Source organism: Odontesthes bonariensis, chromosome 7 (assembly GCF_027942865.1).
Source record: "Odontesthes bonariensis isolate fOdoBon6 chromosome 7, fOdoBon6.hap1, whole genome shotgun sequence".
Classification (NCBI taxonomy): domain Eukaryota; kingdom Metazoa; phylum Chordata; class Actinopteri; order Atheriniformes; family Atherinopsidae; genus Odontesthes; species Odontesthes bonariensis.
This window is the reverse complement of record NC_134512.1, coordinates 34,705,826-34,777,914: the sequence shown is the minus strand read 5'-3', so window position 1 is coordinate 34,777,914 and position 72,089 is coordinate 34,705,826. Positions and strand designations below refer to the sequence as shown.

The 72,089-nt window shown below is 40.9% G+C and overlaps 1 protein-coding gene across 1 annotated transcript; it reads right to left on the bottom strand.

Moving 5' to 3' along the window:
* Positions 1-24,363: 24,363 nt before the first annotated feature.
* cbln1 (cerebellin 1 precursor) lies at positions 24,364-64,902 on the bottom strand. The gene is made up of 3 exons (XM_075470673.1): positions 64,073-64,902; positions 62,817-62,936; positions 24,364-27,907 (listed from the first exon to the last, which is right to left on the bottom strand). Exons 1-3 carry the CDS (start codon positions 64,328-64,330, stop codon positions 27,710-27,712), a joined length of 576 nt encoding a protein of 191 aa, XP_075326788.1. The 5' UTR covers positions 64,331-64,902; the 3' UTR covers positions 24,364-27,709.
* Between the last annotated feature and the right edge of the window lie 7,187 nt (positions 64,903-72,089).

The following is a 72,089-nucleotide window of genomic DNA, read 5'->3' as shown; positions in this document are numbered from 1 at the left end:
TTCTCCTACTACTCCCACTACTCCCACTACTCCTACTAACTTTAACTTTTTTTAAGTTCCCGGATGCATTCTAGATTCGCCGAAATGTTGGGTATGCATCATGAGGTTACTACTCATACTCAAACTACCCAAGATGCAACGTAACGTGACGTCGCCGATCGTCATTTTCTGTCAAAACGGCAGTTTCAAGCTAGCTACAACGAGGGTAGGTTCACTTCCTGTTTTCAAAACCAAAGCACCAATTGTATCGTAATGGCTTTCCCCATGATAAAAGGCAACGGGTATTTTGTTTGTGAAAATAACTGGAAGTGCATTGCTCACTGCGGCTAGCTTTAGTAGTGCCAAATTCGTGGGAACAAAATTGTAAATAGCCGGTATTTTGGCAGGTTTTCAACACGTTGGGGATCTAAACGACTACTTTCTCACCTGAAAATGTTTCAAATGTTGCTAAAGTTTACAGAGTTTATAGCTTAAGAGAAATCAGCTTCAGGCCGGCTGATTTCGGCTCGGGCAGGAGCGAAATGAATTGTGGGTAAACGCTCTACATACTGTCTGATCGATGAGTATGCAGTTTGCAGTATGGAAGTATGCCGTTTGGCATATGTAGTATGTAGTAGGCGGTTTCGAAAACAGCCTATGTAATTCCCAGTTCTTTTACCTATTAGAATGTAGCATTTTCATGGAAAATTATTGTTTGTGTTAAGTCCGATATAATAACAGACCTGAATCATTGACAAAATCGTAAAAATGTGTCTTTATTGTGTCTACATCTGTATTTAAATGTGAAGGAGTGAAACACAAGCTGAGTAAAATGGTGTTATCGTCTGAGTTATTGTGTAGGCTGTTATGGTTAGAAGCAGGAAAGAATGTGGTGCTGAAATTATAACGTGGCTTAAATCAAGACGTTCTCCGGAGAACCTCGTTCCTGCTGAAAAACCATCTGAAGCTGCACAACCACCTCCGAGGAGCATACATGAGGATTATAGTGAGCCAAGGAGCAAATGTCTTGACCTTCCGTGAGGATTGAGAGAGAGTGTCCAATAAAGAAAGTTAAATACCAAATCAGGGTTGATGCATGCTGTTGGAGGCAGTGGAATGACACTTATAACTGGGGCTTACACATTTGCATCGTATATATTTGAGCAAATCCAATTAAACAGCAGCATTGGTGGGAGGGGCTACCATCTGTTTTGCTGTACAGAAGCTCACCTGCACCTTGTTTCATAGCACCACATATCTTTCAGGGCGTCTCAATTATAGTGATGAGAAAAGGCTGGTGGTCAGCTTTTCACGGGACTTGTTTTAATACAACACATCTTGAATATCTTGTTAAGTGAAAAAGTCTTGAAAACCTCTTGTTTTGAGTCATATTTCACATGAAACAAGCTTTTTTTGACATTTGAAGAGGTTTTTAAGCTAATTTCAAGATCAGTTTTATCTCAAAAGTCCTAAATATCACATCTTATTTCAAGAAATCTTGACAAGCCGATTTTCACTAGTTCCATTGGCAGATTTCTTTTGCTTATTTCAAGCAAAAACGTCTTGTATTTGCTGTTTTTTTTTTAACTTATTTTTGGAGGGGCATTTTATTCCAGTGTCCAGTTTTCCCAGCCTACAGATTCAAGTGAAGTTTCATGAAAATCTGTAGAAAAATTGGACTGAGAGTCCATCTTGTGCTTGGAAATGCAAAGGACACATCCAAGTTAGTCGAAATTTCTCTCCAGCTATCAACACTGTCCAGTAAGGATTTCTACTTGGCTTTTCATAGCAGATTCACTTATTCTTTTAATCAAAAGCTGCGTCTCCCTTGGACTTATTGTAGGTATGCTCAATATGCGAGTAATAATTTTACAGATAACTTTAATATTAGACAGTTCTGTCGCTCCACATCTCCTTCTGTGACTTAATAGTGCCAGTTAAGGGATAAATTAGTCTCCTTGCTTTTATTTCTATTACTGATATGCTCATTGATGTGTGACTATCAAGAATATGTACTGCATGCTGTAATGAGTGCATATATGTGATAAGAAGCGCTATTTTAGTGTTTGTGAATCAGAAACACATTATAAAGCTCTCTGTAAAACTAAGATATGGTTGAAAAAGTGCTCTTTAAGTGTGCAACATTTACCATTTATATTTATATATGACTAGAAAAACTGAGCCTGAGCACCAGTTCCAAAATTTAGCCTCTTAAACTTCAACAAAACAAACAGGAATCGAGCGATGGCGAAGCCCAGGGTTTATGGGGCTGACTTGTGGCGGTATGGTGTGAGGTAGCCTGAGCTCTCAGTAAACACTTTAAAGGGATAGTTCGCTTCTTTTGACATGAAACTGTATGACATCCCATACTAGCAATATCGTGCATCAACATTTTCTTACCCCCTGCTGCGTCCTGTGAGCCGAGTCCCAGCCTCGTTTTGGCGTTGATGAAAGAAGTCCGGCTAGTTACCTGGGGTTTAAAAAATAAAGCGTTTTGCTTCTCAAAATAATATGCGTTCAAAAGAGTGATACATTTGCATCACAAAATCGTTCTCCAGGAAAAAGTCAGACCTCACAATCACTTGGCACTATTTTCTCTCCCTTCGTATCACTGCGTGCTGCCGCCTGCCGCGCCTGTTTCAAGGTGTAGACCGAGCAGTCCCCTGCTTCCGAGCAGCAAACACCGTGAAACAACTATTAAACATTTGAATTGTATGAGGAAACCTAATAAAACTTACTCTCTAAATAAAACTTACTCTCGGTCTGCACTTCGGTCTGCACGGTCTACACAGCAGGCAGTGATACGAAGGGAGAGAAAATAGGGCCAATAATATATATATATAATTATATTATATTATATAATTATATTATATTATATAATTATTATTAATTATAATATAATAATAATTATAATAATATTAATATTTAATGTTAATGATATTACACATATTATTACTGAGGTGAATGGAAGTATTGGTGTGGATCAGGATCCCTTTCATATCAACTCAAAAGTGATATCAGCTGGTGTACAGTATCTACTTCCATGTCCTGAGAAACATCCTCCACATCCTATCAGACACCTGGAAATCCAAAAGATTTCTTGCTCCATCTGTGGCGACCCAAATATTTCCAACTGGATGGATTTTAGTGATTATAATATGCGTCTGAATCAATCTGCATTCAGAAAAACAACTTACCAGGCAAAGAAGACAAGGAACAACATGAACACTTGTTTTGATGAGTTACTTTGTAGGAGAACTGCTTAAATGCCCATGCATGGAAAGCTTTTGACCCAAAAAGGTCGTATGAATAGGACTCCGCGCACATCTGCAGTCCCAATCGGTTTACAGAAGTGGAAACCATTCTGCTGGCTTTAATAGTTTAGTTTGTTATCTTTAAGGGAACAGTAATTGAATTTAGAGCAGTTGCTGAGAAAATTCAAGTGCACCCAAGTCTGTTGGTTTGCTGATTAGAATAAATCACTTGTTTAACCAGTGTTTTAGTGTGAAAGTGCCGTTATTATCTCCTCATAGAAAGAAAACTGTTCTGGTCAAATCTCTGTGGGGGGGGATACTGCGTCTTCTGTTCAGCAGTCAGTAAACTGATTAAAGCTCTTTCAGGACATAATAGACTGGTGTATTTCTTGAAGAAGAAATTGAAGAAAAATATGCTTCGGTACATGATGAGCGGAGAAAACAATAAAGGGATAAAACAAGACAAAGAAAAGGTGGGCTGAACCAAATAAGGATCCCTCCTCCTCAGTGTCAGTGTCTGGATTAAGCTAAGATGTTTTTCGAGTGGGGTAAAATGTGTTTGATACTCACTGGTTTTCTCTGATGTATTTTGGATATGAAACATGATTCTCTGAGCAGTAATGGTCGGCCACTGGACTCAAAGTCCAATAAGTCACTTCTTCTTCGATCAGTCATCTTCGCCCTCCCCTCCTGAAGCGCAGCCATATGGCAGCTCTACCTCTCCTCCTCTGTTAATCTGATTACTCCATCTCAGGCGCCTCTTTCCCCTCTGTCACCCGGACACACAGATGTACACATAAGGACTCGCACACTTCCCAGCTTGCCACCCTGCCACTGATATTTCAGGGCCAGATCTTTGCATGAGCAAAAAGCTTTGCCAGTGGGCGTGACATTCTCTCTGCCTCTTTCGTATTCCACCTCCTCACCTGTCTCAGCTTTGTAATGTTTTACGTGGAGGGGTCAACGCGGTTGCAACAGATCCAAAGAATCAGAAAACTACAACTTTTTGCTATGCTGGAGGATTTTGAACGCTACGATAGTCGAGAGCTGCTGCCGATGCTCCACTTTTGCTGTGGGGAAGAAACGAGTCGGATGTGCACATCCAGTGAGCATCCAAGGTTTGGAAACAATCTATAGAGACGACTCAGACTATTCAGTGGTTGGGCTAGAGTTTTGAGAGAAAAATAAGTCAAGTTATGTCACTGAATGCTCAAATTGATCACAGTAGAACGATGTAAAAACAGTGCACATACTTTAGTTGGGTAACAAAGACGCCGTTAGGATCTGGCAGTTGCTTCCCTTTCCTTTTGTTTTGATTTATCTTTGCCTGCTGGGTGGCGACTACAAGTTTAACTCACCCGTAGCTCACTATCACTTAAAGGAGATGTTTGTTTTTTTTAAACCTGGACCTTATTTCTGGCATAAAATGCGTTCATCTACTCACCGATAACAGTTTGGTGAAAGTCGGCGTCCTTCGGAAGATATTTAGATCACTGGAGATAAGGGGAGAGAACAGGGCAGAGACCATACAGTCTCTAAAGAAGGCATTATCTGTCTTTATTTCACCAATACTTTAAGACCAATGAATGAATGAACGCGTACTATTGCACTGTTAGCTCAGAGCTGCCGTGTTGTTGTTATCCGGGGCTTTTGGGGGGGCTTATAGGAAGCTTTCTACACATGCACCATCGACGCACGCCGCTGCAGCACAGCTCATTCACTTCGGTAAGGACGTCCATCGTACTCAAAGTCGTCGTCCACGTCGTCAAAATCTGATAAATATTCTGCCATGTTGCACAAAACTAGAAGTAGCAAACTGTGTGTGAAGTTAGTCAACCGTCACAGAGCACGGAGTAAAGGCCTCGGTATGCTACTCCGTCGCTCTCCGTCAATCCGACTCCGTGGTCACGCAGAGGCTATTAAACCTTTTGAGAGAGAAAGTTGAGTGGTTGATTGATTGTTCACCTTCCGGCTCCATTCCACTCCTCACAGTGAACGATGGCGACCGAGAGAGAAAGACTGCTGTTGGAGTTGGAGCTTGTTGATGTTGAAATGCAAATAATTTTGACCAAATGTTGACCGGCACACAGTAAACATTTAAAAAATGGCGATGTTGTTGTTCTGAGAGGAAGGCGCTAAACCGGAAAAGTGATTCCGGATATGATGTTGTTAGCCGACCAATCACAACCCTTGCGGTCTCCGTCACCTCGACGGATAGAGAGGAATTTTGGCCGATGCACTCAAGCGACTCCCGGAGACGCTCTCCATAGCCTTTCCCGGACGACCATAAATCAGGCTTAAATAAGCTGTGCTGCAGGGCGGCGTGTCGATGACGTTATCCCAGTAGACGTGTGTGTAGAAAGCTTCCTATAAGCCCCCCGATAGCCCTGGCTAACAACAACACGGCAGCTCTGAGCTAACAGTGCAATAGTACGCATTCAGTCATTCACTCGTCTTAAAGTATTGGTGAAATAAAGACAGATAATGCCTTATTTAGAGGCTGTATTGTCTCTGCCCTGTTCTCTCCCGTTATATGGATATACGCTGATCTCCAGTGATCTAAGGACGCCGACTTTCACCAAACTGTTATCGGTGAGTAGATGGACGTATTTTATGCCAGAAATAAGGACCAGGTTTAAAAAAAATAATAATAATAATTCCCCTTTAAATAACCTCGTCTGCTCCAGTTGGCCTTTGTGGTGCCCAGCAGCTCTAAGGTCGAACCTTTAGTCTCGTGCTTAGAGAAGACTTTTGTATGTTTGGTATTACTGTCCACTGCTGTTCCCAGGACCTGAACGACTTGCAGCCAGCTTCTCTGCCTCAGAGTCCTGCAGTTGAAAACCAAGCAACTCACAATTTGCTAAATCCCTCCGGAAGGAGAATCGGTCCCTGCCCCGATTCACGATACAAGGAGGATCCAGAAGAGCCTGTTCACACCTACTCACAGGTTAGTTAACATTACTTCGTCTGAAATTCCAAGAATAGATGAAGAACAACTGTGAATTGTACACTGACCTGTCACTCTTTTGCAGAGCCACCTTTGCCTTCCGGGAAATACTTCCGGCAGTCTTGTGAAAAAATCCTGAGAAACTATTGACTTCAAGTCGCTCTCTGTTAAGGGTCCTTTCTTTATTTTTTTTCTAAAGGATGCCACATAATAAAAATCTTGCGGACGGACTGTCTAATGTCAAGGAACCTTTGAGGGACTTTGTCCTTCATTCAGTGAGATTGGAGAAAGCTTCCGTTTATCTTCCATATTCTAAAATAACCTACATTCCTTTGTGTATGTCAAAGCCGGTGAAGACAGGAAATGGACCAAGGCTGGTGCATTATGCATCATACGTTTCTGTTTTAACCTAATTTCTCACTTCTTTTGGCATTCTTGTGCGTTCCAAAGAACAGCAGAGTATCAGTTGACAGGTCTTTGGTAGTCAGCTACTGGCTATTTAACAGCTGTTATTTGTAGAAGATGGGACTGTTGCCATGACCTGTGCCCACATGTTTAGATTATTCCACTTTTGTTTTTCCAGGTGCACAGAAGGACTCTTTCCTTTCCTCGGATGGATGACCCATCCCAACAAAGAAGCACCATGGTTTAAAATATTTGTTGTCCTTCCATGGTTTTCAGCTTGTCTACATTTAATGCCTTACTCCAGGTGTTTTTTGGTCTTTGGAAAAGTTGTTCAGCTGCTCTCACTTATAAGATACCACAGCTCACAAATTTGGTTTCCAGGCTTGCACCACATCGTTTTGCTGTATGGTTGCTTGACATTTTTTAGGGCTTTCGATGCCATTTTTGTGGCCTCTTTAACATGACAAAAAAATCATGTGTGTGGCTGTACACGTGCAGGGCTCACGCGTGTTGTTACACCCCATAACTGCAGGGGGAGCCAAAGAGCTAAAAGTTTGCTAACTTGTCCTAATGCTACCTTAATGTGGAAGAAAAACACAATGTGTAGTTTTACTTTTGTCTCCAGAAAAAGAGACTTGGTGTGCAACCTTTGTGTTAAAAAACGATGCAACCACAGAGAGTAACGGAGTCTAAGAAACTACTGAAAGGATCAGCCGCTGATATTGTTGAATTACACATTTGTACTTTAATTGAATACAAACTTCATAGAGTATGTGCTCCTCTCTGAACATCACTGCTGAATATCCATTCAGATTTCATTATATTCTGTTCTTTGCTTTGTGCTTTGTCGAGCGGTAACTCCATGTTCTGCTTTCTGTCTTGCACTCCCCCATCACCTGGGCTCATAACACAGAATCAACACGAACAGACTCTTCTTGTGACATTGCACCCACATAGTGATTCATGGGAGTCAAACATATCACGTTTGTCCAGTCTCTGACAACTATATCTGCCTTTTGAATTCAGTCCACATACACCGTTTGTTATTTTCTAAAACTGATCATTTACATGCATGAGATGAAACAGTAAGACGCTCTTAGAAATAAGTGACTTTTCCAGAGATTTCACTGAGGGAACTTTGAATTAAAGCATAGCTCAGCTGTTTGTTTGCAGAAAAGCTAAATAAGATCACAATAGGACGTCAGGAGTCTTAAATAATAAATGAAAGGCAAGGCAAGGCAAGGCATCTTTATTTATATAGCGCATTTCATACCACAGGCAACTCAATGTGCTTTACATAAAGACAAGATATTTAAAAGAACAGCATAAAGCAGCATAAAAACAAGCAATTTAAAGAAAAAAAATAGAATAAAAATTAAAGCAATCAAAGAAGAGGGGAAAAAGAAAAATATAAACTCAACCATAAGCACACCGAAAGAGAAATGTTTTTAACCCGGATTTAAAAGTGCTTACAGTTGTGGCTGATTTCAGTTCTGCTGGTAGTTTGTTCCAGTTGTGTGCAGCATAACAGCTAAAAGCTGCTTCACCTTGTCTAGCTTGAACTCTGGGCTCCACTATCTGACCTGAGTCAGTAGATCTCAGAGCTCTGCTGGGTTTATAGCATGTCATTCATGTATTCTGGACCTAAACCGTTCCGTGATTTGTAGACGAGCAGCAGAACTTTAAAATCTATTCTGTATCTGGCCGGGAGCCGATGTAAAGACCTGAGAACTGGGGTGATGTGATGTGATCTCTTTGTTCTGGTTAAAACTCGGGCTGCAGCGTTCTGAATGAGCTGCAGCTGTTTCTTTTGGGGGAGTCCAGTCAGAACACCGTTACAGTAGTCAAGTCTGTTGGAGATGAAAGCATGAATCAGCTTCTCCTGATCTGTTTGGGACATGAAACCCTTAATTCTGGATATGTTCTTAAGTTGATAAAAGGCTGATTTGGTGACTGATTTGATATGATTGTTGAAGGTCAGGTCTGAGTCTATCAGCACGCCGAGGTTCCGGACTTGGTCTTTAGTTTCTAGAGACAGTGACTCAAGATGTTTACTGACAGCAAACCTCTTCTCTTTGTTGCCAAACACAATGACCTCAATTTTTTCTTGATTTAACTGAAGGAAATTTTGGTTCATCCACTTTTTGACTTGCTCTAAGCAGATGCACAATGACTCTATAGGACTGCAGTCATCTGGAGACAGTGCGAGATATATCTGTGTGTCATCTGCATAGCTGTGGTAGTTGAATTTAGAGTTCTTCAGAATTTGACCCAGAGGCAGCATGTATAGAGTGAACAGAAGGGGTCCAATAACTGACCCCTGAGGAACTCCACATGTCATAGCCACTCGATCAGATTGATTACTTCCAATAGTCACAAAATAACTCCGCTCCTCCAAGTAGGACCTGAACCATTCTAGGACTGTCCCGCTGAGTCCTGCCCAGGTTTCCAACCTGTTCAGCAGTATAATGTGATCCACAGTGTCAAATGCAGCACTGAGATCCAACAATACCAGAACTGACACCTTGCCTGAGTCAGTGTTCAACCTTATGTCATTTAACACTTTAATAAGAGCCGTTTCTGTACTGTGGTGAGGTCGGAAGCCTGACTGAAATTTGTCAAGGAGTCCACTGGAGTTCAAGAAGTTACTGAGTTGATTAAAAACCACTTTCTCAACAATCTTGGCTTTAAAAGGAAGATTTGAGATGGGTCTGTAGTTGGTTAAAATGGAAGCATCCAATGTTGTCTTTTTTAGGAGTGGCTTGATGGCAGCTAATTTTAAGGGTTTAGGAAACATGCCTGATTGAAGTGAGTAGTTTATTATTTGCTGCAAATCTGTTTGCACAGAGCTTACAATAGTTTTAAAGAAGTCAGATGGCATTGTGTCAAGACAGGATGTCGATGGTTTAAGATGCTGGACTGTTTCTTCTATGGTTTTTTGGTCAACTGTATTGAATTCTGACATCATAGTTGATTGATTCCTAGGTGGTTTTAAGGTTTGCATCATTTTATTATTTTGCTGATTTATGTTGATATTTAGCCTTATAGATTTGATTTTTTCATTGAAAAAACAAGCAAATTCATTGCATTTTTCTGTGGAACAGAGTTTTGAAACTATCTGTTTTGGGGGGGTTGTCAGCTTATTAACCATAGCAAACAGAGCACGAGTGTTGTTGATGTTCTTATTAATCATTTCAGATAAGTGTTGCTGTCTAGCGCGGAGTAACCCGTGGTTAAAATTACAAAGACTTTGTTTGTAGAGGTCATGGTGAATTTGAAGTTTAGTTTTTCTCCTTTCCTGCATTTTGTTTTCAAGGCCTTTATCATCATAGTGTTCCTCCATGGTGTTCACTTTCTGCTCAAGATCATCTTATTTTTAACAGGTGCAACAGTATCCATGACATTTGAGATTTTCAAGTTAAAGTTATCTAAGAGTTCATCAACTGCCTCTGCACTCGCAGTTGATGACATAGCTATAACTTCCATAAACTTAGCACTGGTATTCTCATTTATGTACCTTTTTCTAACAGACACACGGGTTAACTGACTGTTTGGAGTTAACTGTAAGTCAGAGAACACACAGAAATGATCAGAGAGCGCCAAGTCCTTGATATCAACAGAAGAAATGTCAACACCTTTAGAGATAACCAGATCCAGTGTGTGGCCTCGAGTATGTGTGGGCCCATTCACATGTTGAAGGAGGCCAAAAGTGTCAAGTAGAGAGCAGAGTTCTTTGGCATTAGTGTCCATGTTATTGTCCATGTGAATGTTAAAATCCCCTGTTATGATAAAAAAAGTTATAGTCAGTGCAGATAACTGACAGCAGTTCAGCAAACTCATCAAAGAAAGTTCCTGGGTATCTTGGTGGTCTATAAATGATTAGGAAGATAACTTTTGGATCCCCCTTTACTAAAAAACAGAGATATTCAAACGAGCTAAAATCACCAAGTAAAATTTCTTTGCACTGAAAGACTGATTTAAAAATGGCGGCAACTCCCCCACCCTTCTTACCACTTCGACACTTATTGATAAAACTGAAATTTGTTGGTGCGGCCTCATTGAGAATGGTATCACAGCTACATTCAGTCAGCCATGTTTCACTAAGAAATAAAAAGTCTAGATTATAGGTCATGATCATGTCATTTACTAAGAGGGATTTGTTGGCTAGTGATCTGATATTGAGTAGGGCTAATCTCGTGGAGACAACAGGTGATACTGGTGTGTTTCGGGGTTGACACACTATATTCAATAGATTGGTAGATTTAACTGAACCTCTTTTATTTCTCACCAGTTTGACCACTTTTCTGTTACCTGTCATCACAGGGATTGAAAAGGCTGTCTGAACTCCAAAGGGCCCTGACTTTATCTGGGGAAGAGCATTCTTGATATCAGTATTACAGCCTGGACCCGGCACATGTCAGTCAGACTCACAGATATGATGATTCAGAGGCGGTGGGGGGGCTTGGTGACTTTGGTTTGAGGGTTGTTTCCAACGTGATGGACGTGGTGGAATGGGAGGGGCTGGATCAGGTGGGATGTTAGGGGGGAAGAATATGGGATTTTGGCGTGGTGTCAATTGTATTCCAATATTGAGAAAGCTCTTCATCCTGCCCGGGAAATCCAGAAGTGAGGAGTCCAGACTGAGTGGAGAGTGCTGGGGGCTGGGTGGGGTCCGGGGGGGTGAAGGCTGGGGGTTTCCCACTGGGGCTGGGGGAGACACCGCCTGTTGGACTGAGAGAGTAAAAAATGTTGGAGCTTAGCAACTGTACTCCTGACTTGTTAAGGTGAAATCCATCTGCCTTAAAGAGGTGCCTGCGTCCCCAAAAGATGTTGAAATTGTCAATAAAATTCATTGAATGAGCAGCACACATGTCTTTGAGCCATCTGTTTAGCATCATCAGTCTGCTGAATCTCTCATCTCCTTTCCAAACTGTTGGTAGAGGTCCACTGAAAAACACCTCTGTACTTGTGCATCGAACTTTGTTTACCAGGTCCATAAAGTCTTGTTTTAATACCTCCGATTGTTGCTTCACAACATCAAGGACTCCTGTGTGTATGATGAGATATTTCAGTGTCGGATGGTCAGAAACAATGTCAAGGATCTTCTTTGAGATATCAGACACCATGTCGTTACTAAAACAGAGTATTTTGGTCTTTTTCTTGCTGCAAAAACGTTTTATCTCATTCACAGCTCCGTCACCCACTATCAGAGTTTGAGGCCCAGTGGTTAGCTCTTTCTGTGGCCTTTTAGCATATAATTTAGCCTCATACCTTTCTCCGGTCTTGGGAGATGAGCGTTCTTTTGGAGAGTCAGGATTTTGAGTGCAGCAAATCTGTTCTCTAGCATAATTCCTGTGTCTTGTGGCAATTTACTCCTGGTTTTGGTGGTGGTCTCGGTCCATCGTTGCTTTTTCTTTGGTATCGGGGTAGAGACATTCCTGTGTGATAGTGCAGGCCACTCGGAGTCATTATGGGTCTCCAGGTGTTGGGTTCTGCCTGATAACCGTCTTCACACATCTGAGGGAGGCGATTTGTAGTGTTTTGGCTTAGCACCAAGGGAGTTCCAGGGAGGACTGGTTGAATATTTTCCATTTACACCAGGCTCCTGCCGTGTCTCGGTGGTGCCAGTTAGCTTCCTGTTAGCCTGCTCCCTTTCAGTGTTTTGGGATACTGGCAGAGTAGTTTCATTCCCATATTGTCCATTTATCGCCACGTTCACTTCAAGCCGATACATTTTTGTTTCCAGTATTGCTATCTTCTGGAGTAGCTTGTGGTAATCGTCAGTGGAAAAGGGAGGCATCTTGCTGCTAATTAGCTTCAGTTAGTTGAGCTCCTCCAAAAGCAGGAAGCTGCAACGGAATTTCCACACGAAACCACTGCAGCTGTGACACTTGCATAAACAGCTCTCTCCTTCTGCTGTGTGACGTTACAGTTGTTCTAAAAAAGGAAAGAAATAACTGATTGGTGAGATTCTGCGTTTAACACAAGCAAATATGAGGGAAGATTTCAAGATTTTTGGGTTGGTTGATGCTGAAGCTGAGCTCTGACAGGGCATTTTTTGGATATGAGGAGGAGGCGCTCTGGCTCAATTTAAGCCCTGTACATGCGACGTGATGCTCGTCCATCACATTAAAGATGTAGACGGTGAAAGAATGGGGGGAGGATATCTTTGATCTTGGCTGAAAACAGCCGAAGGCCGATATTGTCATGGTTTCGCAACGAAAGATAACCAGAGATTAATGTCTCCTGCTACCACTTTAGTCTTCTAACCAATCACCAGGAGCGTAGCATAGAGTGACGGGACGATCAACGAGATGCTGGCACCGTTGTGGGAAAACAAAAGCTAAACGAGCTGAATGTAACTTGTGGAATTAAAATGTAAGAATAATATCTGACAGCGTTAGCAGCAGCAGTCTTGTCCATATCGTGTGTCGATAAAAATAGAGGAGGAATTACAACTTCTACACTGAAAAAAGTAACTCAGAAGATTTACTTAAAAAACCTATTGTAGGTATTTACTCTCAAAAGATTTAAGTAAAATTTAATGCTGCAATATCAAGTAACACTCACTTGCCAGTATCAAGTCAATTTTACTTACCATAAAACACAACAGTTGTGAAGATATTAAAGGGATAGTTCGCCTCTTTTGACATGAAGCTGTATGACATCCCATATCAGCAACATCATTTCTGAACATCTTCTTACCCCCTGCTGCGTCCTGTGAGCAGAGTTCCAGCCTCGTTTTGGTGTTGATGAAGGTAGTCCGGCTAGTTGGCTAGGGTTTAAAAAATAAAGCGATTTTTCTTCTCAAAACAATATGCGTTCAACAGAGTAATACATTTGCATCACAAAATTGTTGTCTTGGAAAAAGTCAGACCTCACAATCGCTTGGCGTTATTTTCTCTCCCCTCGTATCACTGCCTGCTGCCGCCTGTTTCAAGGTGTAGACCGAGCAGTAAACACTGTTAAACAACTATTAAACATTTAAATTGTATGAGGAAACCTAAGTAAAACTTACCCTTCCCCCATAATTCATGTGTTACGTTTATAAAATGTTTAATTTTATTTAAGAAACTCTAGTTCTTACTGAATCTTAAAAATACAAGGTAGAAATTATGACAGTTACTCTAATAGAGTTTACTTCACCAAAAAGTCACTTTTTTTCAGTGTATGTAGTAATCCAGTAAACAGGGCAGTCAGTCTGTCACAGCCAACATCATCAGATGCCTTACCCACATTGTGACTGAGGGTAAATTTGGCTAAAATCACACAGTTACAGGCTGACTGTGGTTAACAGCTGTGTTTCGCTCATTCTCCCGGAAAAGTTTCTGTTTTACACTTCTGGAAACCAGTGATACGTGTGATGTGCACGCTTCATAGGCAGGTATTTTACTTGTTTTAAATGCATGCGCATGCACGCATGTGCAGGTCTACATGTGATGGCGGGAAGAGACTCAAACACAGCTGATCAGAGCAAACGGATTTAATGGCGGGATGGAGGAAACCGGAGAAAACAACGAGGAGCAAAATCAGGCAAAAAGACAACAAATGACTAAAGTTTGGGAGCATTCCAAACAACAGAAAAGAGAAAATACTGTACAGTGTGTCCACTGTAAAGGTGGATTAGCTTTCAAAATAAATGATTACCTATCAATTACCTAAGTAACCGTTCGCTACAGCCCTAGTCTGGTTTTTGACAGAGAAAGGTTCAAAAAAGGCAATCTTTACAGTCAAGGGCTTAGTAAAAATAAAAATCAATGAAAAGCAGCGGTAAAAAGCCCAGAAGCAATCAATAATTACATGGACAAGGCAAAAGACATAATCCAGGTACAAGCTGAGGTCACACACTTACAAGAGGACACACAAGGCAACACCGCTGGTAAGCTAGTTGTTGGGGATAATACGGCAGGAATAAGCGAAACCAAAGGAGTATAGATACAAGATAAGCTATACAAAATGACCACCAGAAACCTGAACTTCAAAGTAACTTCGGGTTCAGCTCTGGCATCCCTTGACGACTTCCTCATTTAGATAAGAGATCAATCCACCTTAAAGGGCCACCTCCTGACCAATGGAAAATATCCAATAAAATGGAGTCACTGTCCAACTCCCACTGGATTCAAAGATCAATCACACTGTTCTACTTTGACTCAGAAACATCTTTATCAGTGATGTGTCAGCCAAAGAGAAGGTCCGTGTGGCCAAAAACAAGTAATTATTCCTCTAAAAGCTGCTCCTGCTGACTTTCTTTTGGGACTGACATTTCTGGCTTCATCATCATCACCTAATTATAGACGATATCTTTGCTTTCTTTCCTCGTTCGTTATGCGTGTTTCAGGTCCACAAACCCTGCATTAACTGATGTCTGGATCTTCATATTCTGTTGACTGCCTCTGCAGCCCTGATGTTCAACTGTTGGCCGTAAGTTTCTGTCCATGGTGTCAACCTGTGTGACATCATCAGATAAATTGCTGCCAAGCCACAAAAACAACACCTCAATCCATTCATTTCCACGACACCTTTCTGCTATACTTCAGCTTCCCAAATGTTTGTTGACTAAGTTTTACTATATATATATCTATATACTAGGGCTTATTATCGCGTTAACGCATTAATTATTTAACGCCGTTAAATATTTTATCACGCATTTACACAGTTTTTTTTTTTTTTGCAATTGTTTTTTTTTTTTCATTAAAAAAAAATTAAATTTTGGAGGGCTTTTGTGCCCTTAATGGATAGGAATGCTCAGAGGGACAGGAAGCAGAACGACACGCAGCACAGGGCCGTCCGATGTGGGACTCGAACCGGGGCCAGCTGCAGCGAAGACTGTAGCCTCTGTACATGGGGCGCCTGCTCAACTCACTACGCCACGGATCATCCCTGTTTTATTAGTTATTTCATTCTGTAAAAGTTTGTTGCTCATAGGCTTTTATTTTGTACAAGTCTGTTGCTGTCTGCTGCGGAACCGGAAAAGAAAGTAAAGAACTTTTACTCGGCCATTTTCATTTTAAAGTTCTTCCAGACGGCGGAGTCGACAGAAGCAAAGTCATCTGTAAACACAGCCAAGTTGAATTGTCTTCTCAGCGTAGTAGTTCCAGTCTAAAATATCACTTAAAGGCAAAACACACAACTGATAGCAGCAAGTCATTCAAGGAAACAGACAGTAGAGCGAGGCTTCTACATAAAAACTACAGAAAGATGCTGATGTTAAAAGTGTGTTTGCACAACAAATGTTATGGCACTTTCATTCATATAGCAGCACATTTAAAATAAAACTAAATGCTAAAAGCTATACACTACTTTTGGATTCATTTTTGGATTTTGCGTACAAATGCGATTAATCGTGATTAATCAGGGAAATCATGTGATTAATTAGATTAAACATTTTAATCGTTGCCCAGCCCTACTATATACATATATTCTTAGTTTTTCTTCCATTATTAATTCATTATTACTAATGTTGCAATAATGTAATTTCCCTTCAGAGATTAATGAAGTATTATTGAACTGTAATTATACGAATTCAACCGAATCGAATCAGAATATGAATTACACATTCACATTGACGGCTGCTGGCATTCTTAATTTTTCCATATTTGTTGTTCTTCCTTCCTGCTTTGGTTGCAGCAGCTGCTGCTTTTCAGCCTGAAAGAATTGTAGATTTGAATAGATAAATGATGCCAAGTTCATTTGATTTTACATAAGCGTGCGCTTAGCCAAAGCCCAAAATTCTGGCTCCACCGAGCTACTAACTAGCATCACATTTCCAGGTTAGCAGGATGTCCATTGTTATGATTAGTTTAGCCAGATCAGCTGAAGATGCCTGCTTCGGAGTGCGTGCAGGCCCCAGGCACGTGTTGCGAGAAACAGAACAAAACACCACGAAAACCTCCTGGTGACTGGGCTTGTATTTAAAATAAAGCTCTTTTTATCTCTAACCTTGATCTTTTTTTTTTTTATCTTTTTAACCCAGTGGTTTTGGTGCATGTGTAGAAAAACTAAAGAAAAGGGGAGTGGGGGGCAAATCTGTGACACCAAGAGAAGAGTCAAACATTAGGTGAGTCAGCTGAAAGTGGATGTGACCAAAAAGGTCAAAACAGAAAATGAAATAAGCTCTTTGAGTGAATTTGTGTGTAAAAAAAAAAGACTAAGTTTCACTGAGGGAGCATGAGAGCGGTTACTTTCTATGAACTATTCCATCCAAGCTGTGAGATGTGAGAGACAACCTCTGCAGGGGGAGTTGCAAGACTTCTCACTGCGTGCCGATTCAGTTAAGTGGTGCAGAGTGAACACCTCCTGGACCTAATAACCAGGGTTGATGATTGCGCTGCAGGTTTACGCTTCAAAATAACTTTCTGAGTTTCAGAACACCAAACTTTCAGTCTTCAAAGGGCACTTTAGAGGAGTCACAAATGCTGTCTCCAACACTGAACCTGTTTTTCAAAGGAAGGTTGAAATGATTGTGTGGCAGAACTTTTTGCTCATTTAACCGTCAGACGAAAACTCTTCTGCAACATCTGGAGATTTTCCTTCTTTTATGCCTTTGAACCTGAAGTAGAATTGGTTTGGAGCCCTAAACTTTGCTTCCCAACAGAAAGCAAACAGGATTCAAAGTGTCTGTGCATAACCAGATGTTGTAACAGTGGCTGTGTTCGAAACCGCATACTACATACTACATACTACATACTGCATACTACATACTACATACTGCATACGGCATACTACATACTACATACTACATACTGCATACGGCATACTACATACTACATACTACATACTACATACTACATACTGCATACTACATACTGCATACGGCATACGGCATACTCATCGATCAGACAGTAAGCAGAGCGTTTACCCACAATGCATTTCGCTCCTGCCCGAGCCGAAATCAGCCGGCCTGAAGCTGATTTCGCTTAAGCTCTAAACTTTGTAAACTTTAGCAACATTTGAAACATTTTCAGGTGAGAAAGTAGTCTTTTAGATCCCCAACGTGTTGAAAATCTGACAAAATACCGGCTGTTTATAATTTTGTTCCCACGAATTTGGTGCTACTAAAGCTAGCCGTAGTGAGCAACGCACTTCTGGTTATTTTCACAAAATAAAATACCCGTTACCTTTTATCATAGGGAAAGCCATTACGATACAATTGGTGCTTTTGTTTTGAAAACAGGAAGTGAACCTACCCTCGTTTTAGCTAGCTTGTAACTGCTGTTTTGACAGGAAATGACGATCGGCGACGTCACGTTACGTTGCATCTTGGATAGTTTGAGTATGAGTAGTAACCTCATGATGTATACCCAACATTTGGGCGAATCTAGTATGCATCCGGGAAAAAAGTCAGTATGAGTAGTAGGAGTAGTAGGAGAAGTATGCGGTTTCGAACACAGCCATTGTCTTAATCAACTTTTTATGTGCCTGTCTTTGTGTTTATATGTTGTTTGAATGACAAGGAGTCAGGCAGTGTGCAAGGCCTTTGGGAGCAGATGTCATATGATCTAAGAATGGCAGAGACTGGCTACTGTGTCGGTGTACAACCTTAGGAATGGATGAGTTTGGGTAGAGGTCAAAGGTTATCCATCACTGGGACCAAAAAAAAACAAAACGCTGACCTGCTATTTTGCTTGTCTGTTGGGCTGGGCTTGTCATTCTTTCTGACTGTCCATGTGTCTGCTTGCCCATCTGGCTGCAGCAAGAGGGCACGAGGGCAAATGTATGAATGGCAGCAGGACGTATGAATACGTGCGCTCGGAAGCTGTATATAACAGCGTGCACATTTCCATAGAGCTGAAAATATAATGCTGCATCAGGTCCAACTGTCAGCTTTCTCCTGACATTGAGAGGAGAGGAACAAAGAGGAGCAGACTCTGGTGGGCACACACACACTTTGTTTGGCATGCTGCAGACAATTATGTCTCCCTCATTCAGCCACAATCAAATTACTGCTGGAGGACAAGGCCTCTGGTCAGACCCACTGCCGTGAGGGAAATCACAGCACACATCCCATCAAACACAGCAGCACCTACAGTCCTTCTCAAAGTCCTGATCCAGCCCTCCATATTTCTCAATATTTAACTCCACGCTTTCTCATCTTTTAAAGTGGTCTTCGGCAATAGTTCTCCAGGATCTGAAGGGGACTTTTTCTCTCATTTTTAGTCCAGTCCAGGGATGAACCAGTGTTGTGTCGACACACAACAGACAACGTAGCAAAGAAGTTGTCTGAAGATTTTAAATGGTATCTTTAGGCACTTTGTTAGTAGCAGACACATCATTTGGTCCCATTTCTTTAGTTGCATCGGACAGAAAAAAGGACTTTTGCACCAACAAGGTAATTCCCAAACAGCTATTAGCTGAAAACTTAAGAAATAAGAAGCTAATTATCAACTCTGTTGACAAAGAAAGCCTACAAATTCAGCTTATCTGTGTAACTGACACCAGAAAGAAAGGATGCTTTTTTGGCTGTGCACATTTAATTTGAAATGTAAATATGTAAATGTAAATGTACATAACTGTGGGTGCCCAAATTAACTAATTGTAAGGGTGACAAAGAGAAGTCCAATATGAAGTGGTGGTTAGACATTGTAAGATGTCAAAGTATCCCTGGTAGGTTAGTGTCCACGTAACATGAAGGGAACAGCAATCCCTGAACAGTGAAATTATGATTTACTAAACTTGCTTTCCTATGATTTTCTTCTTGTTTTATGGCCAAATCAACAGTTTAAATTAAATGTTGATGTCATCTCACAGCAAGAAGAAGCTAAGTCTCAGTGTTCAGGCAGGAAATGAGTCACAAAAACATCATCGCAACATTTTCTGAGCCTGTGCCGTGAAAGTGGAATATTTTTACATTGTGGACCAAAGTGACTGGTTAGATAGATAGATATATTATTTATTGTCATTGTTAAAACAGAGTTTACAACGAAATTTGTTTGTAGCATCACCATCACCACTGGCATTCAAGTATAAATAAATACCCCACCCAATATGAAAAGAAATAATAACAAATAATATAAATCACATTAAATAACATTACCCAAAGTGCAATAGTGCTAGTGCAGTTGAATATGAGGTTTGTCGTTGAGGGGGGGGGGGGGGGGTTGTTGTCTGCAATAGATGGTAGGTAGTGTACAGTGCAACAATGCAGTCCGGTTCACAATTATTATTAATGATGGTTATGATTATGGTGGAGATATGTTACCGAGGGGGGTTGGAAGTGGGAGAGGGGTGGGGGGGGTTGTTTGTTCAGCAGTCTGACAGCCTGTGGATACAGACTGTTGGACAGTCTGCTGGTCCTGGAGCGGATGGACCGGAATCTTCTGCCAAAGGGCAGTCGCTGGAAAAGATGGTGTGCTGGGTGGAACTGGTCCACTAAGGCTACGTGCCCACGATAACGCTCTGAAGCATAAACGCAGATGTCCGTTTTCTTCCTCCACAATTTATCTGCGTTCTCACGAGCGCTTGGGGGTGGATATCTGTCTATCCATGGGAACAGGGAAAACGTATAAAACTCGCAGTTTGCCGATGTAGTATGCACGCCCCGGACGTAGGTGGCAGTAGCAACAATACCTTTGGTATTGTTACATGAGTTATATATTAATAAATTTGAGAAATGCCTGTTTTGTGGCTACTTCCTCCGCGTCAGTTGGAAGAAAATGGCGAAGCGCGGCGGCAACAACAGTACGCCTTCAAACTTTGTTTGGACAGATGATGAGGTCCAGTTGCTCCTGAACACGACACTGAACTACAAAGCCAGGAAGGCAGTGGATAATGTGGATTGGGAGAGTGTCCAAAATAAATATAGTGAGATATGGGTGTCGTTCATGGAGAACTACCCACTTAACGTGTGCAAAAAACGCACTTCTGCGTTTTGAACTGTTCCTACGGCGACGAGAGGTTGGATCGTTTTCAAGATCTCCACTCTGGAGGGCGTTTGCGTTTTCTCCGTTTTGAACTCCTAAAAACGCCGTCGCCGTGTGCAAGATAGGCACATCTGTCGAAATGTTCTGCGTTTATCTGTCGTTACCGTTGTCGTGGGCACGTAGCCTTAGATGTTGTTCACCCAGCGTAGGCAGCGGGAGGTGAAGACTGCAGAGATCTCCGGGAGGCTCTTCCCAATGATCCTCCCCGCAGCCTTGACCACTCTGTGGAGTGCCTCCTTGTCTGCTCTGGTGCAGCTGGAGAACCACACCAGTAGCCCGTAGGTGAGCACACTCTCTACTGTGCAGTGGTAGAAGTTAACCATTAGTCCTTGAGGGAGTTTTGCCCACTTCAGTTTCCTGAGGTAAAAGAGGCGTTGTTGTGCTTTACTCACGGCAGAGGTGATGTTGATCCCCCAGGACAGGTTGTCAGATACAGTCACGCCCAGGAACTTAAAATTAGACACCCTCTCCACCTCCTCCCCTCCGATTACGAGTGGAGCATGTGGGGGGTGTCTGGCCCTACGAAAGTCTATGACCATCTCCTTGGTCTTGGTGGTGTTCAGATCAAGGTTGTGGTCACCACACCACTTCACCAGACTCTCCACCTCCCTCCTGTATGAGGTCTCGTCGTTCCCAGTGATGAGACCAAGTACTGTTGTATCAACTGCAAATTTAACATTGAGGTTTGATGGTGAGAGGGAGCAGCAGTCATGAGTGAAAAGTGTGTAGAGAAGTGGACTGAGCACACACCCCGGGGGCCCCGGTGTTCATGGGCAGGGTGCGGGAAATGTGCTTGCCAATCCTTACATGCTGCGTACGGTGTGTTAAAAAGTCCAGAATCCAGTTGGATAGTGTAGTGTTCGGACCAAGTGTGTGCAGTTTACTGTGTAACCTGTTTGGCAGTAAATGCTGAGCTAAAGTCGAGAAAAAGGAGTCTTCCATATGTGTTCTTGTGCTGGAGATGTTCTAATAGAGTATGAAACACAATGGCAATGGCATCCTCTGTCGACCTGTTCTTCCGGTAAGCAAACTGATTATGATCTAATGATGGCAGTATGGAGGCTTTAATGTATTTAATGACCAGTCTCTCAAAGTATTTTGCAATGATAGGGGTGAGTGCCACAGGCCTGTAGTCGTTCAGACCTGCAGCATTTGGTTTCTTAGGAACCGGGACTATTGTTGCTGCCTTGAGACATGCTGGGACCCAGAATGAGGCCAGAGACAGGTTGAAGATGGTGTTAAAGACTGGAGCTAGCTCAGCTGCACAGTCTTTGAGCACCCGTCCCTGGACCCCATCTGGGCCCGCCGCCTTTCTGGCGTTGATGTTGTGTAGGCTGAGTCTGACCTCATGAGTGGACAGGACTAAGGTGGAGCCGTCAGGTGGAAGGGGGGGCGACACCGGGTCCTTGTTGTCCCTGTCAAACCGTGCATAAAATATGTTTAATTCCTCCGCTAGAGCGGCGGTGCCGTTGACAGGGGGGGCTGTTCTTCCCTTGCAGTCCGACTGGTCTGGTTTCCAGCATGTTTGCTCTCACCATCATTAGCTAGTTTTCACCACTGTTTTTGTGTATTTAGAGGATATGAATAAGGTTAATGGAAATGGTAAAAAATCTATCTCACACCAATGTTTAAAGAGCTTTAAATATCCACTTGAAGCGGGTTTTGCCTGTTTTGAATTCTACACTACTCACCAGCTATTTCGTGTCTGAGTCGTCAAACAATAAGCTCACGTTCAACTGGCGTCTTCACAGATATTAACAGATATTACAGACATTCTTGAAGAAGTGCTCTCTCCGTTTTCCTCTTACGGATGTCCACCGCTGGTGTTGTTTTGTTTCCTCTTTGGGATTTATTGTCTGTCAGATCAACTACTTCTTCTACTGCATAACAAACCCTAGCAACATAGCCTGTACCACCGCCCTCTGGTGAAACTACGCAGTTTATTCACATCAGAGCGGTCAGTGGAAGCATATCTGATTCACATTTTTATTTTTAAAGAGATTTCTTCAGATTTAGCTTAACTAGCAAATGGGAAACCAGCTAAAAATGCATCTTAATGTCAGCGACGATACATGTTTTGATAAAAATAGCCGTATTTTACGCTCTGGGAATGACGACAGGTTGATTAATTATATCTTCTTGGTGAACAAAACAGCTTCCAAATATCATCTAAAATATTCCAATTTAGATTAAATTCCTTTTGCCTTCTTAAAGCACGTCGGAACAAACCAACAGAGTTACTCACAGTAAAGAATTACTGAAAAATCATTCAGATGAAATAAACTTACATAAACTGCATGGAAATTTGGTCTTTGTTCAGCTTTCTGTGTTACTATTTTCTGCCCTTTTACGGTTTAAATTATTAATTAGAAACTTTATCAACTGGTTGATCACATATGTCCTGATTGGAAAAAACACAACAGTTGGTCATGAGTTCAAGGAAGTATTTGTCATGTGCACTGGAAAAAAATCAAGGTCTTACCAAGTATATTTGTCTCATTTCTTGTCAAAATATCTCATTACACTTAATATAAGACACAACTGCCTAACAAGTACCATTTCAGCCAGATATAGGGACTTGTTTGAAGACAATACATCTGGAATATCTTGTTAAATGAAAAAGTTTTGAAAACAAATTGTTTTGAGTCTATATATCATATGAAACAAGCTTTTTTTGACATTTGAAGAGGTTTTTAAGCTAATTTCAAGATCACTTTTATCTCAAAAGTCCTAAATATCACATCTTATTTCAGGAAATCTTGACAAGCCGATTTTCACTAGTTCCATTGGCAGAATTTTTTTGCTTATTTCAAGAAAAAAACGTCTTTTATTTGTTGTTTTTTTTACTTATTTTTGGAGGGGCATTTTTTCCAGTGTTCTCCTTTTTCAGTTTCTCTCAGAGGTGAATAAGTAGATTGATGCCACTCAATGAGGTGCCTGTTTTGGGAGTTGTGTGACCAATAAGTTGCTATCTTTGCAGACTGTGGACGTCAAGCTTTGCTGGAAGTTTGAAATCCTTTCCTACCTTAACCGAGTAGTTTTTGTTGAACAAAAACAAAAATCAGTCCCCCAGAAGGCATGAATTTTTAATGTCCTCCCTGAAAATACTGTTTTTTTATTTAGTTTGGAGGACTTTTTACCAAACAGAGACAAACAGTGACAGACAGCGTGAAGCACAAAGTGAGAAAAGAAAATTTTCAGCTCCTTAAATGTGGCAATAAGAAGTTAAAGTGAAGTTTGAGAAAGGAAAAGAACTCAGATGAAATAGGGCTGGAGACGAATAGAAATGGGTCTGGGACCAGACAGGAAGTCCTAGGCCTGGAACAGAGGGAGGTTAGAGAAAAGATGTCTGAATCGTGGCGGGAAAGAATGAGATATCAGGCAAAAGAAGAAAAGCAAAAGCAAGAAGAGCAGGAGGGAGGGAGGGAGGGGAGATAATGTTTGTGTTTGCTTGTTATTCCAGCGCTAATTTTCCCCCCGGAGCTCATTAAAGTCTGGAATGAAACGATCCACAAGACCTTAAAAATCAACAGAGTGGAGAAGCAAAGAGAGACGGAGCGAGAGGGTGTGAGCATCCGAGTAAAAGAAAGAGTAAAGAAAGAGCGAGACGGAAAGTTAAGAGGGGCCAGGGGAGAGAGAAAAGAGGACGGAAGAAGTGGAGAAGAAAGGAAATAAATTGAATGGATTAATGGATACAGTGCACGTGTGACACACACACACACGCACACACACACACACGCGCGCACACACACACACACACCGCCCATCCGTGCACACTGCAACACACCTGAGCTTGTTTCTGGTTGTTTTCAGAAGTCGTTCCAGCTTCAACAACATTAAATACAAGGCCAGACTTAGATTAGGTTAAAGAAAAATAAAAGTACCATTTAATTTTATTGAGTTCTTCAGAGCAAATAATAATAAAAAAAGAAAAAACAGTAGATAAATCGATCTGATTGAGTAATCAAAGGATGTCATCATAATCTAAATATCCTGCTTTTACAGTCAAATTAATAATAATAATAATAATCATCATAATAACAAAAGTCTTTTTAAGCTATCATTTATACATAAGCAGTCGTCACAGCTTCTTAGCCACAACTCGCTTTGACCCAAAACAAAAACAAGAAGCATGTTTTTTATCAGAAGAACAGAATGGCAGCCTCAGATTTCCACACAATCACTAGTAAATTTCTTTTAGAATATTTTCCTTTTTATATATAACACTGAAGTACGGAAATACAGATATTATATCATCAGTCAGATTCAGTTATCAGTACTAGTATTACCATTATTATCATCATAATACCAGATGAATAGAAACAGTGGCTTAGATTTCGATATATTTATATATCCATTTGTATATATATACTGGGATTTATATTATATATATATACATATATATATATATATATATACACATATATATATATATATGTATATATATGTATATATGTAGTTCATGGCAGAAGGGTTCAGTGTCCACAGTCCAACATGAATAAAAGCAAGGAAGGATCCGTGCTGGGAGGCAAACGAGTACAGCAGCAGATAAAGTACACAGATGAGGGGAAAGAAAGGATGGACTGTTGAGAAAAGGTGGAGGAGAGCAATGTGATCGACAGAGCAACAGAGGAATACAAAAGAAGAGAAAAGGATACCGGACAAGGAGGGATTCCATATACCTGAAAAACAGGAGCGGACATGGGGTGACGGGGGCGTGGAGGATGAAATCAAAGAAGGAGCGAGGTGCCGCGGTACTTTCCCTCCGACTGAGTGACGAGCATCAGGCCCGAATGTTGGGTCAGTGTGCGACTCCAGGTCAGAAAAGGTTCGTTTTATTTACAATCCCCCCCTGAAACTCCTGTTTTAATCTGCAGCGTGTGGTTCATACATCCACATGTTCAGCACGGTGGACATAAAAAAGGACTTTCAGTGTTGTATATTTACAGTCCTCAGGAAGTCAAACTTAATGTTTAAAGCAAAGCAGACGCTGAGATTTTCAGGGAAATGTGTCGGATGTTAAATAAATTTATTACTGCTCTGATATCTGAGCTCATTGGTGCAGCAGAGTAGGGATTCACAGCGTGCTAAAGTCAACCCTGCCCCAAAGACTGTGATGCTTTAGAAAAGCCTGCTATGGTAAATTAGCCTCAGACAAGGCAATCATGCCATTCAGCTGTGTATTTGACATCTGGCTTTCTAACTGTTGTGCCTTCTTCATGGGTACATGTCTGCCTTGAATGCCAGAATTAGAAACTTAGCCTGCTTACTTAGGTTGGTGAGAAATAACGTGAAGAACGCACGAGGAGCAGCGTCGAAACACAGCGCTGCAGATGTTGGGGCGACGACAAGCAGCACGGAGAATCAGAGAATCTATTTGTCAATAGATAATCTGAAGCTAAAGTAAAAAGTCGGTCCGTATTCCTGCTTTCTCTGAGGGTGTCAGACCCTAAATTCTGAGTTTCTATGCTCAAATTGCAGGATCAGACCCTAAAAGCGTATCTCAGTCTATTTCTACTCCACAGAACTAAATGCCAAACATATCTGTCCAATGCAACGCATTTTTACAGAGTTTCAAGGTTAAAAACGGTATCCAGAAAACCCACTGCATATGAATTTAGAAAATAAACAGTGCTGAAAACATTAAAAAGAGGATCAGATTAAATAAACAGATCTTGCCTAATTCACTTTCTCCCAATAAGATCCATCTTCTATCTCCTTTTTCGTTCCTTCTGGAACCGATTTGACTGGTTTTAGCAAAATAAAACTTTCTCTTTAAGCCAGTATTTGATCCAAAATCGATGATTGAGGATTCAAACGTTTGTTGCTTCTTGGAGAACTACTAAAAACGCCGACTCATTCTGCATCTGGGGCCGCACGCTCATTTTCTGTCCGATGAAATCTTTCTCCAATTTGGAATTTCAATAGAGCTCATGTGGTTGGTGGTCCCTGCTCAGGCCAGGAGAGTCGACCAATCAGAGCAGACTGAGCTTTTCAAGCAGGAAATGGGTTAAAATAAATCAATAAAAATAAAGTTTTCTAGTTTCTAAACAGAAGTCAGAAAGCGAACCTTTCATCCTCCATCTCCTACATCATATATTTATATATATATATATATATATATATATATGTAAAAATATGCCACACTCAGCATACGATTGACCTGGAAAATACAGGAAGTTTGAGAGCAGTGCCTTTATCTTGTTTTACAGTTTGACAAAAATCCCTTTGACTAAAAATTCAGATTAAGAAATACTTCATTAATCAGAGGGAAACTGGTTAAATGTTGAAAAGGGTTTTTACGTCTTGTCCCTCAAGCTGCTCTGCAATTTTTGTCAGAATTTAACCAAATTATGATCTTTTCCTGATTTTATGCCAGAAGTACCGAACAATAATTAAAAAGGACTCATTAACAGAAAGTCTGAGAAATGGAGAGGAGAGGAGAAGCAATTGTGCGATTCAGGAACAGAAGCATAATATCATAAAAAGCCACCAACTGTAATGTTAAATAGAAAATAGAGCTTTACAGGGAAGGCAAACGTGTCCTCAGCCCCTGATTTTGTGACCAGAGTCTAACACTTCCCCGATAGAAATTCTAGTTTTGGCTTTGGGGCAGAAGCTGATCCAAAATCAGTGCAATCTGTGTCAAATATATTACAAATATGGCCACGGGAAATGGGAGATGTGAGGAGCGGATCCTTGAGAAACATTCTTCAAAGCTTATGTTGATGGTGACGGATGGATGGATGACTGGATGAATGAGTGAGGAGGAAAGGAAGAATGCTTTCACTTGGACTTCAGAACACTTGGAACGTACGAATGATCAGTCGCGTCGTTCAGCAGAGAATAAAAAAAGTTTCGGCTGTCCAAAGCTGCAGAGAAAACAGAGGGAGGAAAAGAATGGATGAAAGGATGGAGGGAAGTGAAGAAGCTGGTAGTTCTCTCTACTGTACTGACTCAATTACAGCTCTCTGATTTTACCCTTTATCTTATATCTAACATCTCTCATCCTTCCTTATCCCTTCTTCCTCTGCAGCATCCCAAGCAGGAGTCTGATGTCACAGCCAGTCTTCTTTCTTCTTCATGACTTCCTTTTCCAACATCTCATTTGTGTCCTTTTTCTCTTTTCCCCTCCGCCTTTTCCTCATCTTCACGATACTTTCCATCTTCCACCAGTACCTCCTCCCTGCTCCTCCTCCTCTGCTCTACATTGGGAACACCAGGAAGCCAGAGAAGGTGGAGTATTTCCATCCTCCCATTAGGTTTCCTCTTTCCAGTTTGAGGTAGGCCCGGTCCCCCTTCTCCATCATGATCAGAACACCGTTGCTGGCGGCCTCACGTGTCACATCCTGGTCACCAGCGAACGCTGAAATCACCGGCCAGCCGTTGTGCATCAGGCTCACCTGGATAAGGAAAAGCACAGACGGTTTCATTAGCGCCCAAACATCAGACCAACCAGCTGAAAGATACTTATCCCTTTGGAAATCAGAGTACGAGGCAAAAGTGTCGCTTCAGCCCTCATTAAAATTGGATCTTTAGGAACTTTGTTCCCAGCAGCCTGTCACAGAGACACATCATTTGTTCCCATTTCTTTAGTTGCATTTATGAAAAACAGCTTCATAGTTTCAACTTTTTTGTACATTTACGTTTAAAACTGCTTTCAGTCACCAAAAGAGTCAAATTAATATATAATCTTCAGTTTTAAAGAAATCCTAATCCCAAAAAAATGAATGTTTTCAAGTCTAAAAGTAGAAAAGTAGGAAAAAAACAGACAATGATAAGAATTATATGTTAAACAACATCAAGAAAAAGTAAATAAGATTCAATTTAAAGCTTAAAAAAGGAATAAAAGATATAATCTAATGAATAATTATGGAACAATTAATATAAATTAAATGATTAAACTGCTTTATGCCACCAGAAATGAATAATCTAGAAGCTCTTTGTGGGTTTTAGACTGGATTTAAGATTTGTTCCCATTTCTTTAGTTGCATCTATGAAAAACAGCAAAGATAACACAGTCTGACAGACAGAAAACAGGATTTCTGCAGCAACAAGGTGATTCCCAAAGAGCTGTTAGCTGAAAACTTGGCATATCTCAGCATGGTGTGCAGTGTGTCCTTAAAACATTTGAGGAAACTGGAAGAGTGGAGGACAAAAGAAGAAGTGTCAGGCCTAAAGAACTATCTGCAGCAGATGAACAGGATCTGAAAGTGATGTCCTTAAGAAAGAGGAAAACATCCAGCAAAGACCTGACACAGGAGCTGAGAGATGCATCTGGACCTTCAGCTGATCCATCTGCTTGTCACGTCCATGGGGTTTTCCCCATGTTTTTAGTTTTATGTTTTATCATGTTTTAGGTTGTTTTATGTCTTGGTTTTAGAGTTCATGTTTTGCAATTGCTTTTCCCCTCACTTCCCATACCAGAGCTCATACTAACTTGAACTTCCTGGATGCATACTAGATTCTCCTAAATGTTGGGTATGCATCATGAGGTTACTACTCATACTCAAACTACCCAAGATGCAACGTAACGTGACGTCGCCGATCGTCATTTCCTGTCAAAACGGCAGTTTCAAGCTAGCTACAACGAGGGTAGGTTCACTTCCTGTTTTCAAAACAAAAGCACCAATTGTATCGTAATGGCTTTCCCTATGATAAAAGGCAACGGGTATTTTATTTTGTGAAAATAACCAGAAGTGCGTTGCTCACTGCGGCTAGCTTTAGTAGCGCCGAATTCGTGGGAACAAAATTGTAAATAGCCGGTATTTTGTCAGGTTTTCAACACGTTGGGGATCTAAACGACTACTTTCTCAACTGAAAATGTTTCAACTGTTGCTAAAGTTTACAGAGTTTAGAGCTTAAGCGAAATCAGCTTCAGGCCGGCTGATTTCAGCTCGGGCAGGAGCGAAATGCATTGTGGGTAAACACTCTGCATACTGTCTGATCGATGAGTATGGAAGTATGTAGTATGCAAGTATGTAGTATGCTGTTTCGAACACAGCCCAGGTCATTAGTTGTCACTCACGTCACCTGTTTTCATTGTCCCCAGCTGCACTCACTCACCAATCACTCCCAGCTTAGTATTTAGTTCCCAGGCTCCCCTTTCATTTTGCCACACATAAGATAAGATAAGATAAGATAAGATAAGATAAGATAAGAGCAGAGCAGAGCAGAGCAGAGCTTTTCCATGTTATGTCAAGTCTTTTGTTTTGTTTTGTCACAATTACATTCATGTCTTTGACCCACAGTTTAGTATTGTTATCCGGCTCAGCCGCGCTTTTTGTTTTGTCTCAAGTTTAAAGATAAACCAAGTTTGCTTTTTACACCTCTGAGCCCACATCTGTGTCCTACCAACCCACCCCGTTGTGACACTGCTGTTGGCCCAAGCCTCATCAGAAATGGGCTCCATGGAAGGGTGGCTGTCAGGAAGCCGTTCTTAAGGAAGGGAAACAGGGAGAAAAGGCTGAGCTGTGCCAAAGGACACAAGAAGTGGGCTGAAAATCAGTGGCAGCAGGTCTGATGGAGGGATGAATCCTCCCCAGAGCCCGGAGCTCAACATTACTGAAGCAGTGTGGGAGAATAAAGGAGCTCAGACTTTCAAGCTCCTTAGAATTGTACAAACTCTGTTTTGCCTGCTTTACTTTATTTACTGCGTGTTTGCACATTTTCCTGGTAATATATGAAGAAATGAGATGTCTCAAGACTTTTGCACAGTACTGTGTAACAGCACAACAGAACATTTCATTTGCAGCTTTGTGCAGTCAGCACATTAGCAATTCATTTGTCAAGAGTGAACTTCCATTTTTTTTTTCTACGCTTGTGGACGATTTAACAAAGCAAATGAATGCAACGACGCACTCTGCAACAACAAGAGACTCACGCTGTGTCTGACACACCAAACATTTCTATAGGGAATAACATCTTCTCACACAGAGATGTCAGTGAGCGGTGCGTCCCCTCCCTTCCTCATACAGCCAGCACAAACAGCTTTTATCACTTCTCTTTTGAGCATCACCAGAAATACAAGCACTCCTGAGATTTGATTCCTCTCTGATGCTTCTCTTCAACAAAATAATGTTCTGTGCTAGTCGAGCAACAATGTGGCAGAAAACAAACTGAAATAAATGTCGGGAAAATGTCTGTTTATGCAGAATCACACTTTATAAACCGTGTGGGATTGCAGACCTTCCTGTGAGCACAGGCACTGCATCGTAATAAGAAAAGGGAACAGTTTTTTCTCCTACTTCATTTCTTCTACAGATCCCCGATTCTACAATTCTGTAATTCTTTTATTCGCTACTTTGTAGCTCGTATTTCAAGTCATTTTAACTGGTTATAATATGGTTAAAATGTCTGAAAAAGCAGGTAACGGTCGGGTAAAATGATCAGAAGTTTCTCATTTCACATCTGACGACACACAGAAGCATAAGATAGATAGATAAGTACTTTATTCATCCCAATTTGGGGAATTATTGTGTTGCAACAGCATACAGTATAAAAGATATGTAAACAATTACAGTGGAAACCAATTATAGTGATCATGTTGGTCCAGAGCCAAATTGAACACCATAAGCGGTTGATTACTATAACCGCATTTGTATTATTATTTTTTTTTGCTATTTTATTTTTTACTCCCTTGATTCCTTTCTGGACGTCTGCTTCTGCCTCGCTAGCTAACGTAACGGGTTGACGCCGGGCAGCAAGCCGAGATGCTGCGGCGAAGCTTGGCAGGAATGCCAAGCTTCGCCGCAGCAACTCGTCGGCTCGTTTTTGGTAATTTGTCATACGCCTCGAGGAGACTACGTTTTTCATTCAGAGAAAATGACTTCCTTTTTCCAGCCATGATTCGCGCACTTGCTGCCCGGTGTCAACTCGTTACATTAGCTAGCGAGGCAGAAGCAGCAAGGAATCAAGGGAGTAAAAAATAAAATAGCTACACGTAGTTTTAAAATAATTTTTGCACATGTTTACAATCATAAAATGGCCAAAAATGAACATTATAAGCGGATTTCTTGATTACTATAAACAAATTATTTAAACAGCATTTGTATAGAAATGATTCTGTCCCAAGCCTTTTTATCTATAGACAAGTTTTTGACCCGTTTCCGCTGTACTTCCTAAACTCCTCCCGTCGATGCTTGCCACTTCCGGTCTGGCGGGCTCCGGTTTGTTTTGCTAGCTAGCTCCGATATCGACGCAGTGAGAAAAAGGATGGAAAACCTTAAGAGGAAAAGTGGTTCGGGAACGACATGTGCAGTAGTTGGCTGTACAAACTCAAGAAAGCACTTAAACGAGTGGTTAGATAGAGAGTGCTTTGACAAATGTCCGCGTACATGTGGAAAGAGCAATCCAGAGACTGAAGATCTATAAGATATATCCCAGACTGTTCCCATCATGGCACGTAAACTGGACAACATCTTGACCATCTGTGCTGGCCAAGTTAACCTGAGAAGTCCACTGATCAGAATGCCTCATGAGGTTTAGAATCTTGCCTTGTGTCCCTGTGTGCATAGTATATGTTTAACAGTTAATATTGTAAATTATTATTATAGTGATGCAATTGTGTGGGGTCGTTTTGTATTTCACTTTTTAATACCTGTTAGGATTAAATACATGATCTTTCTAGTTGAAGCCATTTGTTTCATTTCCTCAAAACAATTAATTAATCCAGTGTTATTAATGTAAAGTATGAGTTTACTATGAATGAACTGTGTTAAAAGAAATTGTAACACTCTAAGGAAGATAGGGCACTCATGATCGTAGTTCAGTGCAATAATGACATGAAATTACATCAACCTTTATTTTCAATTTTGTACAACAATATATTCAACATTATATTACATTATGTAAACAACAGACATCTGTTGGCACCCTTGGGCACCTACATAGGGCAGCTTATTTTGGTTTTAAAATGCTGAGATATTTACTGCAGAACTGTAACCTTCCCTCAACAAAATCATCAACGATTTTCGGGAGCATGTGGGAAAAGTTTGATGACCTGCTCGGGAGGATCGGTGCCGTGATCTCTCGGCATGACACCATACAGGCGCTCTGCAGCTGAAATGGAGCTGCGGTGCCGTGATCACCTGAAATCGGTGCCGTGACTTAGCTTCAGGACTGGACTTTTATTGCCTGGACTTTTATTGCCTGAATAACGATAAGGAATACGACTGGTCAGCTCACGGTCACAGCGCAGCACTCGTTCGGCACAGCTTCATGAGAGAAAGTTAGTAAGTATAGCTTAGCCTTCGAGCCAAGATCGCCAACAACCATTACATTAACATTACAAAATAAAAACACATTTAGTCAAATGCAATGCTGTCGCCATCTTACTGAGCATAATATACAATAATAATAATGCTAACTGCATTATTACATTAAATACAGTTTCAGTATAACGCTGTGCTTTGTGTAACAAACCTACCATGGGCTCAATCCTCGTGCACTGGCACTGCGCCTACATCACAGCCCATATTTACGTGCTGAGGAGAGCCCTGCCAACCAGTGAGCATCCATGATACACAAATAAAGGTAAATATGATTGGCAGTCACTGTGGAAGTGGAATCAACAGCCAACCCGTTACATAAGGACATTATTAGCGATCTACGAGTGGGCTGTCAAAGCTAGCATCATCTGTTTACATTGGCAAACGCTGCGCAAACTACTTCCGGCGGAAATGAAGTGCATTTGTGGAGGGTAATGGCGCCGCCCAGGGTTTGTCGCGTAAAGTTGTCTATATAAGCGCTTGATTACTATATCCGTGACCACTATAAGCGGTTTACACTGTAAAGGAAAAACAAGCAAATAGAATAGAATAAAAATAGAGAATAAACATCAGCTATAAACAAATCTACAGTATGAAGAGTAGGGTAAATAATAATAATAGTAATAATAATAATAAACATCAGTAAACTAAATAAAAATGGATTTGTACATTTAACAATAAAGGTAAAAATAAATTTAACTGAGCAGACTGAACTAATAAGAAATATAGGGTATATGGATAATTTACATTATATTGTACTATGATGATATTTGTGCAATTGTTATTAGTAAAACAGTGTTTGTAGACAACCCGACTTCATGCTGAAACACAAAAAGAACATTTATGCTAATGCAGCGATTTTGTTCCGGGATTCCCAAAAAAACTAGACCAGCTTTTTTTTATCCTGCCAGAAAAAAAGGGCAAATAGGGATTTATTGAAACGGAAGAACCATGACCAACAGGTATAAATCATCGTATTCATTTTTGTTTCACCTGATTTGACCACAAATAACTTGAATTTTTCCTCCAAAAACTGCCCCAGGCTGCAGGGCTTCTCTGTGTGTCGCCAGAGATGCAAAAGATAAACCTGGATACACATTCTAGCTGAATTGCATAACAGTAAATGCCCCTTTATGCATCAGATTACAGGTCCTCGACCTTTTTTCTCCTTTTTTTTTAACTTATCTGAAAATATAAGACATTAAAACTGATGCATTCGGTCACAATACCAGAGCGGGTTCAACGAGGTCCCTTTGGGTTGCCGTCAATAAATGTAGATCAGTGCAGTCACTGAGACAAGTTCTTCTTCACAAAGAAAAACAACAACAACACCAGATAATCTGTTTGCTTTTTCATTAAGCACATTTCCAGCTGGGCTTTAACACCTTATTTACCCCTTAAGGGTGTTACAAATCAAAACTTCCAGAGAAAACATGCACTGGAAAAAATGCCCCTCCAAAAATAAGGAAAAAAACAACAAATACAAGACGTTTTTGCTTGAAATAAGCAAATAAATCTGCCAATGGAACTAGTGAAAATCGGCTTATCAAGATTTCTTGAAATAAGATGTGATATTTAGAGACTTTTGAGTTAAAAGTGATCTTAAAATTAGCTTAAAAACCTCTTCAAATGAAAAAAAAAGCTTGTTTCATGTGAAATATGACTCAAAACAAGATATTTTCAAGACTTTTTCACTTAACAAGATATTCAAGATGTCTTGTATTAAAACAAATCCCTATATCTGGCTGAAATAGTACTTGTTAGGCAGTTGTGTCTGATATTAAGTGTAATGAGATACTCAATGAGACAAATATACTTGGTAAGATTTAGATTTTTTCCAGTGTGTGATTGCTGGCCAGTGTCTGCGTCTCTATGTGTTTGGTACATTTAAAGAATAGAGTATTAGATGTATTAGATATTGAAGTCAATAGCTAATTTACATCATGATTGGCTTTGTAACACATAAAAATGTTGATCGAACATCTGCTTTTAAACGGAAGCAGGGCTGTGAAATGCAACTAACTTATCTCCTTTGGCACTAAATGATTTCCCGCTGACAAATCCAAATTAGAAAGGCCAAAAGACCAGTTTCTCTGGCTCAGGTGTGACAAAATATCCCCAAATCTTTTGCATCTATTGCAAACAATGCAGTCAACAGTGTTTTTTTATTTTTTTAACGGGATGAAAAAAGCTACTTAAAAGAAGCAAGAATCAGTGAGGAGGAGATGCCTCCAACTACATTTAGGTCACAAAATCATCCTTTAAATCACGCTTTTCCTCCCGTTTACAGCTATTTACATCTCAAAAAGGAACATTACAGAAGGAGCCCTGGAAGGGAGAGCATTTTAAATCCCTCCTGAGGACAGAACAAATGCATTTACTGCTCAAATTTGATGTATTTTCTTTTATCATTTATGCTCTATCAACATATACTTTTATTGTTATTGGGCTTTCAGTGTTTTGTACTTGAACTCGCTCTGTATACGCCTCTATAAATAAACCGAGGTTACAAATTAATTCAACTTATTTCCTTCTTCGTCTGTCAGTTCTACGGATGCAACGTGTTGCTCAGAGAACTCTGCCGGACCCCCTCTGGTCAGGCTCAGAGTTAATGTGCCATTTTGTAAAAAGTGGTTTCAAAGCTGCCCGTAAATTTTCAGACCGCGTTCACTTCTTTACACTATTTTTACAGAAGACAGGGCTTTTATGGCGGAATAATTCATTTCAGTCAGAAATTAACACCTGAGCTCTAAATATGTCAAAACATTTCTGTAAGGCCCAGAAGCAGGTAATTGTAAAACTGTCAGTGACTGATGGAACACCGTTATAAACATCCTGTAATTATACACTTATCCACCTCATTCTGCCTGATGGTCAGGAGACCGCGCATGTGTGTGTGTGTGTGTGTGTGTGTGTGGGCAGGAGATGGAGAGCCTGTCAGAGTCAAGTGCTCTCTTGGCCTGGCACTCCTTTTAATAGCAAACTGAACTTGGCATCTCGGGCTGGATGTGTTTAAATGAGTGTTTTACTGTGCGTGTGTGTGTGTTGTGTGATAAAAACACTCAAGCTATACTTAAAACATTTTTTTTCAATTGTCAGAATAGAAACACAACTCAGGTCACGGCAAAAGCGACGTTTTCAAAATGTGGAAAATTTTGTGAGTAAAAGGTCGAAATCTGTTTAATGCAAGAAGTTTAATTGTTGATCTAATTAAATTTGCTGCACCGTTTAAACTGTTTGGGTGAAGGGATTTCATTGCTCAAATTAGATTTGTTGGTCGTTGTTTTAGCTGAGCAAAAAAAAGAAAAAGCTTTTGTAGCGTTCCTGCTTTTGGCTTCAGTTTCACGTGTCAGGAAACTTCTGATTCTCAAAACTGACATCACTCTGACTGCTATCTGCTGCACGCTTTAAGAGAGACTGAGACATGGGCTGTGTTCGAAACCGCATACTACATACTTGCATACTGAATACTCATCGATCAGACAGTATGCAGAGCGTTTACCCACAATGCATTTCGCTCCTACCCGAGCCGAAATCAGCCGGCCTGAAGCTGATTTCGCTTAAGCTCTAAACTCTGTAAACTTTAGCAACATTTGAAACATTTTCAGGCGAGAAAGTGTTTCATCTGCACTCAGTCCTGCATCAAAGTTTATCGACTGTAATGACGGACGCAGGAGCTCTGAAGCTGACAGCAACAACTCAGACAAAAAGAGACGAGAATCGTTTTATCCGTCTGCAAGAGAGCTGGTAGCTCACTCTCAGGCAGCTGTGGAAAAATAATAGAGTGGTGATTGTTACAAACTGGTCCCGCACAGTGTACAGGGTACAGTGCAAGGCCCCACTGGGTTCAGCACTGAGGGCGAACACATGGCAGCTGGGAATGGGAACGGTTTAATCGGCTTGTTGTGGGCGCATGCCATTTCTTCTGATCACCTATTACGTTTTTGTCGTGCAATGTTTTTATATGTAAATGATTATTCTTTTTTTTTTAATACTTTCTTTTTATTGTTTTTCTTTAGCAGTGTATAACATTATGTAAGGGGAAGGGAGTGGGGGGAAACAAATAAAAAACAAAAAAGTGAAAAAGAACATGTTGGATCACCGTGTTTCTACAGTTTGATCAATTTTCGATGTCAATGTGATTGTCCTTGTCCTGTTGTTTTTATGTATTCAGTCCATTTCTCCCACTTCCGGCAGTATTGATCTTCTTCTCTAATCCTTATTTTACAAGTCAGTTGTTCCATAATATGTGTTTCGTCCATAACTTTCAACCAATCTTCCTGGGATGGTGGGTCTGTCTTGTACCATTTTCTTGTAATTGCCTTTTTACAGGTTACTAACATAATTTTCAATATGTATCTATCATCTTTCAACACAACATTTTTCGTAATAACACCAAGATATAATAATGTACAAGACTTGGATACAACATAACCCAATATACACATAACATAACAATATGAACATCTTCCCAGAATTTTGTGATTTTAAGACAGAGCCAGAACACATGTGAATGGTTCACATTTACATCTCCACAGCTTCTCCAAAATGGCTGTGGTAATGAAGTATGTTTATTCCTAATTTTGGGTGTTCTAATTGAATTTTTCCAGCAATGTAGTCTCCAAACACGTGATGATGTTGTTGACTGCTGTGTTTTTTAAACATGTGACCATTCATCATCAGATATGTTCACACCTAGCTCTGTCTGCCACTTCAGTTTTACATATGTCGTTGTATTCCCCCTTGCCTCCATTATATGCCCATAGGTTGAATTGTAGAGATTGCAAATGATTATTCAAGTGTTAATCTGCATATATTCTTGGCTAAAAGGGAAATCCGGACTTTGAATGTGCATAAAATTTGATTTTTATAAAAGAGAGCAACACATACACGTGGTTTAGTTAATCTTAGTTCATCTCTAACTCTTTTCTCAGTTCACCACTTCACTCTCTTGGAACTTTCGGAACATTTTGCAACAAACATGTGTTAAACTTGTTCACTGTACAAACTGTTCAGGCAAATGCCAGATGTGTCAGCTGCACAGCAGACCGATAAGCTGTGAAATGTGGAGGAAAAAAGAGAGAAAGGCCAAGATGTTGTGGACCAGCTGACGCAGGATAAGGCCAACCTGAGAGATGGCTGTGTGCGACCTTGTAAATGTTGTATTGTACGGTAGCTGCAGCTTGAACATCTGCCTAGGACCTCTTTAATTCAGTTTATTCATGTTAAAGTCAGAGAAAGCAGGAAGTAATCAAGCCAAAGCAGTCAGTGGTTACAAAATATCATATAAATGGATTAAAAGTCCCAAAAAGAGAAAAGGTGGGGTGGAAAAAATGTCAAGGTTCTGCAAAGTTACCAAACACATTAAAAATTTGCATAACTGTTGTTACAGCTGAGTGAAGAGTTGACTTTGGTGATAACTTGGACAGTCCATCAGTCAGAAGTAAAGGGATGGGACTGAGAGCCTCGCTGGAGGCTGAGTACCTCTCCAACTGCATAAAGTTGCTCCTCAGCTGTCCTACTCGACCCTTCACCTTTGCTTCGGGAAACAAAGGTGGTTTATCGCAGCCCATACTAACAGCCACAGACCACTTTTAAATCACAAGAAGTAAGTAACATTTGCAGATTTAAAGTGATTCTGTGAGTTGTATCAAAAACACCTGGTGAAAGAGGTGAATCTCTGCGGTACTCGTGCTTTCTGATGAGGAATTTTGTTCCAAATCTGATCCTGACTACAGCGGTTTTTAAAGAAGATTCTTTAAAAATTCCGCTCATATTTCATTCTCACAGGCTAAAGAGCTATAGACTTTAAAGTTCTGATGCTGGTCTATAAAGCTCTGAATGGTCCAGGACCAGAATACATCAGTGACCTCCTGACCCAGTATGAACCTTCCAGACCCCTCAGGTCATCTGGATCCGGTCTTCCATCAGTTCCCAGAGTCAGAACCAGACATGGAGAAGCTGCATTCAGCTTCTATGCTCCACATGTCTGGAACAAACTCCCAGAAAGCCTCAGATCAGCTGAAACACTCAGTGTGTTTAAGTCCAGGCTGAAGACACACCTATTTTCAGCTGCGTTTGAATAAAGCTCAAAACTTAATCACATTTTAACTCATGATTTCATCTGATTTTATCTATTATTTATCTATATTAAAATTTAAATCGTGCTTTTTATTTCTACTGTTTTAATGTATCTGTAAAGCACTTTGAATCGCCTTGTTTTTGAATTGTGCCGTACAACTAAACTTGCCTTGCCTAAAGGTGAGCAGCTGATTTACCTGAAAGTCTCACTGGCTCCTTCTGGTCTTATAAAACATTGAACCGTTCTACTCATCATGAGCAACAAAAAAAAAAAATAGCTCAATTATGCCTGTTTTTGAACAAACTCTGTACACTAACTGGTTAAATGTGGTCTGCTTTGATATGATCATTTGGGTTTGGGATCATGGGCGGCGGGTAATGAAGGCCAGGGTAGGCTGTGCCTTCCCAAATGTTATGCTGGGAATATTGCAAATTATATATAATATATAATGTGTGCAAGTTATATAGGCTGTTATATTGTGTGTGGGTGTTGTCACTGCAGCCTCCTGGTGACAATCAGGTCAGGTGAAAATACAACAATGTTGTCACCGACCTGGCCCAAGGTGGTATGGGTTCAGCCGTGGCTAAACTTAACCTGCATGCTGGACCCACTTATCTTTACATAAGCTAAGCTAACAAAACAACAATTCTGCAAGTTATCATTAACTCCTTCCAAAGTCAGGAAAGTAGAATGAGAGCAACTCCGGTCAAAGTAATAACTTTTGTACTCCCACGACAAATATGCTGCAGCAGCAGTTGTTAAAAACTAGGGCTGGGCGAGTTAACTCGTTATTATCACGTTAACTCGTTAATTATTTTACGCCGATAAATATTTTATCACGCATTAGCGCAGGCTTTATTATTTATTTTATTATTGTAAAAGTCTGTTGCTCACAGGCTTTTATTTTGTAAAAGTCTGTTGCTGTCTGCTGTGGAACAGGAAAAGAAAGTAATCGGCAGATCCACCAAACATGGAGAAGGGTACGGAACTTTTACTCGGCCATTTTCATTTTAAAGTTCTTCCAGACGGCGGAGTCGACAGAACCAAAGTCATCTGTAAACTCTGCCAAGTTGAATTGTCTTCTCAGCGTAGTAGTTCCAGTCTAAAATATCACTTAAAGGCAAAACACACAACTGATAGCAGCAAGTCATTCAAGGAAACAGACAGTGGAGCGAGGCTTCTACATAAAAACTACAGAAAGATGCTGATGTTAAAAGTGTGTTTGCACAACAAATGTTATGGCACTTTCATTCATATGGCAGCACATTTCAAATAAAACTAAATGCTAAAAGCTATACACTACTTTAGAATTCATTTTTGGATTTTGCTTACAAATGTGATTAATCGTGATTAATCAGGGAAATCATGCGATTAATTAGATTAGAAATTTTAATCGTTGCCCAGCCCTAGTAAAAATACCTCCTGGTGTCTTTATGAGCTGAACGAGAGCAGATTTTGAATCCAAATGTGAACCTGATCATTTGAGAAGACTAAAGATTCACATTCCTAGTTATGATTAGTTACCGAGTTAAGTAACCAATTTAAAATAAACTTCCATTTCTGTCAATTAAAATAAGGAACATGCTAATGAATGAAATGTTTGACAGACGAGAAGGCTAAAAGTAGATTCCAGAACAATAATGTGTAATAGACAACTGATAATTTCCTTTGATAGTTTGTCTAATAATGTTGCATTTAACAGCTGCACTGTTCTGTCTCTCACTGGAGATGGTGTTTGCCATTTTTAATGTAATTCCAGGCTCACAGCAGAAAAAAAACTGCTGCAACAGAAAAATCGAGATTGATTACAAACATTGCACCTTTCGAAACGTCTTCAATCACTGCAGGAAGATGAGCACAAATCACTTCAGCTCAAATTTGGATCTCATCCTGCTCACGCAGCCATCGTCAATAACTGAAATCACTCAAGATTTCACTTCAGAGCAGAGGAATGAAGTTCCAAACACTGTACAATCTGACCAGGTAAAGTCTTTAGTGATCCTTAATGAATTACTCATAAATAAGGAGTCACGGGTTCATTTACAAATTTAAAGAACGACTGACTGAAAGATTAAAGAAAGAGAAAAAGCATTTAAAAAAAAACAGTGTAGTGAAAATACGTCCTCATATGAGTCCATCCAAACTGCTTCCACTGGAGTTAAGAGGGTAAGTAGCAGCAGGAGCTGCTGATCAATACTCTGATTAACTGATCATCAGTCAGTGTGAGCAGCTCTATAAAAGCAGAAGTTCGGTCAGTTCGCTGCTCTGCAGCATTCAGGTGTGTGTTAACACGATGCCAAGGAGGAAAGACATCAGCAATGATCTCAGAGAAGCAGCTGTTGCTGCCCAGCAACCTGGGAAGGGTTATAAGGCCGTTTCCAAACTATCTGGAGTCCATCGTTCTACAGAGAGAAAGATTATTCACAAGTGGAAAACATTCAGGACAGCTGTCAATCTTCCCAGGAGTGGACGTCCCAGCAAGGTCATCCCAAGGTCAGAAACCCAAGAGCTACATCTCAGATTCTGCAGGCCTCAGTTAGCATGTTAAAAGTTAAAGGTCATGACAGCACAGTTAGAAACAGACTGAACAGGTATGGCTTGTGTGGAAGGGCTGCAGGAGAAAGCCTCTTCTCTCTAAAAAGAACATGGCAGCACAGCTTAGGTTTGCAAAGCTGCATCTGAACAAACCACAAGACTTCTGGAACAATGTCCTTTGGACAGAGCAGACCAAAGTGGAGATGTTTGCTCATAATGCACAGCAGCACGTTTGGAGGAAACCAAACACAGCATATCAGCACAAACACCTCACACCAGCTGTCAAGCACGGTGGTGGAGGGCTGATGATCTGGGCTGGTTCTGCAGCCACAGGACCTGGGCACCTCGCAGTCACTGAGCCCACCATGAACTCCTCTGGATACCAAAGTGTTCTAGAGTCAGATGTGAGGCCGTCTGTCCGACAGCTGAAGCTGGGCTGAAATTGGCTCATCAACAGGACAAAGATCCCAAACACAGCAGCAGATCTACAGCAGAATGTGTGAAGAAGAGAAGAATCAAGGTGTTGCAACGGTCCAGTCAGAGTCCAGACCTCAGCCTGACTGAGATGCTGTGGTGGGACCTTCAGAGAGCTGTGCAGAAACCAGAGCTGCAAACCTCAATGAGCTGAAGCAGCGCTGGAGAGAAGAGTGGCTGTGTTCGAAACCGCATACTACATACTACATACTTCCATACCGCATACTCATCGATCAGACAGTATGCAGAGCGTTTACCCACAATGCATTTTGCTCCTGCCCGAGCTGAAATCAGCCGGCCTGAAGCTGATTTCTCTTAAGCTCTAAACTCTGTAAACTTTAGCAACATTTGAAACATTTTCAGGCGAGAAAGTAGTCGTTTAGATCCCCAACGTGTTGAAAATCTGACAAAATACCGGCTATTTACCATTTTGTTCCCACGAATTCGGTGCTACTAAAGCTAGCCGTAGTGAGCAACGCACTTCCGGTTATTTTCACAAACTAAAATACCCGTTGCCTTTTATCATAGGGAAAGCCAGTACGATACAATTGGTGCTTTTGTTTTGAAAACAGGAAGTGAACCTACCCTCGTTGTAGCTAGCTTGAAACTGCCGTTTTGACAGGAAATGACGATCGGCGACGTCACGTTACGTTGCATCTTGGGTAGTTTGAGTATGAGTAGTAACCTCATGATGCATACCCAACATTTAGGAGAATCTAGTATGCATCCGGGAACTTAAAAAAAGTTAAAGTTAATATTAGAAGTGTGAGAAGTATGCGGTTTCAAACACAGCCAGTGGGCCAAGATTCCTCACAACAATGAGAGAGACTGATAACATCACACAGGAAACCATTACTTCACCTTCCTGCTGCTGAAGCTGCTGCTACAAGCTGTCGAATCATGGGGTTCACTTAGTTTTTCACCCACTGCTTCTGCGTTTTGTCTCAGGTTTTGTTCAATACATAATGACTGAGGTTGAATTTAACTCATTTTAACACCTGATAAGAACCAGTCCTTTTTATTCTACATGACTGTTGGATGCAGAATGACAGATGAAGAAGACTCTGACGAGGAGGGACAGGGCAGGGAGAGTGGGACCTGCTTCCTATCCAGTGTGCATGTAATGTTCTCAAACAGAGACAGAGATGTCAGACAAAGAAAAGTCTGCATCACTTCATCACTCCGTTACCCTCAGACACACATAAATGCACCCGCACCGACGCAGCCGAGTCGCTCATGTGGAACACAGACCCATAAATTACACACACTCACACACACAAAAACTCTTTCTTCCAGTCAATTATTCAAGTGTTCCCTTGTCAGTCTTGATAACTGAGGCTCCATTCGGACCTAAAAACTTTAACATTGCCGGGCTTGTCCCTGCCTTTTCAGCTTTTAGACAAAGACCTCAGACACAGTCTGGCCCTACGTACAAAACATGACTGTTCTGTTATTGTATTTTAGTTAGTATGTTTTTGCATGTTCAATTCATTGTTTCATTTTGTTAGCAATGGCCCTTTAAGAAAAACAGGAAGTGCAGGCACATGGCAGTAAAACAGCCAGTCCTGCAGATTATTTCCATCTTTATCATATGTTCTTTCGTTGAATTATAGTGAATTATTTGTCATTTTAAGAGTTGTTTGTGGATTGGAGGACAATATTATTTCTGTGAATGTTGGTACGTAAAATGGCGACTTAGCTAATTCAAAGATTCATTTTAAGTTTATAAGATAGTAAACAGTGTGAGTGAGAACACATTTAAACTCAACAAGTTCTTTTTTTATAGATTTAACAATAAATAAGCAGTTCATTTGTAAGCATGAAGAAGTTAAAAGGTTAAAGAAGGAGTAATTTGATTTCTGATAAAAGTATGCTGCAGTCTTTTATCAAGACTATATACTGTATAAGAAGTACATTTTATAAGCATGTTTCTTTTGTGATTGCTCACCATTAACATGGAATAGATTACAAAAATACGTATGAGAGCGCTCACTGATGACTGAATGAAAAGAAAAGGACAGACAACACAAAGAGATACTTGTTTTTCTTTGGTTAGTGCTGTACAGCAGCTCTGATAAATGAGACTGTGGTCATCGCATACAGAAAAACATGTACCTCCGAATAAAAACCATGTGTTGGCTGCGGACTACTGGCTGCCTACTACTGTTCCCACATACATAATTAACAGTCATGAATTTAAAAACCGCGATAATAGGGCTTTGCATCATGTCAGGCCGCCATCGACCTGCATTCATTAACACATAAGCACCAATTAACTGGCTGGGTAATGGAGAAAGAGACAGAATAACAGAAAGATGGGAAGAGGGTGGGTGGGGCATAATAGGGAGACAAAGTGGGTAAGAAGGGGGGGAGAAAACCAACATGTAAATATGTGCCTCAGAGCAGCACTTAATGCTCAACGGCTCGATGACATCCTGTCATTGCATCAGCAGCTCCTGTCCAGACGTTGACACGACAAGGATTTTTATTTTTTCTCATTTCCTTCCTTCCTTCCTTCCATCTTCATCTTTTCCTTTATTTACCTGAGCTGCTTTTCCTTTTCTTTCTTTCTTTCATACATCGTGAGGATACACACATAGTAGTGCAGCTTTCTGAGGTTTTCTTACAAAAAAAGTGGATCCAGGGTCATTCAGGAGACAAGTGCACGGTAGAAAAAAATAAAAGCAATCTTGTAACAGGAAGGGAAATGTTTCTGGGGACGAAAAAGACTGACATCTGTGAGTGTAAGATGGATAAATGGAATATATTCACACACACGTCTAACAAAGTGACATACAGTGTATGGTTATGAGGTCAAAGACGGACGGGAGGAGGAATTCACGGGGACTTCTGTACACAGCCGAAACTACAGTTCTGCACTTAAAATGTTGTTTCATGGAGGCTACATTACAGTGAAGTATTCCCCGTCACCGGCTGCTTAAACTCAATCAGTACTCTGCTTAAAGGTGGGGTATGAGATGTTTTCTGGAGCATTTTTTATCATATTGTCTGAAAACATCCTCACGACCCCATTGCACCCACTTAAATAGAATGTTTGGGGAAAAAAAAATTATCTTTTAGTCCATTGTAGAGGGTATAGCAAGAGGAAATGTCTGACCAATAGAAGTAATGATGAGAGTTACTTCTATTGGATTCTGACACGCCAATCAACCGTCAGCCCCCCTCACCCCCCCCTGCGCATTCACAGACTCGTGACTCGTTCATGTGTTTTGAAGGCGTGGTTTCGAGGGGTGGGCTGAAGGGAGAGGCAAGGTTGTGTATTTTCAAAAATATAGCTTGCAGGAACCGTTTTTCCAAGATCTCAGACCCCACCTTTAAAGGGTTAGTTCGCCATTTTGCACATTAAGCCCTGTTTTTAGGTAGTCTGGGGTGAATTATAGATAAATTGACCCGAAAATAGCAGCAAAATGTGCCTTCTAACAGTTGTTTTAGCATTTGGCGGACCTATTTTGCCGGACACCGTTGAATAGAAGCAGCAAGACATCCAGCCACTAGGTGGCGATAGTGCGTTGTTTGTGTACAATACAAATCAATGAAGACGGACAATAATGGTAATATAACTTCTCTGGAAGCGTATTTCGCGGTGATTTTCGAGCCAACATATCGCTGTCCACCACAGACCACACGTTGAGTTTCATGTCTCTGCAAACGAAAGTTTAATGTCGTTTTATGATTGTTTGCTTGAGTGGTCATTGACTCAATGCAAAGGTGGGGGGGCTGCAGCAGTGGATACCTAAATGCTCCGTTCATCACCAAATGTTCAAATTGTGATCAGAACATCTATAATTCACCCCAGACTACCTAAAAACAGGGCTTAATGTGCAAAATGGCGAACAAACCCTTTAATTTACTTAAAATACTGTTAGCATGACTAGATAAAAAAATAATGGAACATCACTTTAACTGCAACTTAAAGAAGCGTGGGACAGAATTATGTCCAGAGTTCCCTCTGCTGAAGGAGACAAACCCCCGAAAGCAGCGAATATTTAGAGAATTCAACCAGCTTTTCTCATGAGTGCCTCTTCAATGCTTTGGGGGCATTTCCCCTCAATTAGCAAAAATCACTATTGGACCGGACCCACAGGCATTATCCTCTGATGAATGGGAGAGCTCGGCACACTTTATGTTCAAACAGTGCATGAAACAGGCAACTGCACAGGAAATGAGGGAAAGATCTCAATCAATCTGACAACATGTGCTGCCATTGACCGTCTGTCCAGGAACACCATGAACCAACATCGACAACAAAGAGTGAATATTATTCTTTCATACGATGAATAACAATTCATACGCAGACCGCTTGGAGACAGGCTAAGCTGAGACGTAGCTGTAGTATTCTAAAATCAACAAAGCATTGAGTTAGGCCACCCATAGTTTGGTGAACGCCGCTCGTTTAGCCACATGCTAATAAGGAAAAAGGAGGCGTTAGCTCACCATCGCCCATGCTGCAGAGCTCTGTTCCACTCCAACTCAACAGGATATAACATATAACAAAGTTTAAGGTTGGACTAAATGTTACAAAATACATGTTACTAAGTAAATAACAAAGCTGTCCAGACTTTCCTCCTCCATGGTTTCACGTACACTGGAAAAAGGGACTTTTTGGTGAAGTAAACTCTATTGTCATCATTTCTACCTTGTATTTTTAAGATTCAGTAAGAACTAGAGCTTCTTAAGTAAAATTAAACATTTTATTAACGTAATACATGAATTATGGGGGAAGAGTAAGTTTTACTTAGGTTTCCTCATACAATTTAAATGTTTAATAGTTGTATGTACGTAAACCGAGAAATACTCTGAAAGTGTATCGTTAAAATCTACTTTAGTTACTTCATATAAGCAAACACTACAGATATATACAATTTACTAAACATTTTGAGCAAAATAATGTACCTGCCTATGAAAAACAAGTGACTTTACTTAATTTGTTTAAATAAATAGAACTTAAAACTTAGATGTAATTAAGTAAATGTTACTTAATATCTTCAAAACTGTTATGTTTTATGGTAAGTAAAATTTACTTGATACTGGCAAGTGAGTGTTACTTGATAATGCAGCATTAAATATTACTTAAATCATTTGAGTGCAAATACTTACAAAGAGTTTTTTAGGTAAATCTTATGATCCGTTAGCTTGATATGACGTTTTATAGCCAAACGTGTTATATGTGATGCTCCAGCTTCTCAGTGACAAACAGCAGTGGCGGTGCTGAAGTCAAACATCACATTTAACCCTCGCACTCTAACACCTACAGTTCAATGAGCTTCAACATGTAGAAAAGTGAGATTTTCAGCGGCTTCCATTCACCGGTGCCATGATTTACACCACCGCCGTGCACCTGTCATGCTAAAATGAGTTGCATGCTGTTGTTAGAAACTGTGACTCTGAAAACTATCATATTAAACCTCAGTGCTGGCATGCTCACATTCAAAGTACCATCATGCTCAAATGGGAAATATCACATGTAAACTGTTGCTTTCCACAGGCATTTCTCTTCCATCTTCTTCCATTTCTGCCTGAAAACATGAGATTGCTTGTTTGTTCGCAGGAAGCATGATGGCAGAAGTTTATGCTCCATCACGTTGGTCTGTGAAGCCGAATCATTTAGGGCTTTTTCTCTTAAACCAATTTCAGTAACTGTTCGTCAGAAGCACCTTAATCCTGTACGAACAGGAAATTATCTGGCACTTTGAGTCTGAGTTATATGTGTCGGAAAAAGTGGGCTTTTGTCAAAGAGTATAAGTGTAAGATAATTAAGTTTATGATTGACACATTTCATTAAGATGCTTCACTCTCAGGAATGTGGAAAAACACGCTGGTTCACAGTCAAACTGTGCAAAGAACTTCACATTAAGGGTAAAATAAAGTTAAAGTCAGGATCTCGTTTTGTTCCTGTGGTGATCAAGTCAAAAACAAAACCAGGAAGCAACTGAGCTGAGAGAGGGAGGCAGCAAGAACAAAGGGAAGAACATTATGGGACCGTTTCCATTATAAACCCAGGATCATAAAGCAGCGTTGCATGTCAGCAGATCGTAACCCCTCTGCCAAGAAGAAAATCATGAATCCCAAGAAGCTAACGGAACAAAGTGTTCAACCAGCATATTTATCCGTTTTTTGTTTTCATTTCTTATTTTTCTGAGCGCAAATAAGTAGAGTCCCGTGTAAGACCCCAGAGCCAAACCTCATTTCTCTATGTATTTTCTGCCAAAAAAAAAACAGGAAATAGTTGCAGTGATTTACTGAACACACGTGCAAACAAATGTAAATATATTAAATAAGACAAAAACAGAGTTTGTACAATTCTAAGGCCTGAACGCTCTCAGACGAGCTTTCTGTCCTTTCTTTAAGGAGTCTTCAGGAATAGTTCTCCAGGCTTCTTGAAGGACATCCCAAAGCTCTTCTTTGGATGTGGGCTGCCTTTTGTTCCGTTCTCTGCCAACATGATCCCACACTGCTTCAGTAATGTTGAGCTCCGGGCTCTGGGGAGGATTCATCCCTCCATCAGACCTGCTGCCACTGATTTTCAGCCCACTTCTTGTGTGCTTTGGCACAGCTCAGCCTTTTCTCCCTGTTTCCCTTCCTTAAGAACGGCTTCCTGACAGCCACCCTTCCATGGAGCCCATTTCTGATGAGGCTTGGGCCAACAGCAGATGGATCAGCTGAAGGTCCAGATGCATCTCTCAGCTCCTGTGTCAGGTCTTTGCTGGATGTTTTCCTCTTTCTTAAGGACATCACTTTCAGATCCTGTTCATCTGCTGTAGATAGTTCTTTATAGCCTGGGCGAAAGCCGACTGTTGACTCTGTCAAACAGTCTGGGAAAACCCAAGAGGAATCCGTTTCCATGGAAGGCGGGACCTTACCCAGCAACTTAAATTCATTGGAGTAACGGAGTTCCCTTAACCAATCATAATGTTTAGAAAGGACGTAGGTTATGCGCCGAGGTTCATGCTTACTCTCGCGAGGCTCTAGCTCGCGAGTCACGCTTCCCACATCCGCTTTCATTATACCGGTACCATTTGATAAATCAAACTTTTCCCAAAGCCAGTTGGAAGGAGAGCTACGACATCCTTGCCACTAACAAAATTGACGAGGCATTCCTCTTGCTCTTGTTTTAATTGTGTAATGCTCTCCAGAGTTGGGACAACTTCATGGATAGCTTCTAGCGTTCTTCCGTCGCCATGTTTATTTCCGCTGCGGTTGAACTACAATTATATGGACTACAATGGACTCCGCGCGTAAGTTCTGCGTCACCACTCGCAACTGTTTGCTGATTGGCAAAACACTGAGCGAACCGAGGTAGGAGGATTTGGCCAGACTATGTGCGGAGCCAAAATCTTTGGGCGGAAGTACGTAGGATGGCGTCGCCAGGCTAAGTTCTTTAGGCCTGACACTTCTTCTACTGAATTTCATATATTAATTTGACTCTTTTGTTAACTGAAAGCAGTTTTAATTTAAATGTACAAAAAAGTTTAAACTATGAAGCTGTTTTTCATAGATGAAACTAAAGAAATGGGAACAAATGATGTGTCTGCTGGCTGCTGGGAACAAAGTGCCTAAAGATCCAATTTAAAACTGGTTCTTTGCTAAGTTGTCTGTTATGTGTGGACACAACACTGGTTCATCCCTTGAGTTAGGAGCCTTTTTTTTCTGTTCTGTGGCTTAAGAAACAAACATCGCTCTGAAAATCATCAGGTACAAGGACTGAACATGAGTGAAAAAGCAGCCAAAGACCATCAGAAAGCTGGAGAACTGTTGCTCGAGCACACTTTAAAGGTTATAAGAAAAGTTTAGTGGGGTGGATCAAGATCTTCTTACAGCAACCTAAACTAAACCAGAATATTAGAGATAATTATATTATATATAATTATATATATTATATATACAGTTTTTCAGATTTTTAAATCATCTGAAAAACTAGAGTAAATTAAAAATATCAACACTCATTAACGCAACTAAAACAAGCATAAACTTTAACGGCAGGAGCATATATTACACCGTGGAGAAGTCCTCGTATCATATAAGTCTCGTCTTAGTGTTGAAAACTGTGAATAGAATAAATTAAAATCTAGAAAACAATGCCAAAGAAAATTCTGAACCTCAAACAAAGAGGTCAAACAAACGATAATGCTTTTAAAAAATGGGTCAATCACTCTGTCCTCTTAAGTCTTCCCACCGTGATCAAACTTTTAAACATATGGTTTTTAATATATCGGACTTTTGTTTGGCTCTGCCTGAAAGAAGCCTTTGATGTAGCGTTTGCTTAAAAATAATGGTCACTTTTCCAGCAGTAAACCCATTCAAAGCTCAGCTTCTTCACCTTGATTCCACACAACCAAGAAATGAAAAACAAATGTTTTTGAAAAGCTTATTGGTCTGAACTGTGGGGATGAAACTGAGTGCAAAAATGAACATTTACTAAGACCGGCAGCGTTTTTAAGCACAAATCTGACTGTTCTGCTTTTAGATGACGTTTGCTATGACTCACTGGTGTTGACTGTTTCTAATATCTAAATACATTCAAAGATATCCAAATAACGCACTCTTTCACACAGGACCACAGATCAATGCAATTTTCTCTAATGTTCTGCCAAACCGAGGATACTGAGCACACGTTCACTGGATGAAAATCAAACCAAGCATGTGGCTTACAGACTCCATGCGAGCGTCTCTGTTTGTGTGTACTTGTATTACTCATGATGCAGGGAAATAAATCTGTTTATTCAGTCACAGTGCAGGAAGTCGCCTTCATTTTGGCAGCAGAGAACCAGTCTCTGTATGCGAATCTATCAATTCCAGGGAGAAGTTCTGGTTTAAGGTTAAACTAAAGATTATAAAGCAGCAGTTATTCTCCTGTGATGGCTTCCTCTCTTATCGGCCATCTACAAGTCACTGCAAAGAAATGTTTCCTTATTAGGGAATCATCACAGCCATTTTTAATTTATTATAACTACTGTGCATGCATGAATAGAAAAGGCAGGCAGATGATTTAAAAAGTGTGTGCGCTGCGTCCTTATTTGCATGTTTAACACACTTTTTTTTGTTACAGTCAGAAAGAACAAACACTGCAACTGCAGTTCTAAAATCTACACAACCGCCATGTTTGGCTCCAAACTGACTCATTATTCTGTCAGAATGTACATCCAGAGCATGAGAGTGATCATCTCAAATGCTTCCTCACTACGAGCAAAAAACACCTCAACCGATTCCATAAAAGCACCAAAAATATTGATCTGAAATAGACTGTGTATTCTGTGCATTCTTAGTGTTTATTGGGTGTTAAAGCACGCAGACGTGCATACAAAGATGCTGCAATGACGTGCATCACTGTTGCTGTGATGCGTCACTGTGTCCGCCATATTGGTTGTGGCAAGATTCAACGAACACGAGTGAAAAGAGTTTTTATATTCAAGAGTTTGTGGTGACAGTAAAGCAACAGTCACCGACAGATGCTACAGAAAGGGTTCATGTTGTCACTAAGGGAAAAACAACTGATTTTATATTACAGTATAGGGAAGAATAAAATCTGCTTGTCAAGAATGAAGTTTATTTTACCTGGTTCATACTTTCCTTTAGAAAGTAATGCAGCCTAATTCACCCTCATCCACCCCCCACCCCCACCCCCCACCCCCGCCTAGCTCATCACTTTTGTGCTTAATGTAGAAAAATCATGACTCATTTTGAGACAGTGAAAAAAAACAAAAAAAAACAGGAACAATTCATCTCTTAGTACATCTAATTCATAGAGTAGGAAGAAAAATCCAACAGGGAAAAATAACCTTCTACTGTAACCTTGAGAATTACTGAAATAATAAGCAAGCATCGTTTGTCCTTAATGACCTCAAACTAAAGGCCCAGATGCACAACATGGTAAAAGAACATACGGTTTAATATAGTAAAGCAGCCTGCAAAGAAAGCAATGCCAATACAATATGCAGTGTGGTGAGGTATCATTTTTAATATCTCATTAATACAATAACCACATCTAAGTTATTATCCACATCGGACAGTTTGGTGTGACGGTTGTCCTCAGGTCCGTTTCACAAAGCCGGTTTAGTGAAAACTCTGAGTTTATTAACTCTGAAATGAGGGAAACTGAATTTTTCCGTTTCACAAAGGGAGGTGACTTAAAGGAAAACTGCGGTATTTTCAACATTAAGCCTCTTTTCTGAGTCGTCTGCAATGTTTTAGAACCCCCCTCACCGCTTTTTTGATGTTTACTGCTGTCTCCGGTATTTGCCTAATTTTGATTCATCTCAACCTGCTTCAGAATGGCAAGTCATGCGCATGTCCAAAAAGGTCCGTAAAAGCACCATAAACGTCCGTTTTCAAAATCATCAACTCACCGGAGTGGTTACTGGTGTGCACTGGTAATCCATATCAAATTTCGTTGCGAAAAGTTGCTTCTGTCGTGTTTTATTTGACATTTTGTTCTGGATGTTCGTTGATATTACTCCGCCACCGCTAAGAAAATAGTGCGAGCATGAACGAGCTGCCAAATAAAACACGATGGAAGCAACTTTTTGCCACGAAATTTGATATGGATTACCAGTGCACACCAGTAACCACTCCGGTGAGTTGATGATTTTGAAAACGGACGTTTATGGTGCTTTTACGGACCTTTTAAGACATGCACATGACTTGCCGTTCTGAAGCAGGTTGAGAAGAATCAAAATGAGGCAAATACCGGAGACAGCAGTAAACATCAAAAAAGCGGTGAGGGGGGTTCTAAAATATTGCATACGACTCATAAAAGAGGCTTAATGTTGAAAATACCGCAGTTCCCCTTTAAGCTCTCGGTCAGTTACCGTAGTAACAGACTCTATAACCTAACCTGGTTGGGACCAGCTTTTACTCAAGGAACCTCGAGTTTCTCTCTGTCTCCGCCCTCTTTCAGCCAAACACGCCATTTGATTTCCGATGAGAAATCAAATCTATGATGTAGATGAGAAGACATTCATGTGTGTGAAAACAGCATTATGTTCGGGATAAAACAACTGCACAGTGAAATAGCCACTTAATATTTACTTTACAGTGTAAAACATGATCAAAAACGTGTTGAAACTCGCCGTATGAGCGCATTAAGATTTCCAATTCGAGGTTGGTGAAAACCGTAGCCCCTCCTCTTCCCCGTTGCCATGGTGACTCGTCGAATCGGGGCTCCATTGATGCTGGCTTTTTAAAGTTGTGGTGCACGCGCTAAACTCAAGGTGAACTTACTCAGAGTTGATTAAACTCACTCAAATCAGCGTTTCTGGAACCGAAAACTCAGAGTTTTCTATCTCAGAGTAGATCAACTCAGAGGTCAGGAATAGACTCAGAGTTTGTTGAACTCGCTTTGTGAAACGGACCCCTGTTTACCCTGCGTTTGTTTGGATCGTGAACACGTGCACTTCCTCTGAATGTGTGCATGGGAGCTGCAGCATGAAGGTGACCAGTTGAGGCAGCGTCCTGAAATCACATATCCTTGATTTTTAAGCTTTAAACACCATCTGTGATGCTGTTAAAAGTCTCAGCTGGCATTAAAATCCAACAAACACAAAGTTCCCTTACTGCTTTAATGCTCATTGTTGGCATCCTGAAATGTATCTGGTGCGAGTCCCTGATGGGAATTCTTCAGTTTGAGCGTAAAACAACAACAACTACAGAGCTGGTTTAAAAAGCACATTAAGTGCATTTCTGGTCTTAAAGCAGTGTTGTAGTGCAGCTTATACGAGTATAAGGATATACCCGGGATATACGGAGCACACAAACTGTTCTTTCCAGTCATCATAGAGTATACCAATCTGTGTGATGTGCAGATGTTCAGTTTTCTGTCTCTGGAAGGCAGAGGCAAAGCCTTTCCTTCTCTGCCTGTCACTGGGTAGTTGTAGTCGCCTTCACCTGATGGATTGATTAGATTTACGCACCATTTTCATGCTGAACTTTAGGCTCTGACGCTAAGCAGCAGAAACAATGTGCTAATGTGCATATGTGGGACTTTTGGCGAGGTATCAGAAATGTATCGCAAATCCTCCATTATTTCACATCAGAAAGAAATAAGGTTAGAAATTAAGAGTATGCCCATTTATCCGGGCACAACTACACTATTGCCTTAAGGCGAGACACGGAGGGCAAAAACAGTGATTATTAATCTTATTATTAATCTTATTAACACGATTATTTTATTCAATATTAGTATTACTAAGGGCCTGAGCATTTCTTCTGTTTTTGAGCAATTGTTTCTAATACAAATGTATTGAATTCCCCTATTTAAATATTTAAATGCCGTTTTCTCAAAATCAGTTTTTTTGTATTTTTCCAGTATCAATATCTCAGACTATGGAGCACCTACTAACACCAAACTTTCCAGTTATACACATAACAGTATTATGAAGATATTTACAGAAGGATTTGTTGATAAATCATTCCTGGCTTGATTTATGTGACATTATAATAAAAAAATATGGTGAAAATTGATGTTTTTTAGGCTATGGACAGTGTATTTTGATTTCCTAGGAAATAAAAGCAGATATCCTGAAATCCTTCCATAATTTTCTTTTCATTTAGTGTGTAGACAAAATGAAAAAAGAATTATGCACCTGGCTTTATCATAAGTTCAGATCTAGCTTTCGTAAATATATGCAAATGTGCGCATATTTAATGAGATAATGCCTCATTTGCATAATTAAACATACACATTTCTAAAACTTGTAATACATTTTTTGTTCATACTTGTATAAGTAATCAACTGAGGAAGTTTCATGGTGATATCTATTATTTTAAAATATTACCCTATTCACCTGTAGTGTCTCGCCTTAATGTATTGACAAAAGATAAAAGATGAGATCTTGATGGGATGGCACAGAAATAATCGAAAACTCAAAGACTTCTAGCTGTTTATAAAAGGCTGTCTCAGACTCCCAGGTTTAATTTCAGGGGTAATAAACACAACTTCAGGGAAACATCTTAAATATGTAATCTTTTTCAGGGTTTTAAAAGCAGTGTGGCAGTTAAGTCAAAAGTGACTTCATGGGCATTTTCTGGCTTATTCGTTCATTATCTATTCATCAATTAAGCTGTTAAAAGGTCTAGAGTTGATTACAAGTTTGACATTTGCATTTGCTTTGCTCATTTAGCGTTTGCTGTGAACCTGAAACATGCGGTCAAAGGAAGCAAGAGGAAGAAATCCATCAGAGAGAAGGAGGGGGCAGGAGAGGCTGTGGGGAGCTCCACAGCATCAGAAAGGCCAGGATGTCCACAGACAGAGAGAGGCTGATTACAAGATTCTTTCCATTGTTAAGTAAAACCAACATTCAACCAAGTTAACCAGTAATGTTCAGATTATCAAAGTCTAACAGAAGAATTCACAAGAGCAAATGCAGAGGTTACCACAAGCAGCAAATCATTCTCAAACCGACACCGAAAAGAAAAACATCTCAACCAAACGGTTCTGAAACAGTATTCTTTGGACGGCTGAAACTGGAGTAATCTGAAGCTACAACATACGCTGTGAAACAACAGCAATACCCGCATTTTAAAAGGTATCAGGTTGGATCATTCAACAATGACAAAGTTAGTCACCTGATTTCAAACCGGATTAAGCTGCACGTCTCTGCCGAAGAAAAACCAAACGCAGGAAGACCCACAGACAGACTGAATACCATCCATGGGTTCCAGCTTAAAGCCTACAAAGGATTCATGGAAATGTAATGAAACTCAACTCAAAGGTCAGTCTGAACTTTGGGCCCACAGTCATTACATAATTACAGCTAGAATACCTGCAAACCCATCCCTACGTTATCCACATACTGCATAGTTCTGCAGTAAACCGGAAACAGGATAATTCACAACACTCAGGTGAAAACTTTGACCTGCTGGTGCAGAGGGGATAACCAGGGTCGGTGGGTTCTGGTCTGTTTTCACCTCCCTCCAGTAACTGTTGAGATATTTAAGCTTCGTCAAGTCAACAACCCCACTTCGATACCACAGCCGCCGCCTTGACACCCATTGGTAATGCGTGACACCAGACAGTTCCAGGAATATACTGGCTTTGTGTTTTTTTTTTCATAAAAAGGAGAACATAGACTGTGTTTGAAACCGCATAATTCTCCTACTATCACAGATTCTATAATAGTACAGATTCGCCACTCACGGTGCATTTCCGGTTTCCAACGAGGCGATTTTGGTTGCAGTTCCACCCTCTTTCCACGTGGGGGGCTCCATTTTGGAGACCAGAATGAATGGAGTCCTATGGAGCTATACGCCCTATCGTGCCCTTATCTCAAGATATAATTTTTTCTCTAGTAATTCGAATGTTGTTTTCGAAAGAGGATGTTTAGAAAATACCCATGGCTGAGTTTTAGATTTTTAGAGCCACTCATTTGCTTAAAAAAAGGATTTGAAGTGTGTATGACGTCATACATAGCTTACGATCGGAGATGCCGCTTTACGGCAACAATCCTGCTTGTTGTTGGTCCACACAGCCTATCTAGTATTATAGAATCTGTGGTTGGTCTCAAAGGCAGCAGCGTTTTCAAGGAAGCGCTGTAGTAAGAGAGAATGTGTGGTAACATCACAGATTCTTAGGCTGTGGTAACATAAGCGGAAAAAGTCCATCTTAATTCTGTTGTCGCTTGGTATGGAGCCAGCAGTCAAGCGGTGCCTCTGGTCGTAATTCATTCTCTCGCCGGTCGACCAGCTGTCATTAGCACAATGCTAGCGCGTTGTGGACAACAAGAAGCCAACCTGTAAGAAATCAAAGGGATATATGTACTCGTTCAGTAGATTTTTGACTTGAAACCCATGTTGAGCTCTCAGAAACTACATTCAAATCTGAGCGCTCTTGAGGAGACTTAGGTGAAACTGACCATTTGTAGCATCTAGCTCCATTGGGCCCCATTCATTCTGGTCTCCACCAACGCGCCCAGTGGAATTCTGGTGGAACTGCAGCCAAAAAGCCGGTACAATGGGGCTTAATAGTGAGTGGCAAGGCTGTTAGTTATAATGGCTGTGCTACTACTCATACTACTCATACTGACTTTTTTCCCGGATGCATACTAGATTCGCCGAAATGTTGGGTGTGCATCATGAGGTTATACTCATACTCAAACTACCCAAGATGCAACGTAACGTGACGTCGCCGATCGTCATTTCCTGTCAAAACGGCAGTTTCAAGCTAGCTACAACGAGGGTAGGTTCACTTCCTGTTTTCAAAACAAAAGCACCAATTGTATCGTAATGGCTTTCCCTATGATAAAAGGCAACGGGTATTTTATTTTGTGAAAATAACCGGAAGTGCGTTGCTCACTGCAGCTAGCTTTAGTAGCGCCGAATTCGTCGGAACAAAATTGTAAATAGCCAGTATTTTGTCAGGTTTTCAACACGTTGGGGATCTAAACGACTACTTTCTCGCCTGAAAATGTTTCAAATGTTGCTAAAGTTTACAGAGTTTAGAGCTTAAGAAAAATCAGCTTCAGGCCGGCTGATTTCGGCTCGGGCAGGAGCGAAATGCATTGTGTGTAAACTCTCTGCACACTGTCTGATCGATGAGTATGGAAGTATGTAGTATGTAGTATGTAGTATGTAGTATGTGGTGGTTTCGAACACAGCCATAGTCACAGTTAAGATATTCATTTATGCAGCTATGACTCGCTGCTGATTTTCCAACCTCTGCCGCAGATGATGAACTCTGTCTGAAACAGGAGCAGAGCACCTCAACTCAACGGTCTGTTACCGTTTTCTTTGCCATAACTCAGTTCATGCTGCTTATTTTCCATTCACACGTCTCTGTGGTGCTACACACCTGGTCACTCAGTCCACTAAAACACCTTGCAGAGGCACATTTTCTGTAAACCGAAGCATCCTAATATATCTAGGACACAGTTTTCACTATAATAAAACCACAAGGACTTTAAAGTGGGAAAAAAATAGGATGGTGTGGAAAATGTAAAGAAAAAGAAAAAATGGGGCAATGGGGTAAAAACATTTTTTTTATGAAAACAGATGATGTCAATGGGTGTTTGTAATCATGATTTTGGTCCAAAAAGCACCATCCACGAAAGTCTGAGTCTTGAAGTGTTTAAAATCAATGTTGCTCAAAAAAGATTGGAGGGGATTTGCATATTTCTCCCTCGACTGTGCAGAATATCATTAAACCATTCGAGGAATCCTGAGGACTTTCAGGGTGTAAAGGAGGATATGAGGCATCTTAGAGGCATCTGGGATGGACCGTCACACGATGGAAACGTGTACTGTGCTCAGACCGATCGGTACTCCAGATCTTTGTGGGAAGAAATGGAGTAAAAGGAGCATCCAGCCTGCTGTCAGCAACCAGTCCCTGCAGCCAGGCTCTGGGATGGGATGGGGTTGGATCAGGGCCCTCGGCAAAGCTCATTTCCACTTCTGTGATGGCAGCATTAATGCAGAAAAGTTCACTGAGATTTTACAGCAACATATGCTGCCTTCAAGACCACATCTTTTCCAGGCATGTCCATGCATTTATAGCCAGTAGTTAGTTGCTTTGCTGTGTATGTTGAAACAACCCAGGCTTTTTTTTTTTTTAAACCACCATTAAACTTCATAAAAATCTCAATGAGGATTTTCCTGGTTAAATAAAAGGTTAAAATAAATGAAAATCTGTTAAATTAGATCTGTTGTTTCAAAGTAAGTCAAAGCAGTGATGAATAACACAAAAATGCTACCAACTGAATTCTGGTTGAAACATTCAGTTTGTCTGCTCGTAGACGATTAGAAATAAACAAGTAAAAGTTAATAGTGCTCATTGACATCAATAAATCAAAACCATTGTAATATCTTAAGGGTTGCCAGATTTGTGGGTGTATCCTGCTTTTCAAAGTAAACCCAGAAACACATGATTCCACGGAATAAACAGCTAACATTGAGCGGTGTTTAATCTCTCGGTTAAACTTGAACACTTCATGGAGCAACGAGTGAATCACTTGTTTCTCATCATTAAACTAGTTCTCTCAGGTATCCTCCACCCTGCACTGGATTACTTCAAATTTGGAAAAACAGCATTGAAATGGCATGTCATTGTCAAAAAAAATCTAATAAGATTTATAAATAACAATTAGGGCTGGAAAACGATTACATTTTTAATCTAATTAATCACATGATTTCCCTGATTAATCACGATTAATCGCATTTGTACGCAAAATTCAAAAATGAATCCTAAAGTAGTGTATAGCTTTTAGCATTTAGTTTTATTTGAAATGTGCTGCCATATGAATGAAAGTGCCATAACATTTGTTGTGCAAACACACTTTTAACATCAGCATCTTTCTGTAGTTTTTATGTAGCAGCCTCGCTCCACTGTCTGTTTCCTTGAATGACTTGCTGCTATCAGTTGTGTGTTTTGCCTTTAAGTGATATTTTAGACTGGAACTACTACGCTGAGAAGACAATTCAACTTGGTTTTAAATGCAGGAGTTTTTTTTAATTTATTTTGAATTACGTTCTTTTATGTTGAAACCAGTAAAACAGGAAGTAGCGCCGGTTAGCTCCGTGAGCTTCACACCTGTAGCGGTGATGTTACCTGCTAGTTTATTTTTATTTTATTCCTCCATGCTTCGTGGTGTTTGCTGTAACTGTGTGAATGTGATGCATTCAACAGACTTTTACAATAATAAAACCTGCGTTAATGCGCGATAAAATATTTATCGGCGTTAAATATTCTACAAGTTAATGCGATAATAACGAGTCAACACACCCAGCCCTACTAATAACCAATAAACGCTTCAGACGAGATGGAAACTATTCATGGTTCATAGCAGAAGAACCATAAAACGTATTGTTTTCCCTCACACTGATGAAAGTTACGCATTTAAGTTCCATCACAACAGTTTGGATATTGAACTTGTTTTGGTTTTAAAACTTGACCTGTTAGACTGTTAATCACTAAAAACTCACCTAGAAATGACACCGATCGCTGCTGGCATGACTCCTCGTTGTCTTCCTTTAATATACAGTTTCCTCATTTCTCAGTTTACTGTATATCTTTTAAAAATGCAGCTTGTTTGTCACGCCCCGGAAGTGTATCAGCTACAGTCAACTAAAACGTAGAATGAATAGCTTTACATGGGGCATCACAGGTTTGTTGGGGACAGACGCAAAAGAGTCAAAATGTGACATTTTTTTATATAACCAAAAGGGAATCACATAAAAGCTCAAAGCTCTCGTTATCGGCAGCTCGAAGCAGCGCCTCCAGGTGGGAAATTTAAAAAATCATAGTAACAGAACTGCCTATAGCACGAGGCACTTTTAAAGGTGCTTTCTGTGTAACTTTCAGAACCACAGGCCTGCTTTTACCTCAGGCCTTTATGATTGCTCACACTAACAATGCTGCAGCAAAATATCACCAATCCACTGTGAAGCCATCACTACTGAACATTTGTTGCTCCATTTTGGTTTTCTGACATTTTCTATCCAAAGGTAATATCAGAAAATATTATTGAGACCGCTTAAGCTTTGCAGTATCTGATGATGATTAAAGACTGTTGGTCAGTGCAACAGAAGCAGAAGCACATCAACCTCTGCCTGATACTTCAATTATTTTCCAGCTTTATGGTTTTTATAATCAAGCAAAAAAAAGGGAACCAGTCTAACCTGAGTTCTGACTGCCGACCAGCAGCTTGAGTGGTCGTCTTTGGGATCTGTGAGCTCTGCGTTCCATGCAGCAGGTACAACACACCCTCAGAAATAGGGGTACAGTGCGAGTCCTTTTTTGTCCCCTGAGGTACAATCTATACTAATGTACCCCCTAGGGTTAATTATTGGACCTAAAGGTACCTATATGTACCTTTTTGAGGGTCCAAAAAGTACATATATGTACTCAAGTGGTAAAAGGTACATATATGTACTCAAGTGGTAAAAGGTACATATATGTACCTTTTTTTCTACATGCTGGGATACAATAGACAGTCTCTGTTAGGCTACTTCATTATAAGGGTACAAAATTGCCACCAGAGGTACAAGATTGGTCTCTGTAAGGGTACAAAACTATACCTTCTGTGGGTACTGCCCCAGTGACAAGCCATCGTACCCCTAAAGGTACAATTCTGTGCTTTATTTTCTGAGAGTGTATGTTCTCAGTCCATGAGATGGGATTAATTTGTTTTCATTCAATGTCTGTTCCAGAGCAGAATCAAATAAAAAAATAGTTGCATCTGAAATCAGCCTGAGTGAACAGTGACTGGGTCATCTGTAGATCAGATAATATTCTGTGATATTTCATTCAGAAAAGGAAAGGGCTGACGAGGGATCAAACAGTTCATCCAGCATCTGCTAATCAATTGTTACTGGTGATATCTGCCTTTCTTCCCATTGTCTCGTTTGGTCCGGCCTGAACCTTCTCTTTCTCTTCCAATGCAGTCCAATAATTTGTTCTTTTCTCCTCTTTTTTTCCTCCACTTTTCTTTTGTCCGCCCACCCTTTTCAGCGCTTCATTTACCGACCACTTCCTCTCCTCCCCGTGGCCTTCTTATTGCCCCCTCACTTGGACTCCTCTCCTTTACCTGCTGCCTCTCATCTCCTGCACGCGCCTCAGTAGCTGCCTCTGAGGCAATCAAACAGTGGGAGTTCTCCACACAGCAGATGCGCAGGATGGATGGGAGGATGGACGGGAGGATGAGTGGAACAGGTTGAGGGTGAGCAGCACACAGACTGGGAGAGAGGAGGAGACAGGACAGCGTACACCTGCCTGTTTTGTGTGGAAACATGGCAGAACAAAGACATTTAAACATTGCTTTCAAATGAGGATCGACACTGAGGTGGTGTTGCTCTCCGGCCAAAAGGTTGCGGTAAAGTCAACGAGTTAAGGCCTTATCCAAAACAGTATTCCTTGTAATAATTTGTATATTGTCATCTTTATTGCAGCTTCATATTAGGAAACGCTGCACAATTAACAAAGCCAATGTTAATTCATTTTGACAAGCATTATCACCCGTGTTTTCTGCATGGTATGACAGAATTAATAAGCTCATTGCTATGAGTCAAGTGTTTGCCATCCTCCATCTATCTGCGTGCTGCCACACAAAGACGACCGGGACGGCGCGGCGAGCTTAAACGTCGCCTTCCCTCTTCAAATATCACCTCTTCAAGTTCTTGTAATCGTTGCTACCGCTGCCATGCTCATTAATTCAGCACTCCAATAATAAAGTATAAGTAGCAAAAGATGATGCCAAATCCCCGGGGAGCCCACAATATAATTACCCAACAGTTTCATTTGCAAGAGAATCATTGTAATTAACGCCGGGTGGCTTGTTCTGCCTCATCGTGTGCATGTTAAATGGTAAAGATGGGCTTAAGACTGCTCAAGTGCTTCCCATCACTTGACACATCAAAAGAGTGCGGCGGCTGCATCTAAGGCATCATAAAAGGAGTTGTTAGTAGGATGAAAGAGGAGTTTTGATGAAGCACACTGCAGGCGGCGCATGCGAGCGAATATGAGAAACAAATCATTTGAAAACGTGTTTTTTTTTTTCAGCTTAAAATTTCCCTAAAGTGTGTGACTTCCACACGCCAGAGAAAACTAAAACGCTTGTCTCCTCATGTTCTGATGGTAGCTCTTCTGAATAAACAGAAGTCTCAGTCCGCCTGCTGCCTCGTCTCATCAGACGAGAGCGCCGCTGTCCGTGGTGCTGACAGAAAAGCTGCTGGACCCGTCCTCCTGCTTGCTGCACACGCTTCATTTGCCTTTTTTTTTTTTCTCTGTGCGTGTATTGATTAATTATGATTGGGCCAGCAGGTGGTGGACGATTAGCTTTCATCTGTTCGAGCCCGCCTCCGTCGTTCGTCTCCAGAGAAAAGCATCTCAAACATCTACAAAATGACTGCTAATGCAGCAAATATTCAAACTTTCATGAGAGAAAAACAGCAAGAGGCCACTCGGTGCGGCCCGCGCACACATCAGACATAAAAAAGCAAACACACTACCTGTATAGTTTGGCGGTTGTAGACTTTGACTACGTGGAAGTTAAAACTGTAAATCCCTTTGCGCGGAGCGATGAAATTACTTCTCTCCACGTCAAAATTTTTCCCAACATTTACAAGAACCTGAAAGAGAGAAAAGAAACAAAGAAAGAATTCGTTTAATTGATGAAATTGTTCTATCCAGCTTTGTTTGTCACAGATTTACACTCAAGTGACCATGTAAGATCACATTAGTGCATAAAATATGCATTATGGTGCAGATTCAGACAAACTAACAGTGGAGATCTCCATCTTCAAACAAGACAACCAGAAATATTTTCATTTAACATGAAAAATCTTTAAAGAATTTCACCGCTGCTTATTTATATTTCCTTTTCAGGATCTTATCACAGGGCCCCGCTGATCCCAGGCCACACAGATGCAGAGGGACAACCTTTGTCTTGGCTTTTTTGTCTTTGTACGAACTTCCAAACTTTTGGAGGGAAATAAAAGCGGGCTTCTCAATCTTCCAAATTAAATAGTTCAATTAGGCCTTTCTGCAGCAAACTGTCTGGTTTTATGGATGGAGGCCAGCCATGGCCAGTAATTGAACGGCTCTTTGAGGGAGAATTAACCTTTAACGGCAGGCAGGGAGGACCTCGGCCTCCTCGACCTGCCATTACTAAATTATTTGGCAAGATGTTTCCACATCCCAAACTGTTCTGCTGAAAAAGTTGAAATATTCAAAAGGTTTAGCTCCCATGGTATAAATTATCCAACCACTCTAGAAATTCAAATATAAAATTAACTACTCATTCTTTACATTTTTGTTGTCTCCAGTGGTGGAAGAGCTGCATCTGTGCTGCTGTGGCGTCTTAATTTGACCCAAATTTGAGCTTTTGACGTCTTTTTCATAAACAGAACCCAACATATCTGCTGGCCAAGTTTAACCTTTGTTGCACATTGTCTTTATTCTTCATTTGGATGTTTTAATGTGTTTAAAATGACCAACAGAAACACTCTTGGGGTGGTTATCGTACAGAAAAGCAACCAATGATGCCTCTGTAGCACGATGGGAGATATTTTACACTCACTCACTGAGTTCTCTTCGTGAAGCCGCTCGCGCTATGAAGCACATCTTGAACTTCACGCGCTTCTCTGTAAATTTTCCCCGACAGAGTAGACCAATTCAAGGCAATTTATGGCTAAACTTTTTTTTTTTTCATATTTGCGTTATTTCTCTGCTAGAGTAAAAATTAAATGGACATTTGTTTTCCTACCCGATCGAAATAGATGACCATGGTCCGGTTGCTCATCTCGGAGGGCTCGTGGTTGTTGTTGCGGACTGCGGAGAACGCCACCTTTGCGCTGCCCGAGCGCACGGAGATCCCAAGCGCCGTGCCCGTCGGGTCCGAGGCCGGGTTGGAGTCGCACACCACCAAGCACTTTCCCTCCAGCACGATGGGTTCGGTCTCGTTCTGAGCGCGGACCGGGCTCGCCGCGAGCCACACGGCACTTAACAGGCAAAACGCCAACATGCCGGACCGGGGAGGAGAACTTCTCCGGACGTCTTCACACCTCAAACAGAGGGTATGTTCCCCTTCGGCAAAAAAAAGTAGGAAGAGTTTCCAGGTGTTCCCTGTTCAACCTAAAAGTGCTTTGTTTTCCAACTGGAAGCCACTCCGTTTTCTTGGGTTGTAATAAGTCTAAAATAAACTCCGTCGCGAGGTCTCTTTATACAGAGAAACCAGACGGTTTGGGCTATTTTAAGGCGTCTCCCCTCCTTTTTTTCTTTTTTCGAAAATTTGTTTTACACTCGTATTTCCAGTCGAGTCTTCAGTTTTCACCTGTTCTTTTGTCCTCTTTTCTCACTTCTCAGCAGCTTCTCTGTCACTTGGAAACACAATAAGCGAGAGTCGCGCGCGGTGCGGAGGGGCCCTGGTCGACTGACGAGGCAGCAGAACTCATAGCGCGCGGGGGGGAGCTCCGTCTGCTCTCTCGCGCGCACCTGAATTATTGATATGTGAGATATGAGAGTTTCAAACACAAAAGGGTCGGGGAGGAAAGAACGCGGCGCGCGAGCGAAAGATGCTCCCGCCCTGGATCAACTCTTTCTCTTTTTTTCTGATAAAGACCCCTCCCTCCCCCGGTAACGGAGACCCATCATGGGATTAGCGCGTGCCCGTCTCCTATATTTTCCAATCACGGTGCGCGGACCGCCTCCTCCCCGCCTATCCATTTTTATCTGTCTCTCTCTCCCCTTCACTCGATGCCCGAACCCCCTCTTTTATCCATCCATCTATGTAACCCACCCTTCCTTCTTCGGTGCTCTTTCTTGATATGTGACATCTTACAGGCATCTTCTCAGCTTCAAAGGGGCTTTATTAGCACAAGAAACTGACATTTACAACGTGAAGACAAGCGTGAAATAAAAATGCCTGCTGATACTCATGAATAGAAGATTTCTGATATTGATGTTAAAATAAATATTGGCAGTATGAAAAACGCTAAACAGACAAAAAAAACAACTAACTTTCACTTTTATTCTATTGCAAACAGTTACCAAAGATATTACTCGTTTCTCGTCTCTCTTTGTATATTATGCCTGGAATTTGGGCTTGTAATCATCTAAAAACGAGTTTTCCCTCCTAACTTGTGACATACTTACTGACCAGGAGCCCATTGCATTGGTTTTCAACACAAATGCGACTGAGTCCGATTGCCTGTGCGTTGAAAATGGATGCAAAGGGCTCTTGACCAACCAGCTTTAAGTGACGAGTTGGAAATGAGAATGCATAGTTATTTCAAACAAGTGATTGTAATGATTTGGTCCAAAAGCAGCATCCGTGAAAGGCTGAGTCTTTGAGGAGCAAAGATGGCCAGAGGCTCTCTTAATTTGAAATAATCTGGAGGAATTTCAGTGTGTAAAGGACGAGGGAGCAAGCTTAAACTGGACACCTGTGAGCTCTGAACTAATTATTTATACTAACAAATCTAATGAATAAAATGATTTGTTAAATTTATAATTAATTGCTCATTCTGCTCCAGAACAATGGTGATTCTAAATAGACCACTTATACAACACTCAAATGACCTCACAATTCAATCCATTTTCAGTCATTAACACCAAGCTCTTCTTCTCTCTGGCTCTTCCTCCTCTAAGCGAAGGACACTCCAGCATGTGGGTTAAAAGAACTGGTGATCGGAACTCTTAACCCTCTGATCCATGGATGACTAATGTACGCAAACCACAGCAGCCAAACAACTAGATTAAACGCTAATGTACTACAGATTGCAGCAAGTTAGTTTCACTGCTATATATGAATACCTTACAGAGGTAGGAACAAGTCACACGTAAGTCCCAAGTCTTTCCAAACAAGTCTCCAGTCAAGACATGTGAGTCCCAAGTCGAGTCCAGAGTCAAGATGTGGAAGTCCAAAGTCAGAATCAAATCCTAAACTTTGAATTTTTCGAGTCCTTCTCAAGTCATCTGACCAAATATCTCAATTAAATGCAGAATAATAATAAATGATTTCTACAAATAATATCTGCTTCTTAAAAGGTGCATTTATTACCAGTTCGCCTCTTGTTAACCACTTGGTACCAACGCTTAACCTTAGGTATCGATTTTTTCCAACCGGGACCCAGGAATGTCATGGTAAATCTCTTCTATAGCCCCTTTCACACTGCCGAATAACCCACGCTTAATCCGCGAATTTAGCGTGTCCGCTGTTGCGTTCACACTGCCGACCCGGGCTGCCGCGTCAACTCGCCTCGCCTTTCGACCCGCGTCGGACCCTAGTCTTTTTGCCGAGCCGAGTTTGGTGTGAACGCAATCGACGCGGGTCGGACGTGGGCGTGGCGAGACGTGAGGAGTTTAAAAGACAGAATAGACAGCTGATTCAGAACAACAGTGACAGGTGCGGACAAGTTTCACTCTGTTTTAGCCTACATCAAGTTCAAGACATTTTTGAAGATGGCCAACTGGGGAGACAAGGAGGTCCGCGAGCTCCTCAGCCTCCGAGCAGAGGACGTTATTTACCGCCACATGTCGGGGACTATAGTGCTCTTGTATTCTCCGCATATGTTCTTCGGCGGCATCCCACGTTGTAACCATCCACACCCCGTAAAATAACATCTCCATGAACTGCATATACAATTGCAAAAACAAGTCCTCAAGGTGTATTTAACCCTACCTCCGACGCATGGCTTGTGCCTACGTCATTGTACACGCCCAGCATTTTATGTGTTTCGTGTGACGCTCTGCCACTAGGCAACGCCCCCTGAACTCGGCTTCAGGTGACACGGGTCACCTAACACGCCAAGTGTTCACATTGCTCGACGCGGGTCGAAGGTGCAATTTGGACCAACTTGGTCTCAGTGTGAAAGGGGCTTATGACTTCACTGTATGTTGTGTTGCATCTGGGATTTCTGGGTAGTTTGTGTAAATGGTCTGGAAATGACTAAAGTTAATTGATTTGAATTTTGAGTTAGTTAATTTGAATCGGGTATTAAAAACCACACATAAAGCTTTTTGTTAGCTGTAAAATATCAAGCATTTTCAAGTCAAAAGGCTCAAATCTAAGTGAAGTCGCAAGTCATTGATGTTGAAGTCCTTTTTGACTCTTATCAAGTCAAGTCAGAAGTCATTGAAACTATGACTCGAGTCCACATCTCTGATACCTGACCAAGAACTTGACAGTTTGCAAGTGATTTTGTACCAGGTGCTCCACACATATGTTTGGGGTAAAAGCAAGTGATGGTCCTCTGGCTAAACCTCATCCAAAGTTCCTCTGTGCCTCTGCATTGTTACGTCTAAGTATTCAGACTCACGGGTGATCCTACAGGTCTTACCTTTGCACAACTGGTTCACCACCCAAGCACATATGAAATGTTTGTTTCATACCCTGATACCTGGTATCCGATGGTTCGTTACACAGAAGCATCTGTTCATCAAAATCACAGCAAAATTAAACCAATCTGAAGAAGCAAGTGTTACAAAACCAGCAAATGAATGGGGGCTGCCATTGTTGATTGCTGGCAAGCCTCAAACCCACCTGTATTTGAGTTTTTAGTTAAAGGGATAGTTCGCCTCTTTTGACATGAAGCTGTATGACATCCCATATTAGCAACATCATTTATGAACATTTTCTTACCCCCTGCTGCGTCCTGTGAGCAGAGTTCCAGCCTCGTTTTGGCGTTGATGAAAGTAGTCCGGCTAGTTGGCTGGGGTTTAAAAAATAAAGCGTTTTGCTTCTCGAAACAATATGCGTTCAAAAGAGTAATACATTTGCATCACAAAATCGTTCTTCAGGAAAAAGTCAGACCTCACAATTGCTTGGCGCTATTTTCTCTTCCTTCGTATCACTGCCTGCTGTGTAGACCGTGCAGACCGAAGTGCAGACCGAGCAGTCCCCTGCTTCAGAGCAGAAAACACCGTAACAGGCGTGGCTATCGGCAGGTGGCAGCACGCATTGATATAAAAGTAGAGAGAAAATAGCGCCAAGCGATTGTATTACTCTTTTGAACGCATATTGTTTTGAGAAGCGAAACGCTTTATTTTTTAAACCCCAGCCAACTAGCCGGACTACCTTCATCAACACCAAAACGAGGCTGGAACTCTGCTCACAGGACTCAGCAGGGGGTAAGAAGATGTTCATAAATGATATTGCTAATATGGGATGTCATACAGCTTCATGTCAAAAGAGGCGAACTATCCCTTTAAGGTCTAAAATGGATAGCTTGGAGATTGACATGATGGATTCTTCTGAGATTGTGGTCTTGTGAATCTAACGCGAATGCTGCTACCTCTCAGTGTAATAAATCACCATTGTTACTTAAACCAGTCATTCAATAGAAGTTGTCTCACATCTAAAACCCACCCTGAGCTATCATTACACGAACAGCGATTGGCACAAACATTCGTGTTTCTTGGCCACAAACATGTAGTTTGAAACCTGCAAGATGGATTCTCTTCTCATTGGGCCTTGTGGATTTTGTTAAAATCCAACCCTCTGAAGTTAAAATGCCTGGGATGAAAAAGAAGCTGTTCTGGCCCTTCCTCAGGCTGCAACACGAGAAGCAGACATTTTAAGTCTTGGGCTGGGCGAGTTAACCTGTTAATTATATATCGTGCATTAACGCAGGTTTTTTTTTTTTTTAATGTAATTTTTGGGAACTTTTACTCGGCCATTTTCATTTTAAAGTTCTTCCAGACGGCGGAGTCGACACAACCAAAGTCATCTGTAAATACTGCCAAGTTGAATTGTCTTCTCAGCGTAGTAGTTCCAGTCTAAAATATCACTTAAAGGCAAAACACACAACTGATAGCAGCAAGTCATTCAAGGAAACAGACAGTGGAGCGAGGCTTCTACATAAAAACTACAGAAAGATGCTGATGTTAAAAGTGTGTTTGCACAACAAATGTTATGGCACTTTCATTCATATGGCAGCACATTTAAAATAAAACCAAATGCTAAAAGCTATACACTACTTTTTAATTCATTTTTGGATTCTGCGTACAAATGCGATTAATCGTGATTAATCAGGGAAATCATGTGATTAATTAGATTAAAAAATGTAATGGTTGCCCAGCCCTATTTAAGTCTGATAAGTTGAGGTTAGGTGCCTCAATGAGGTATAAGTTGAAAAAGGTCTTAATGAAATACCGGACCCTCGTGTCAAATTGGATCGAGAGCTTTTTTGAATAGGAGACTTATTATCTTTTGTGCTTTAACAGTTTGGTTGTCAGGGCTCTGAGGGTGAGAACATGAACGGAGAGCAAGGGACTTGTAGAAAAGCATGAATAACTGTTAATTCTCATTCTACGAGCCAAGTTAAATTTGGAAAGACTTCAATATAAGGACTGATATTAAAGTTTTGAGTATAACGAATCAAAATGTGTGGATTTTATCATTTAATTCAGGAAGACATCAATACGACAGGCCTTGTAGCTCATGTGTGATTTTATTTTGCACATTTTTTCTCTTCATTAAATGATTAAAAGTGGAACCCAAACTTGGGGAGGCATCTTTGAATCCTAGGCAGCTTCAAAAGATCAAAAGACAGGGATAGAGAGTGCAGCAATGCAGAAAGTCTGCCGAATGAGGCCCACCATGACAGAAACGTGCTGGGAAACAAACATGACAGGTAGGGTTTGAAAAGACCGGATATTATTCATTACTTTTTAAATTGTTAATGACAGTTGCGTGGAGTGAGGTCCAAAATATTGATGCTATCCAACACATTGTTTAGAAAAATAAATAAATAGATTATTACATGTAAAATTCACTTCTGGGGCTCATAAACACCCTTATTTGCAGCTTGTGTGCACCAATCTCTTCTGAAGACTTTAGGCAAGGCAAGGCAAGGCAATTTTATTTATAGAGCACAATTCATACACAGGGCAATTCAAAGTGCTTCACAGCTACATAAAATCACAAGAAGGCAATAAAATTATTAAAAAGAAATAAAAAATAAAATAAAGAAATTAAAAACCCATTAAAATAATCATAAATTAAAAAGCAAAGAGTGCAGATTAAATACTTTCAGGTGTCATATGCATAGCTAAACAGAACTGTTTTCAGCCTGGATTTAAACATTGTCAGAGTTGAGGCCTGTCTCACATCTTCTGGAAGACTGTTCCAGATGTTAGGAGCATAAAACTGAAACGCAGCCTCACCTTGTTTAGTCCTGACTCTGGGAACCAGCAGGAGACCCCTCCCTGAGGTTCTCAGAGCCTGAGTTGGTTCATATGGCTTTAACATGTCAGAGATGCACTTTGGCGCTTGACCATGAAGAGACTTGTACCCGAGCAGAGCTGTTTTAAAGTCTATTCTCTGAGCGACAGGAAGCCAGTGCAGAGACATGAGCACTGGACTAATATGGTCGTATTTCCTGGTTCTAGTCAGGACTCGAGCAGCAGCATTCTGGATGTACTGCAGCTGTCTTACAGCCCGTTTAGAGAGCCCAGTGAGCAGGCCGTTACAGTAGTCTAACCTGCTGGAGACAAACGCATGGATCAGTCTCTCTAAGTCTGATTTAGACACTATTCCTTTGATTCTGGCAATGTTTTTTAGATGGTAAAAAGCTGCTGATGCTACTGATTTAATGTGGCTGTTAAAGTTCAGGTCTGAGTCCAATATTACCCCGAGATTTCTAACTTGATAGTTAGGTTTTAGAGAAAGAGTCTCAAGGTGACTGATAACACTTTCTCTTTGTTTCTGTGGGCCACAGACAATGATTTCAGTTTTGTCTGAGTTTAGCTGGAGGAAATTGTTTTGCATCCACACACTGATCTGTTCGATGCAGCGACACAATGTATCTACAGGCCCGTGTTCTCCTGCCGTCAGTGACACGTAGATCTGAGTGTCATCTGCATAGTTGTGGTAGGACACATTATAGCTGCGTATTAGCTTGCCTAGTGGAAGCATGTACAGATTGAACAATACGGGTCCCACGATTGACCCCTGGGGAACCCTACAGGTCATAGCCATTTGGTCTAAGCCACAGTTACCAATTTCAACAAAATATTTCCTGTCCTCCAGATAGGACTTGAACCAGTTTAAAGCACGACCAGAGATTCCCACCCAGTCTTCTAACCTCTGTAATAAGGTCGCATGGTCAACTGTGTCAAAGGCAGCACTCAGGTCCAGCAGAACTAAGACTGTGACTCTACTTGCATCTGTGTTCAGGCGGATGTCATTTGTCACCTTGATCAGAGCTGTCTCAGTGCTGTGGTGGGGCCTAAAGCCTGATTGGAAAGTATCAAAAGCATTGTTAGACAGGAGAAAGTCACTAAGCTGTTGGTATACAACTTTTTCTAGGACTTTGCCTAAGAATGGCAGGTTTGATATGGGCCGGTAGTTGTTCAGTACTGTGGCATCAAGATTGCTCTTCTTTAGAAGAGGCTTAATGACAGCGGTTTTTAAGGCCTTTGGAAATGTTCCAGTCTGGAGTGAGATGTTGACTAGATGAGCAAGTTGTGGTAACAAACTGCTCAGCACAGACTTTAGGAATCTAGTGGGCAACTCATCAAGGCAGCACGTTGATGAACTCAGACTGCAGATGGTCTCTTCGACTGTTTTGTCAGTAACGGGTGTGAAATGTGTCAGCTCTAGGTGTCTAGCTGGCTGCAGAGTAGTTATTTGTGTTGTGGAAATTATTGCATTTTTAATGCCTTGAACTTTGTCATTAAAGAATATTGCAAACTCATTACACTTGGATGTAGAAATGAGTTCTAAAGGCAGTGAAACTGGAGGGTTTGTTAATCTGTTTACTGTAGCAAACAGGACACGA

Bases quoted from the DNA above. Each gene is read 5' to 3' on its own strand.
- cbln1 (XM_075470673.1), bottom strand. From the start codon at position 64,330: ATGTTGGCGTTTTGCCTGTTAAGTGCCGTGTGGCTCGCGGCGAGCCCG. The intron at 62,937-64,072 runs GTAGGAAAACAA...TCTCTCTTTCAG, and splicing joins TGGTCATCTATTTCGATCGG to GTTCTTGTAAATGTTGGGAA. The intron at 27,908-62,816 runs GTAGTGTGTTTG...TTCCTTATCCAG, and splicing joins ACAACCGCCAAACTATACAG to GTGAGCCTGATGCACAACGG.